This window comes from Malaclemys terrapin, chromosome 2 (assembly GCF_027887155.1).
Source record: "Malaclemys terrapin pileata isolate rMalTer1 chromosome 2, rMalTer1.hap1, whole genome shotgun sequence".
NCBI classification, from domain to species: domain Eukaryota; kingdom Metazoa; phylum Chordata; order Testudines; family Emydidae; genus Malaclemys; species Malaclemys terrapin.
Window position 1 is genome coordinate 146469705 of NC_071506.1, and position 72089 is coordinate 146541793.

The window sequence follows — 72089 nt, forward strand, 5'->3', positions numbered from 1 at the left end:
AACCATTTCTACAAGACAGATGAACATTCTGAGCTAAAGAAGGTTGTTCAGGCAGAGTGCCTCAATGAAACCTATGGTTATGAATGATGACTGCAGAACCTTTCTCGATCAGTATTAATGATGCTTAAAATGTATTCCTGAATATACACATCTGCTTACAAATATAGATAGATATGAAAGCATGTCATGCTCCATGACTCTTTTTTTCCTTAACAAATAGATTAGTGCAAGCGGATGCCATAGTTCAGCTTCATAAGTTTACTAATGTAAATTGAAAAAGTTTCGTTATAGTTTGATGAATGTTCCTGTCTGCATTGAATCCTCTGAACCATAATAATTTTTATCTAGAGATGTGCCAAAGTACCTGAGAATAATTTGGGCAGCTGGCGAACTGTGTTATCCACCAGTTCACAGACAGAACCTTTACCTGTTTGCTTCACTTCCTTACCCTTCAATAAATTTGGCCAGAAAATTGATATCCACCTTGAGGAGATATCACTTCTATAAATGGGTTTTTATTTACCTTGTTCATAGTGTCACACTTCAATCAAATGTGACATAATACACATCATATGATATAATGCCACCCAGGACAAAGCACCATTTCTGAATGATTAAGTTGATGATGAAGTGATTTGTGATTGTGATTCTTTAGTGGATCAATTTATGGATTTTTTTTAATGGTAAACTTACCAACTGACAGCTCTGGATGTGTATAAGTGAGAAATTGACAGCTCAGAAAATAAATGAAGTAGGGACAATGCAAGCTTTTCTATTCCATGCCCTATTGGTGTCCTCAACCTTGACCTAAAAGGATGATCCCCAATACACATGCATGATAATTCAGTCTTTATTTAAAGTCTTTTTCCCCCCTGATTCTAACATTGGCTTTTATTGATTTTCTGTTGCCTGCAATTTGTGGGAAATCATTAGAGTCACCTATTTCATTTTAAAATAGTAACACATCATTGGGCAATGCAGGAAACATCTTAACTTGTCGGAATATTTTAAGGGTTCAGTACTGGGGAATTTATTACACTATTTAAAGTGTGCCATAATTTGTGTCATACATTGAAAAATGCTTTTCTTTCTGATTTGTTTTAAAAGCAATTATTTTTGGAAGATGTATTATGGAAGCAGTCTAAATGTTACCATGTTTTCAAGGGATGGGCTCAGGTTTAGGCATCCGTTTCTCTTATAATACCATATTAAAGTGAGCAGCTTACTTTATATTTTGGGTATTGGTAAATAAGAATAAATTGATTTCCCATATAACTTATTGTAAATTTTAGTGAAAAATTACGGACATAGCAAGATGGTAATTGGTGTTTGGAAACACCATCACAGAGCAGCTACCCAAAGTGTGTTGTAAACATTAATTTAAAAGAATATAGTATCAGATCTTTTAATCTATGACTGTTTCATCCAAAAATAGCCCCAGTATTTTGCAGTGTTCTATGTGCTCCCCTTACTTACTTACTCCCCTTGGTGAGTACTTATTCATGAAAGATGTCTCTCTGAAGCTAGTAAGACCCATCCTCCCCCCAGTGAGTAAGTGCTCCCAATGTGAGCAAGGGAACTTCTTGTTTATGAAGATTTGCTTTCGACCTACAGGAAGCTTTTCCCACTTGGTGAAATCCTGAAGCATTTCCTCTGTTCTTACATAGTCCTGGGTGTAGCTGGTTCCCAAAGAAAGTGGCCAGGCTGCAGGTACTCACTAATTCATCCTGCCTCCTAACCTGCTGCAGGTTCACCATATTATCAACCTGAAAAACTATGGGAGGTGTCTAAATTTATGGCATCATGTACAGTACAGACATTACACCACAGCATGGATATAAATAGCAGTGTAGATGGTGAGGCACTACTTACGTGAGTAAAGTGCTCTATATGCCTGAACCCCAGGATTATAGGCACGGGAAGTAGGAGTGCGGGGGGTGCTGCAGCCCCCCCAGGTTTTGTTCCCAGGGTTCCGCCCCCACGCCCCTGCCACCCAGGGTCCCAGTCGTCAACCCCGCTACTGCCTGGAGGCTTACTGCCAGCCCCAGGTCCTGTTTGGGTGCCAGTCCATGTTGGACACCGGCCCCATGCTTGCTGCCGGCCCGGGGTTCTGCTCAGCCGCGGCTTTCCGGCCGCCGGCCCCGCATGCGGGGTCTCAGACTCCAGGGGCCCGGGGGCTCCGCTGCCAGCCCCACAGGCAGGATACCTTACCCCTGTCTGCCTCCCTCTCTGCATCCGCCTTACTCCTGTCTGCATCCCCCCACTCCCAGAGCCACGGTCCTGCTCCCAGCCTAGCTCTAGGGCATGGTGATGTGCATGGGCAGAGGTCAGGGATGCAGCTCAGCACCCCCACTCCAAAAAGTGTTCCAGCACCATTGCCCAGGGTATGTGCCCTACATGGCTCTGTACATACCCAAGCAGTGCCACTCACATATACAATGCTATTTTTATCAGTGTCATGTCCAAGGCTCCCTACTGCCTCTGCACTGCTGGAGCCATTCACTGATGCATGAACCTACACATTGCAGTGAGTGTCGATACAACCTGCCTTTCTCTGCAGGGTGTAACTACATGTACCCTACATGCTACTGCAGGTGTAGACACGGTCTAAAACAATGCAGGTGCATCAAAAGAGGGGTTTTGAAGGATATAAGGAAGGTTTGTGGATAAGGGAAGTTAGAAGACAACTAACTTCCCCCTTTCAGAATAAAAATCTGGGGCACTTCACAGAAAGAGAGAGGTGATTGAAAAGGGAGTCTCACTTTTGGGTCTCAAACCCCTAGCATGAGACCAGCTGGAATTTCCAAAGTTTGAACACACACACCCTCAGTAGTGAAACATCCCAACCCAACAGTGCCCACAATAGTCAGATCCTTTTTTCAAGACAAAGGATGAAACATGAATGTGTGTGTGTGCGCGCCTTCAAGGCTTCACATAAAGTCCAAACCCTGAGGTGGATGGGTGGGCAAGAAGCCTGTGAGCTATTGCCTTCAAAGAAGTAGAATTATAAGGCAAGGAATTTTCACTTTTTCCATTTTTCATTCTTGGAGAGTAAATGGTTTGAAGGATATTAAAAGTAACCCACACTGCATCAGGATGTGAAGAAATTATAGTCTCAAACTCAACAAGCAATCAAAAGTATTTGTTTTGAATTTTTAACAAAGGAAGAAACCAGGTGTCTCCAATTTGGTTTCATGAGGCACAAACACAAATAGATCACATGATGAGCCTGTAAGAGTTTCAAATTCAGCCTGGTCAGAAAAGAGACATCCCAAGAGAATCTAGGGGTGGGACAGTTTGACCCTTCTTGTTTAGGACTAAGAGGCCAAAGTGGGATTCATTTCCAGAGAGAAAAATCCAGTGATGTTGTTCTGAAAACATGACTTGAGCATCATATATCCACTTATATTTATAACTGAACTGTCCCTGAGGTATGCAATGAGACTTGTTCCACCTCAGGTAGCATATGAGCTAGTGAGAACAGGTTATCTAGGTTGTATTAGCAAGAAATGGAAACAGACAGCCTTTAGACACGGTCCTTTTGTTGACAGCAATGTCCAAGGGATTGGTGCCAAAGAAACAGAGCTGAACTGACCACTAATGCTTTTGGATTGCCCAACACAAAAGGAGTGGGAGGGAAAGATCTCTGATGTCAAGCTTTGGGAGGAGAACTTCAGTAATGTAAGCCAACAAACCAGTGATTACTAAACCTTGAAAATAGAACTGGTTGCAAATGTTTTGATATAACATTTTGTGAACAAAAATGGCTTTTTAAAATTAATCAGAACTTTTCAGAGGGAGAAAAAAAATGACCATTTTCACTGAATGTCCATGTTTCCACTGAAAACTGCAAAGCTGATTTTTCCTCCATCCCTCTCTGAGTTTTGGCACTGAAAGCTGAAAAAATTCAGTTTTAAACAGAAAAAAAAAACAATGCTAAAAAGTAAACAATTTGGGGCATTTGAGTTTTCATGTGGGTTTTTTTTAATGAAATTCCATTGAAATTAAAACCAAAACCAAAAAACAAATAAAAATGTTTAGTTTGCATGTATTTTTTTCCGGGGGGTGGAAGGAAGGGTGGACCAGCTCTGTTGAAAACCTAGACCAATAGACCAATAGAACCTTAAGAACATTTCCTGAGCTGAGTGTCATCAACAGAAGACTTTCCATAAACTAAGCTATGACTTAAGCTAATCAAGTCTTCAAGGCATTTGTTTAGATTGTCTTAAAACCCCACTGCACAGCGGGCTTTTCAATGATGGTTTGAAATATGCAAAACCCCAAAGAAACTAAACAATTAGGACTGTGCTTCATCTTTCTCCTAATTCTATATGTCTGAAATAAATATTCTGTGACTAAAACACAACAGATCGATACTGAAACTGAAAAGTGATGCTGGAAATTGAGTTTAGTTATCAGTGGTTTCATGAATGATTTTGGACGGAAATTGGTTGAGATAGAAATAGACCATAAGCTGCTGGAAGTGGTTTTACAAAAACAATTGTTTAAAGTTATTGTTTAAATTTCAAAGACTGATAATGAAATCGCCAAATATTTATTAAATGTGAAGGATATGGTTTCAAGAGCATCTATAAAGAAAGAAAGAAAGTAGCTGCAGGACGAAAAGTTTTAAATTACTATGATTCAACTACTATACATCTCTTTAACAAATTTGGCAAGTTCAAATGAGAGACCCAAAATGACCCCATTGTACAACAACTTGAGAGAATAAGTCTACATTGATAGTCAACAAAAGAATTGTGGGTTTCTCAAAGTATAAAATTGTATTGTGGCTACATAGAGGATACTGCACAAAGAACATTGTATCATAATTCCACACAACACACACAAATTGCTTTGTTCAAAAAAGTGAAGCATAATTCACAGTGCATATCTGAGAACTGACAAGTGCAAAAACAGAACATGGGATGATGTTCCCAGGCCTGAATGCTGCTATAAGGTATCCAAAAGTGAAATCTGATGTGCAGAAAACAAAATGCAAGGAAACACTGAAAACCATGTGCGATTTCTGATTGCCCTCAGTCCAAATTTGGCACAGATCTATTTTGCATTAAATAGAAAATATTACATCTTACTAGTCACCTACTACTAATTTGTTTTAATGGAACTCTTTCATGACACATTGAGTAGCAATGTAATAATAGATTGTAAATATCAATTTGGGATTCCAAATGAGTTAAAATATAATGGCCATTATGCAGCAGTGACTCCTGTTGGCAATTTTTTTGTTGATGTATTTGTTCAGGCATCCATTGACAACCATTTACTGTGCATAGTCAAATGGGTAGCAGAAAAGACTGCAAAGAGCTTAAGAAAATAAAAGCTGTGGTCAATTCAAATAACCAATTAATAGTGTTAGAATATCTTGATCTACTTTACAATGTTCTATTAAAACCACCAGTTCATACATCCATAGATTTTAAGGACAGAAGGTACTATGACAATTATCTAATCTTCACTTTTCACCCCATAACTCCTCTATTGAGCACAATAACTTGTGGTTGAAATAACATGTATTTTAGAAACACATTTAGTCTCAATTTAAAGACTCAAAGTGTTGGAGTAACCACCACATATCTTGGTAATCTGTTCAAATAGTTCATTATGCTCACTTAAAATTTGAACTTTATTTCCAATTTCAATTTTTCTAACTTCAGGTCTTGTCACTGGATGATATTTTTTTGCTTGGTTTGCTAAATTAAAGAGCCCTGTAGTATCAGATGCATTCTCCTTATATTGCTACCAATAAAAGATGTTGGTTTAGTCTTCTCTTAACCTGTAATTTGATAAGATAAATAAATGGAGCTCTTTGTGTGTCTCTCTAAGGAATGTTTTCCAGAACTTGATCATTTTTGTAGCTCTTTTCTGAACCCTCTCCATTTTTTCCACATAAAATTGGGAAATAAAAAGTTCGGAGACTCATGAGCAGGTGGACATAAAGCTTAGTGCCAACATTTAATAAGCTCATTAAGCCAAAACCAATTAACCCTGCAGTGTTTTTAAAAAAAAAAAAAAAAACAAAAGAACCTGAAAATCTGCAGGAGTTGGGGGGAGCTATGACAAATAGTTACCACATTGAAGGTTTGAGAGAATAACCTATTTCTCATAAAACCATTGCAGTTCAGTAATAGCAGCTATTGTCAGATTATCAATAACATACAGTCCCTGACTGTGACCAGGGCTCCTAGGCTATATGGTAATACTAATAATTAATAATATTTGTATTTAATTTTTCAAAAGAGCAAAAGAAGATATGACAGTTTAGCACTATAGTAAATGGATACTGGCCCCTGCCATGTCATATGCATAGTAACCTTTTGTAACCTTGACCCATGTCATGACTGGGGCCAGGAAATGAAGGCCAGTCTCCTACTAGCTCCTCTGAGGGACACAACTTTATTATTCTCTCCATTTATCCCCACTTAACTTTGCCAACCTATCCTACCCTCTACCCAGTCCCTTCAGTTCTCTCCTGCTAATCTAACTCCCTCTCAGTCAGAAATCTCCCTCCTGCCCATTGCAGGCTCAAATCCCCACTCGTCTTCCCTCAGAAACTACCTCAACCTGGCTGATCCCACCATTCCTTCCCCCCTAGCCTCTCCAAGGTTCAGAATCAGCTCACAGCTCAGAATCACCCACTTGGCTCTGAACCCTCCTTCCCATTATCCCCAGGCTCAAAAGCCCTACTGTTCTCACTTGATTCCTCCTACAACTGTCCAAACTGAAATTCCCAGAAAATTTTCCTTCACACATCCAACTCCAAAACCTCCACTTGACACCATTCCATAAACTAAGACACATTCTCAGACGTTTTAGAACCATCAGATGGTCCCTGAGGGCATCAGGTGGTACTGAATCTTGCAATATAGCAGCCACATTATAGATACTTTTATAAACAGAATGTATAGTGCTGTTCACAGCTAGGGCATTATTGGTGATACTTATACCTGGAATAACCTGCAGCCCCTGCTTAGTTCTTACTGTGGTAAAACTCTAACTGTAGTCAACAGAAATTTTACCTCAATAAGGAGTGAGGAAAAAGTTGAGTGAGCATTTCATGATTTGATCCATTAAATTCTGATGATGGGTCATTTCAAGATGTACATGTGAAATCCTTGCTTCCCATGGCAACAAAGTTAAGTTACTGGCTGACTTCTGAATACTGTTTAAAATAAAATTTATTTAAATGTGGGTAGCGTTTTGTTAGTAAAAATATTTATTTTTAAACTGCTAAATGTTGCTTCTCTGTTTTACTTAACAGAAAAGATTTGGTTACTCTAGTACTTGAATTGCTCTCCCATCTGTATTCCTTTCTTCACATGAAAGCATCTACAAATGGCTGTCACAATACAAGGAACAATACAAGCAATACAAGGAACAGCTCAAAGCTCTTGTTTGCTGTGTGCAAATTAATCTGATTTGCATGTTTTGTTGGTTTAAAAAAATTACTGTTTGTCATAGTAAAACAGACATTAATTTAGTTTCTAGCACCACAGCCACAGCCTGCAGCTCCCTCATGATTAATATCAATGTGAGACGCATGTGCAGAGTGGCTTTAGGTTGAGGGCTCCAATTGTTTGTCCCAGTACTAGTCTTCTGTGCTATTTTTTTCCCTTTGTGCCACTCTTTGAGTCCTTGTTAAACCTCTGCAGATTTGAAAAAGGGTCAGATCTGCCTTTCAATTTTCTGCTAACTTCATTGGATGGATGCATAACAGTTTATCTTAAACATTATGAGGAATGAAACTTGCACTGAATCCACAGTCTATTCTATTATTTGCTTCATCACTCCTTTGGGATGTCTCCAATCTATTACATGAGTGGGATGAAGATGAGAAAGCAGAAAGAAGCATGTATTGATCAAGATATCAATTTTTAATTTTTTTATAAATCAATATATTTTATAGTTTCTCTTATTAACATGCTCTGTGTGAGTCTAATTTAGAGAAGGATGAAAAATATATATGGTTAACTGCTGATCAGCATGCTGACAATATTTGGTGACTAAGTGTCCCCAAGCACCTAGGTTGGCAAATCTCAATCTCACGAGGCAACATGTTAAAGAATTGGCAATTCAAGCAATAGTGTCATACAGTTTAGCATTATTATTGTTTATGCTGATAAAATATTTAAACAACTGGAGAAAATATTAAAAAGTACTGGAAGCAGAAAGCAAAGGCAGAGAATATTAGTTCACCTTCAAGTGAAACTTTGTTTCACAGCCAGTGTGCATAGATTTCAGTTAAGAGTTATAATGGGAAACTATTACCCTATGGGTAAAAAAGTGCCTGCTGGTGGAGGATAATGCCAGCAGTCTCAAGATTGGATTCTCTTTTGTTGTCTTTGCTAATTATATCCCCAATGAAGTTTTAGAAGCTATGCAGGCAGAGATTGGTAATTTTACATTCGGTGATAAAAAAACATGGATTTACAAAGCACTTGTCAATTCTTTAACATGTTGCTAAGGCTATGTGATTTTTCAGAGATGTTTGGATGGGACTAAGCAGCTCCCAAGTAAACAATGAATAGAAGACAAAGAAATGTGCATTGTAATTTTAGGGGAAAGTTCTGCTCTCTTTTAAACCAAAAGACGTGTACATGATCTGTTCAATGGAATCTAAATCATATTGTGTCACTTCATCCTCTCATATGTATGTGATACAAATTGTATTTGCAGATGGGCATCTTTCCCAAATGTCTGAAGTCCATCATATTTATGTCTCCATTCACTTCACTGAATGCATTTGAGGGCTCATTAACTCAGTGGAAAGATTTTCATTGAGTTCTAAGAGCTCTGTATAAGGCCCTAGTTTACCTTTGTGGCTCACATGGTAGAAATGGGATAGTTCATCTCTGTTACTACCAAACATATTGTAAAACATATAGTTACATATTGTAACATCTGTTAGTTCATTAGTGCCCATGGTCATATGATACATTTTTGTGGTTGATGAAATAGCTGATGGACAAACTCAAATACATCACTGTGATGGGGTGTATGAATTCCATACTGGGACAAAAGGGTTTAAGGAGCAGTTCTGAGGCCTGGGAACTCCTCCCTGCTGAATCTACAGAGCCTGCTCCAGCTGAAGGGGTTTGAAAGGGAGCCAAACTGCTTAGAAGGATAGGAGGACAGGCCCATTTTTAGAGCTCCGAGTACAATACAGCAGAAATCCTTACTGCAAGCAGCACCCTCCCACCTCCACAGGCCACAGAAGAAGATCCAAGAAGGACACCGAGGTGAGAGATAGCTGGGAGCTTTTTTCTCTTGGTTGAGAGAAGCCTGGGATGTAGAGTCCTGAGCTGGGAGCTTGACTAGAGATGAGCTGTTCAGAGTCTGCAGCCTGCCTAGAATCCTACTAGAGAGGGGAAGTATGACAGACCCCAGGCAAGGGGATTATAACCAGGAACTTGGGCCAGTTTGAAGCTGGGGGCTGGCCTGCAAAGAAGGTCACCATCTGAGACCCGCTGGATGATTCAGCTGTTTTTGTTATTTTCTGTTGGACTTTAGGACCTTGTGGGCTAGCGAGTGGTAGGAAGTGACCTAGGGAGGCAGCCTCAAAGCACTCCACTGTTTGTTAACTGCTGCCACTCATAGGGCTCTGGGTTAGAGCACAGGGTAGAGGGAGGAACCAGGCTCCCCTACCAGCCACCCTTCTCTTCTCCCCCTCCTACCCTCCCGCAGCTCTAAACCTCTGGAGATAAGATGAAAGTATAGATTCTGTGAGCCCCGTGTCAAGGGTCCATAGGGACCCATAGAAGTGTGGAAGACCCTTTCTGTTGTGGAAACCTTGGACTATATATACTTTGTTAGACTCTGATACCCCAGAAGGGGGCAAACTCAGCTGGTGACCTGGCTTGAGGGTGGAGTCAACCTACCAAAAGGTGGATCCCCACAGCTGCTCATGGATGCCAGAGATGGAGGAGAGCTAGGGCCCAGAGAGCAAACCACAAAGTGGCACCACTGGTAAGCCCAGCCCCTGTCACAATCACATACTGAAAAACTTGGGTAACAGCATCCCTAACAGGCATAGAAAGGCCATGTGCTGTGTACACCATAAAATATTGCCTTTGTGTCAGTTCTTTTAGATTTAGGGATCAGTTCCGTTGGAGCCACTTAGCCATGTCGGGCAATTACTGATTGTATAAAGTTATCTAGATACACAGGCCTAATGGACCAAACCATTGAGCTCTCCTAGATTTGAGTGACATCTGGAATAGGCCCATCATTTGTAAAAATGATGGCCAAGCAATACATATATAAAGATGTGATATATCTTGACTTTAGCAAAGCTTTTGATATGGTCTCCCACAGTATTCTTGCCAGCAAGTTAAAAAAGTATGGGCTGGATGAATGGACTATAAGGTGGATAGCAGGTTGGCTAGATTGTCGGGCTCAATGGGTAGTGATCAACGGCTCGATGTCTAGTTGGCAGCCGGTGTCAAGCGGAGTGCCTCAGGGGTAGGTCCTGGGGCCAGTTTTGTTCAACATCTTCATTAATGATATGGATGATGGGATTAATTGCACCCTCAGCAAGTTTGCAGATGACACTAAACTGGGCGGGGAGGTAGATATGCTGGAGGGTAGACCTAGACAAATTGGAGGATTGGGCCAAAAGAAATCTGATGAGGTTCAACAAGGACAAATGCAGAGTTCTGCACTTAGGAAGGAAGAATCCCATGCACTGCTACACGCTAGGGACTGACTGGCTAAGCAGCAGTTCTTCAGAAAAGTTTATGGGAATTACAGTGGATGAGAAGCTGGATATGAGTCAGCAGTGTTCCCTTGTTGCCAAGAAGACCAAGGGCATATTCGACTGTATTTGTAGGAGCATTGCCAGCAGATCAAGGGAAGTGATTATTCCCCTCTGCTCAGCACTGGTGAGGCCACACCTGGAGTATTGTGTCCAGTTTTGGTCCCCCCACTACAGAAGGAATGTGGGCAAATTGGAGAGAGTCCAGCAGAGGGCAACGAAAAAGATTAGGGGGCTGGGACACATGACTTACAAGGAGAGGCTGAGGGAACTGGGGTTATTTAGTCTACAGAAGAGAAGAGTGAGGGGAGATTTGATAGCAGCCTTCAACTACCTGAAGGAGGGTTCCATAGAGGATGGAACTCGGCTGTTCTCAATGATGGCAGGTGACTGAACAAGGAGCAATGGTCTCACGTTGCAGTGGGGGAGGTCTAGGTTGGATATTAGGAAACACTATTTCACTAGGAGGGTGGTGAAGCACTGGAATGGGTTACCTAGGGAGGTGGTGGAATCTCCATCCTTAGAGGTTTTTAAAGCCCGGCTTGACAAAGCCCTGGCTGGGATGGTTTAGTGGGTGTTGGTCCTGCTTTGAGGTCTCTTCCAACCCTAATATTCTGTGATTCTATGAAAACAACATTCAGATATTCAGGATGTTGGGAAACTAAGAAGAGACAATGCTGATTAATGTTGTGGCATAAGCCATGCTAAGCTTTCAAAGGTAGGCGGCATTTTGCAGTTAGCGAGGGCACACTGCAACCTACTTGCAGTGTAAAACAATGTACTAGTTTGTGAAAAGGCTTGAATCTGTCTAAGTGATTATCCCCGCATAGCAAAGAAAGCTGAATGAAACATGAGTGTTTTGCTTCATGAAGGTTTGTGTAAACATTTTCTTTGGTTTTATTCTTCATGGATTCACCCAGGCTGCAAAGTCTATCTTTTTTTACCAGGCATTTGGAAAGGGCTCAGGGGCTCTAGGTATAAGTTTTTTGGGAGGAAATCAAGGAAGGGAAGGTTTCAGTTTGTAATGTTCTGCTGCCAGGTGGCAATGGGGTATGTGCTATATCTTTAGTATTGTAATATATATTTTGAATAGTGGCAAGGGTAGGGCCTGGGATATGTTTCAAATGTATTTGCATCTAAATAAATGAGAACAGATATGATCAGCTGCTGTCTAACTAGGACAATTGCAGGCATTTCATCAAGACTTTAGCTAAGTCTCCAAAATTCAATTACCATACAACTGTTGTTTGTGTGCAGGTCACATGGGAGCCTGAAAGAGAGTTTTTATATAGTACCTAAATATGTTGTTCTCAAGTCTTTATAAGGGGTTGTCTGTTATACAGACAAATTATTTTGCCACATGGTGGTATACTGTTCCTTAGGGCTGTGTGAGTTTGGTACCTTGCATGTATAATTATTTTTGCAAAGAGCAAGTTCACTGCAGAAACACATACCGTAATATGCTCACAGGGACAATACACAGTACATTAAAATGTTTTTAAATGTATTGTATTATATATTTATCAGCTATTATATATCCTTATCCTAACTAAAGCATTTCTGTCCTTATAACACCCGTAAATGCTTATCTAGGGCATACGATAAAACATCCCACTACTGATTAAATGACACAGCATCATGGATGAATGGTTTATAAGCGCTACAGGGTACAGAAAGCTTATGTTATGAAGATACCAGGTCTTCTGCACACATCACAACTTGTAAACTTATGTTTCATAATTAACTGATCACAACCTTCATTGCCCTGCTAGAAGTAGCTATCAGTATGATGTCATGTAGAAAGGTTGAGGTCCTGGTCATAGAAAAAACACAGGTCTTGCTAGTGTATAAAGGAAAACAAAAGTTTCCCTTTTTTAAAAACTCATCTGAAATCGTCAATATACAGCTAGTCAGTATGTAAAATACAGTCTAATAAGGCAATTTAAGCAGCACTAAACCACCTCTGTGGGCACAGCTCCTATCAGAGGCAGGTAAACGGAAGTAAACTAGTTTTAAGGAAATGCTTGCAGTGTTCCTCTGTGTGAAAATTATTTATTACAGAAAAAGTACACATGATATGCCTGTGTGTACTGTGCCTTACTACTGTACTGGACTAACTAGCTAAATGATTATGGTATAGCTGGTGGTAGTGGGGCTGGGGTGGAATTCCACTAACATTTGTATGCATGTAGACTGTGTACTATTAACATATGCAGCTCACATGAGGATGTGATAAATTGGACAGGCCTCAAACAAATTGCTTAGGCTTGTGATAAATGCACTTCCCATATAACTCCGCAATTTATCACATGCTTTTTGCCAGACTGCCTGCCCACTAATCCGTCTCCCTGAGACTTAGTCTAACATTCTAATCTCAACAGCTTCAAACATCCAACTTTCTTTAAAGAATGTTTTCTCCTCCTTCTCCCCCCAAAATACCCCTGCCTGCAGCTCACAATGAGACAAATTCAGCTTTTGGGCCAGTAACAGCTTTTCTAAACAAAATGATGCCATGATTCTGAAGTGTGATAACTTTTACCCCTGCAGCACTGAAGCAGAACATTTCTACCATTGGAAATCAGAGCTGTCCCTTCTTCTCAGTGGGCCACACAATTTTCAACTGCAGGGGTTCTCAAACTTGCGGGCCTCAGGGAGTTGCAAGGTAATTACTTAGGGGTCACGAGCTGTCAGCCTCCACCCCATACACTGGGTTTGTTTATAATAGGGTTAAATATAAAAAAAAATGTTTTTAATTTATAAAGGAGCAGAGGTTACACCAAGAGGCTTGCTGTGTGAAAGGGATCACCAATACAAAAGTTCGAGAATCACTGCTCTAGCGTGTCCAAGTTAGCGACATTTAAAGTTGTGACTTTATGTACCAAAAAGCTATCTTAGGTGCTCTTAAGAGATGTTTTACACTTTTTCCTTCTGAGTCCTGCTCAGTTAGACTCACAATGACTAATGCATTATTTTTGCACATGAAGAGATACAAAAGAGTCCCATTCCTGAGTGACAATACCAGTCTCAGGCCAATCAAACCTTTACCATGTATTCCCTATTTATCACGCCCCTTTGGCCTTCTCACATGCCGTCTTCCCATTAATCCATTTCTTCTTGAATTTATTTTCACATGCCAAACCCTCTGAGAAGCTTGAAACAACTGTCATTTTAAAAACAAAACAAAAAATCTAACAACCCCAAAACTTCACCCTAACAGAGAAATTAATGCTTGTTTTCCCCTCACTGTGGAATCTCTTCTCAAATTAAACTGCCCAAGGCCCAAGATAGGCAAAATTGAGGCCTGCACTAGTTAAAGGCTTAAGGTCTGTTTATTTGTTCTTCATTGTTACAAGATATCAGAGGTTTATATAATTAGCAAGGGGAGAATTCCCAAAGGGACATGCATCACTTTCTTCTAGGAATGGAACTTCCCAAGATTTTGGACTTTTCAAACTGTGATGCTTTTAGTACAGAAAAGCTAGTTTAGGTCACTTATAGATCCCCCCCCCCCCCCTCCTCCTTCCCCCAATGGCTCTGTCTGAGCTCTGTGCAGTTGAGGCACAAAATCATAGAATCATAGAATATCAGGGTTGGAAGGGACCTCAAGAGGTCATCTAGTCCAACCCCCTGCTCAAAGCAGGACCAATTCCCAACCAAATCATCCCAGCCAGGGCTTTGTCAAGCCGTGCCTTAAAAACCTCCAAGGAAGGAGACTCCACTACCTCCCTAGGTAACGCATTCCACCCTCCTAGTGAAATAGTTTCACCACCCTCCTAGTGAAATAGTTTTTCCTAATATCCAACCTGGACCTCCCCCACTGCAACTTGAGACCATTGCTCCTTGTTCTGTCATCTGCCACCACTGAGAACAGCCGAGCTCCATCCTCTTTGGAACCCCCCTTCAGGTAGTTGAAGGCTGCTATCAAATCCCCCCTCATTCTTCTCTTCTGGAGACTAAACAATCCCAGTTCCCTCAGCCTCTCCTCATAAGTCATGTGCTCCAGACCCCTAATCATTTTTGTTGCCCTCCATTGGACTCTTTCCAATTTTTCCACATCCTTCTTGTAGTGTGGGGCCCAAAACTGGACACAGTATTCCAGATGAGGCCTCACCAATGTCGAATAAAGGGGAACGATCACATTCCTCGATCTGCTGGCAGTGTGACTGTGTGATTTGCTTAAGGTCACACAGGAAGCATATGGTGAAGCAAGAAATTGAATCAAGGTTTCCAGAGTCCCAGGCTAGCACTCTAACCACTAGACATCATTCCTATCACTGAATTATCCTTAATTTTCATGCCACCTGCTGAAGACAATGGGGGCTTTCTATGCACAGTGCAGAACAGAATTTGGTTTCCTGTCTGTCTCTCTTATAAGGTGTGTGTGCACCACACAGTGGGTTTGTTCATGGGCAGAGGGGGATTTAAATAGTAAGAAACATCTTTTGGAAATATGTCGCGTTATAGATTGCCTTTACATCTAGTGGTAGAGAGGAGAATAATGTTTTTCTCTTTGTATGCCATTTATCAACAAGCACAGTGGCTCAGAGCAATTTTGTTCTCTCCTCATGTCCCAGGTGTCCCAAAATAGATTTTTCACTTCTGCCAGCTGGAGTGAGCTTTGGAACACTACCTGATGCTTGGTCTTGATGAGTTGCTCTTTATTGACTGTGTAAGTATTCATTCTTATACCACTGGGGTGGAGAATGAGAGTTGTCCTACAAAGTGACCCTTTCACTCATCTGTTCCTTTCAGTATGTACTATTCCTTAGGTAAACCAAAGCATAGGCAGGCAAGGAAGCTTTTTGATCATCAGCATTAAGTTACCCATCAAGAACAAATGTCAAGACCTTAGGACCCAATCCTGCAAGGTGCAGAGCTCCCTCCATTCCAAAGGAAAGGCTGATCTTGCACATTCTGAAGTCAATCATGAAGTCAGTGAGAGAAAAGGGCATGTAGCATGTTGTGAGATCAGACACTTAATTGTGTGGGTTAGACAATGAATATCTGTGAGGTGATTACAGATACAGGCCTTCAAGATTTTAAAATCAGCAGTAATTACTAAAACATGTGCAATCATTCTAGGAGTCACAGACATCATACCTGGTATTTTAATGGTTGTGTTACATCAAGGAAGATACCAAAGTGGTGTTTGTGCTTTCGTGCAATCTCATGAATCAAATAAACTGTCATGTACTATTGTTACTCCTTCTGGTATTTGTAGGTATTGGAAGGAACATGAATTTGCTTGGAATGTAACAGATGTTTAGCTTGTCTAAAAGCTATAAACATGAGGTACATTAAGAGGAAAAAAACAGTGTTTTCTTAATATATTGCGTAGCCCCCTCTCTTCAAAATATCATTATTCAAATCTTGAGTCTGAAAGCTTTTTAAACATAGATGCTTCCTGCTTAGCTCATTACATTTTCATCTGGTAACCCAATTTCACAAATAGTAATATGCTTTTTATAGGGAGAAATAGAAATAAAAATAAAACAGCAACAAAAATATTTTAATTGTGTGGATGCTTTCAGCTTCTCCTAAAATGTTTAAACAGGCTCTATATAAAGTACAACAGCAGAACACATAAAAACAAACAACGCCCCCCAACCTCCCTGTTCGTTTTAATTCAAATTTTGTGTAGAAGCCTTTTTAATGAATCTCATCTGAGTTTCATCTGAAAGAAAAGTAACACCTGATTCACACATTAGTATCTGAACATTTACATGTTACAATTCATCTGAGTAGAGTGACCTACATTCACCAATTTACATCCACTGGGGATTTAGCCCTTTATATAGAATGATAGCTGCTGAAAGAACATGAATAACTGACTTCTCATTTCTTCTAATATATATTGACATGCTATCTTTTCTTTTTGCTCTAATATATTCCTGAGAAATCCAGTGAAATACAGCTAGTGAATACCATTTACTTTTAAAAAAAAATTGGCTCCAAATGAACCTGATCAAATATAGAAAAACATTTATATAGATAAAGGCATGTTTTGTGTGATATTACTCAGTCAAGTTTTCAATTTACATTTGGTTTTATATTTTTCATTTGATATGCACTTTTAACATTTGATGTGATAAAAATGTTTGTCAGGCTTCATGTTTTCTCATTTGCTTTGTTGATGGTACTGCAATATGAATACAATTGCAGAATTCTGATACAATCTCAAAGCAAGTAAACAGAAGGTGATGGAAATATATTTTTGAAAATGTCAATCCTGTCAGCGTAGCTGTATGTTTAAAAATATAAATCTTATTATCGATGATTAGATTGCTAGAAATACATAAATCTCATTCCTGCATTATTTTTCCTCCAAATTCCCATATTTAAGTTAATAAAAATTTTGGGTGCATGGGAATGTAGAATCAGTCCCAAAGAGTTTCTCTCATCCACATTTAATTTTTAAGACATGGGAAAAAATTAGTGTGCATGTGTATCAGTACATTTTCCATAATGGGAATTTGGAGGGAGAGATCATTGAGTTTGTTACAAGTGATAAATGGCCAAAAATGCACAAAAACAGCTGGTGTGAAGAAAATGCAATTCTCTTGAAAGTCTCTGAACCAAATTCAAAAGTTACATAAAAAGAGGAGTAAGTTGTACATCACTTGTAAAACTAGTCAGAAAAAAGAGGGAAGTGGCAAAATAGTGCAACTTGCATTTATTTGATATTCATTGTATTGCAAAACAGTGTAAGGGCTTGTCTACACTGTAAGTTAGTGTGCGGCAAGCCGGTGCACTGTAGATTCACTCTGTGGCTTGCTGCCTAACTTGCTGCTCACTCTGGAACCTAGCTTTCAAAGCTTCCCGGATGCACATGGCATCCCGCTGTGCTCTTCTAATCACCTGGCTGTCTGGCTGGGCGTAATCAGCAGCCAGGCGATTCGCCTCAACCTCCCGTCTGTGCCCCTCTCAGACTTAATGTCCTCACCGCGCTGCCGTAGCCTCCTCGCCCGATTTCTCAGCATCTGCCTCTGAAAAAGGTGGATGATAAGGTACGAGGTGTTGACAACGGCCATAACTGCAGTGATGATCGCAGCGGGCTCCATGCTCGCAGTGCTGTGGCGTCTGCGCTGTCAATCACCAGAAAAGTGCGCGAACTGATTGCCCGCCGGCGCTTTCACAGAGGGAGGGCGGGAGTGAGAGTTGAATGACGACAGTTACCCAAAACCACCCTCGACACATTTTTGGCCCCAGCAGGCATTGGGGGATTGACCCAGAATTCCAATGGGCAGCGAGGACTGTGGGAACTGTGGGATAGCTGCCCACAGTGCACCGCTTCCAATGTCGACGCTTGCCCCATTAGTGTGGACTCACAAAGTTGAATTACTGTTCTTAGTGTGGATACACACGTTCGACTTTGTAATATCGGTTCCACAAATTCGCTTTAAGTAAAATCAAACCACTCTCGTAGTGTAGACATACCCTATCTGGAAAAAGCTGCTCTTTAGTCCTTCTAGTTCATCTGCTCTTGAAGGTTGAGAGGATAGGCTCTGTTAATAAAGACTAAAAAACCACAAGCACAATAATTCCTATAAAGGGAATCAGTAACAAGATCTAATACTTTTTCTATATTTCAGCTCATTTTTCTTTTCCTTTTTTTCTAACACAAGCAAAAAGGAACTTTCAAGTTCTTTGTGCTTCCAATTAAGTTCAACTTTCAAAGACATTTACCAATATTATTTGCAGACACTAACGTAGTAGGAAATATACCATCTTTATTGGCAGAATTACCCATCCATAGTTTAGACAGTTTCCATGAGAAATCTAAATATTAGCAATTATTTGATCTCTAGAAATAGATTTTATACCCCCCCAGATCTTCTAATCTTTCAGCTACTTGCCAGCTTCCCACTCCAGTGGAAATACTATGCAATGTTTTTATCCACACTTACCAGGTGTCATGATGCTCCATTTGCCTGGTAGGTTGAAATTAAAGATTGATTATTAAAGATTAATGATCAACTATATGTAATATAGTGGATTAAATGTGTTATTGGCTTGAGTGTGAAGGACACTTACAGGATGCTTAAAACAAGGATACAAGAGAAATGCCGAAAGGTTATATAAAACATTTCACAGCATGGGCCTGATCCTATACTCCTTAACTAGTCAAAATTCCCACACATTTGGTCACTGATTCAGGAAAGAACATAAGCACACACTTGAGTCCCATTGATTTTGCTGAATTAGGATCAGAGTAAGCAGTGGAAGCTCAGGTTTCAGAGTAGCAGCCGTGTTAGTCTGTATCCGCAAAAAGAACAGGAGTACTTGTGGCACCTTAGAGACTAACAAATTTATTAGAGCATAAGCTTTCGTGGACTACAGCCCACTTCTTCGGAGGTATGCATCCGAAGAAGTGGGCTGTAGTCCACGAAAGCTTATGCTCTAATAAATTTGTTAGTGGAAGCTCAGGCCATCTGTATCCACGTTGTAATTAATGAACACATTCCTAAATTAAAGGAAAGATGAGGTAAGAGGAAATTTTGTCTGTGAGGGGGTCACCTTTCTGGGTCTGAATGTTGCTGCATCGAAGGTCCTTATCACTGACTGGCTTTAATCAAGTTTTAGATCTTAGCAATTTTCTCTATGCAAGACACACAGTATAATTGATGGACTATGGAATTTTACTGACAATCAGTAAACTGACTCAAGATTAATTGGCTGAGCTTGCAAGATCCCAGACTCAAATTTGATGGCAGTTCTATATTTGGATGTAATCTGATAAGTTTGGAACATAACATCCAGCATTTCAGGAAATATTATTGACAACAATGGACAGAACCCTATTGATTCTGGTGAAAATTGGAAAACTGGAAGTGGGAAACGGGGAACACACATATCTGCTGATGTCTGGTTCACAAACCCAGCAGCTTCAACTACTTCTGTAATTGTCTATAGGTCAAAGAACTGGTTGATGGCAGCCATTATCACGTTCCAGGATACCAACAACCCCATCTCAGCTCTGTCCATGTCCAAACTGAATTTTAAATGTTGACACCCTGAAAGAAAAAGAAATCAGAATGATGGAGGAGCGGGGGGTATGGTAGACAGGACATCTGGTGTGTGGCAGGAGAGGGGAATGGGGGACATACACAGAACTCTTGACATGGAAGGGGTGAGATGAGGGTCCCTGGTATGGGGACAACAGGTGGAAGAAGTTATGGGGGGCATAGCGGTGGAAGGGGAGAATGAGGGCACACAACCCATAGAATGGTGCTAGGGCATGGAGAATAGAGGACAAGGCTTTGGGGGAGGGGGGCAGATTCCCTAGGCATGTGGCAGAGAGAGACTGGAGGGACACATATACCGCCCTAGGCATATGGCAGAGAAAGAAATGGAGGGTACATATAATCCCTGCCATGGTGGGAAATGGAGGCATGGTAAAAAGAGGGATGAATAAGGGAGCGCATACAGCCCCTGGCATGGGTGTTTGAGTGGGATACCCAGGTATGGTGGGAGGAGAGAATGTGGGGCATACAGAGACCTTGGCATTGCAGGGAAGGGGCATGAGGGGATGCAGAGGCCCTAACATAGTGGACATGGGGAAGGGGGGAGGGATATACAGAGCCTCTGGCATGAGGGAGGAGCTGGGGAGGCGAGTCCCTGAAATAGAAGGGAATAAGGATGGTGGCACACATGGAGCTTGTGGAGGGATGCAAGGAGCCCCTGGTGTGTGCAATGAGCTACAGAAGCAACACCTTCCCTCTCTCTCTCTCTCTCTCTCCCCCTACCCCTCTGCAGTGTAGTAATTGGAGACAATTGCTAAAACTATATTAGTAATTGTGGTATTGTTATGAACACAGCAGTTGATTACGACTGCAATATCTGCAACCTTTGGAGTAATTTTTAAATGTTTTTTTTTTCCTATGGGGGCTACAGCAGCTAGAATGTGGATAGTGACCACACATGGTACGTTTGTTTTCAGCCCTCCTCCAGTGACCTGAATTGACATGAATTCAGTGGTGATTCTTTAATTATTTCCTTTACTATTTACCTTCTTAGAAATGTTTAGCTGTACAGCTGTTAATTTTTTGTTTCTAATGTCAGAAACTTGAAATGAAATTAAATTGAAATTAAGAATGCTTTATATCAGTGTACAAAGAGAGGATTGATCTTTCCTGCGTTGGGAGAGAGATCCCAAATGATGGATTTCATGTATATTGGTGGACACTGCTGACATGAGTTTTGCTCAGTTTAAAAGTGTTTGGTAAATGCTTTGAACTGAGGGCTTTGGGACAGAGTAAGAGGGAGCTATAGACAATGATCTGAGGACAGACTCTCTTCTGTATTATTAATGTGGTGATGTAGTATTATTCTTCACAGATTTGTGAAGACAGTGAGGTGGGGGAGGGAGAAATGTGGCTGTAATGAGTCAGATTCTCCGTTCTGCTCTGAACTTCATCCATTTTTTGATTTAAGCTTTATGTGTGCGAGACAGAGTAAGTAGTTCTTAGGACTTTTTAATTGCTATTAATTATTGTTTATATAATTTGCGCTTGATCCCTGGTGGGTGTAAATTGAGATGTAAACTGACACCAACTGAGAATCCAGCCCTCTGTGTCCATGCCCCATCACTTCTTCCTGCACAGTATTTCTAACACAACTAAAGCCCTTGACCATCATTTCCTTTATTGATAATTGTGATTTACTCCTCCCTAGCCTCTATGACACAGACATCAGAACCCTCTGAGTTCAAACCATTCAAAATGTAGTTATTAATATTATCTTCCTTGAGTTCGGTGATATCCATTTTTTTCTCTCTCTGAATCCTAACACTGGCTCTCCCTTTCCCACAGCATCAGGTCCAAGTTTGTTTGCCATTATGAATATGAAATTCAGAGTAAGTTCTTATAAGGGTTTGCTAAGGTACACCAAATGTTCCGTCCAAACTGAGACCAGATTGGAGCAGACTTGGACAGATTCATGATGGGTTTTTTTACTAAATCATGCAAAATTTGCTCCTGTGCCTACTTTTGATACAAAACAGAGGTGGGAAAACCTGAATTAGGATTTCAGAGTTAGGGTTTGTTTGTTTTTTTAACTTGAAACTGAAAGCAAAATTCAAGGCTTGGGGACACATGTAGGCTACAGTTAACCCCTTAAAAGAGAAACTGCCAAGATTAAATCAGGGCTCAGGCCAAATGTTGATCCCATTGAAATCAATTGCGAAAGTTCTACTGACTTGATTGGGACCAGGATTTTGGCCCTAGAACACGTTGTGTTCCTGTGAGTTTCTCTGAAGGTTTTTCTAGATATCAAACCCTGAACTAATATCAACCTCCTGATCCAGACAATATCTATGTGGAATACAGGATGTTTTTGCACGTCATTGAATATGTTGACAGAGGGCATTACTCTGTGACTAAGTTCTCTTCTCAGAAATGAAATGGCAGAGAAGCAAAAGCCTATTCAGTGGCAATATGCTCTCTTGCTTTTATGTGCAGATCTGTTTGGAGCTGTTGGTCTCACTTCAGGCTGTGCATCTGAAAGGGAATCTCTCCCTCCCTCCTCCTCTCCCCATTTAATCTCTGCTTTTTGCCACATCATTAAAGACTAATGTGAATGTCCCCATCAGGATGAATAGTCAGTGGGAGAGGCATCATTTGTTTTGTTTGGTGGGTTTTTGTTGGTGAAGGAAAAGCTCCTAGACCTTACTTCGTCAGTTTTAGAAAGTCAAAAGGAAAGATTACTGTATGTACCAGTTACTATCTTCCTCTAACACTGTTTAATGAGACATGACCCCAGTTTCTAACTGGTATTAGTGTAATTCCCAATTTTAAATTCTGAAAAAGCTAATTCAGTGAACCATTCTCTCTTTTCAAAAATTGCTTCAGATACACTCTTGTCCTTGTTTATTATCTGTTTTAAAAGCATTGTAGCCTGTACCAACTTCCTTTGTCTTTCTATTTTCTTTAGACAAAAATTGTTTTAATCCTTTCTTCATTTAGAAAGACCCTCCTGCCCTATTACTGTAATTTGAAAGGAGGAAGGAGATCTCTTTAGCTGTGCCAGTCCCTCTCAGCTTTGAAGTACTGCCAAACCTTTTCTACTTCAAAGCTATTACAGGGCTAGAGCTTCGACACAGAGCCATCATGTACAGAGCTTTTACCAGGCTATAGAATAGTTTGTTTTTAATGTACGCCAATAGAATTATTATTATTAATAATAATAATTAATAATATAAAGTTAGTTTTGATGAGTCCCTAAATTGTCATTTTATTTTTATTTTTGGCCTTATAAAAATAATTAAAACCCAGCAACTCAACTCTCCTAATGTCTGTGCAAAAATATCTCTACCAGAACACTGGTAATTGCAGAATATTCAGTCATTAAATCAATAGAAGTATAAAGAAATAACAAACTCCTATAATAATCGTGTTTATCATGTTACATTTTTTCCCTTTAACTTATTTTCTAACTCCAAGGCACTGATAGTGCTTTTGAGACAAACCTTGTGGAAAAGTCCTAAAGAACTTAACAGAAAATAAGGCTTTTGACATCTTCCTCACTCTCTCTCTCTCCATTCTGCTATAAAATTCCATAGAAATGTTCAACAAACTCATAGAAATAATGTCCTTCTCTACAACATATGGTAGGTTTTAAAAGTAATTTCTATAGATCCCTATAGGTATAAGACTGGATTCTCATTTATACTGCAGCCTGGCATAAAGAGGCCTTAGCGTCATAGGAATCACACCCTTTGGAATCTTAATTAAATTTGATAGGATTTTTCTATAAAGGAACTAGTGAGAAAGTAAGAGAAAGTTGACGGTTCTACTATTAGAGAATTAAGTTTGAAACAGCCTGATTCCTAAGAGTGGTCCCATTGAAGTCAGAATCCACCATGAAATCAAAGGGACTATACACATTAGTATGGACTGCCCATGTGGGTAAAATAACCAGGCTTTGGCCCAGAGATTTGAATGACTTACAAAATATATCCAGCTTGCATGCTACAAAAGCCTGAATCTAGTGTTTTCTTTGTGTTAGGAGGGTTTCCCACAGTCAGGAAGCCAGAGGCACATCTGCAACAGTTCTAATAAATGCAAGTATGAGATTTTTTCAGTGCTGAAATAAGCAAGAGGAGGGATAAGGATAAACAGGAAATATCCTCCTCTGCTGAAGACTTGTTTGTTTATTTCTTATTGTTTTTGGAAATTGCATTCAGAATATTACATTCTTTTATTATTATTTTTTTCCTGGAATGCAGATTCTCTCTATTGTTGTTTTATAACTTTTGATTTATAGAATAATACAAAGGATGTTGAAAACTGCACCATCTATTAAGATACAAGATGAACTCCCAATAGGCTAGAATTTCTCTCTAGATATGGTACTGGTGGGAAACCCTAGTGACCAACACTATATCCTACAGTTTCTTGGTCCTATAGCTTTGATGCTGTGTCCTGGGCTATCACAGTGGGATCTGCTGGCACAAACTCAGTGAATCCTAAAGAGAATTTTTACAAAGGTTAGTTTGTTTGTGTGTTGTTGAATGATCCTCTCTGCTTGGTTAGTGGGAGAGATTACTGGGAAAGTAAATGGATTTTTTTTTCTGGGCAGTCTGCCTTTAATGTGTTCTTACTTATGTGGCAATGAGAGAGCTGCACGGGTTAAAATACTCATTAGATAATCAGATTGATTGACTTCTGTGGCCCAATAACATAATTGTCTTTCTGAAACCAACAGAGAAGGAACAAATAAAATTGTACATAAACATGGAAAAATAGTGCAACCCCAAGTGTTACCTAATAATTCTTTGTTGGTGGTTTTGTTGTTTTGTTTTTGTTTTTTTGTGAATAGGAGTTATAAAGTATTATCAATGTCAGAACTTAATTAACATGTAAAATACGCAACAAACATATGCTTGGGTATATGCTATTAACTAAGGCATATAGAAAAGAAATTGGCCAGTCACTGAGACTTGTTTTGTATGCTCTTGTGTCAAAGTAACAATTGTAAGGAAGGTTTGTGACCGAGTATGCTTAGTGCAAGCACTGCCAAAGGAACACTAAAGACCATCACAAGTTCAATGAAGCTAAATGACTCTTTCAATTGGGTGGTAAAGAAAATAATGAGAAATGCTTTTAGTCTCAAATAACAGCTAATAGAAAATCAACAAACAACTTCAGCATACATCCGTAATGTGGCAGAGTTCTGTAAAACATTCTGAACAGCACAAAATAAATAAAAAAACCTGTTTACTCCAGAGGAGTAAAACCTGAGAGGTGTTCTAAGCAAATCAATTGCCAACTATCCACATGCAACATGATTAACTTTGCATTTGAGGTAGAGATATGCCAAATTGCTTTCTAGAAATGTACCTGCCTTATATAATACAGATAATCAGTATTTCCAAATCTAAAGTGCTTCTCCCTGATTTGGAGTATTGGTTCATACCATCAGTCTCAATTATCCATTTATCCAGACTGCTGCAGAAATAAAGAGAGAAAATGGAAGTTGGAGAAATATGTCACTTCCAAAACAAAGCTGAATGCTGTAAAATATCAACTGCCCTGAACTCCCACTGAAGTCAATAATAATAATAAAATAATAATAATAATATAATTAATACTTAGCATAAAATTTGTATGGAAAATGGTTTTACCGTCTTGAGAAAAAATTCAATATTTCAATTTTTTTCCTATTTCAAATAATGAAAAATTCAAAATCTTGAAAATGTTCATGAAATGGATATAAAAAAACTCTTTTGAAATATTGTATTTTGATCATTTAAAATATATATATTTTGATGCTGACCTTTTTTATTTAAAAAAAATATAGTAAATTGTTTTTTCTTAATAAAGTAATTCTGAACCCAAATCTGAAACTGTTCATGTTGTGTCCCACTGCCAAAGCTTTTCCTCTCCACGGGGAGATGCCAGAGCCTTTCCCCACTACAGGAAATGGCTCCAACAGTAGGGAGCTGCCAGAAGCATCCCCAGCTGTGGGAAAAGGCGCTGACAGGGGGAAGCACCATGGAAAGTCACCAGCAGCAAGGTGTTGCTGGAGCCTTTCCCTGCTGCCTCCCCCCACCACAGCCTTTCACTGCCTTGTGTAGCTACACTCTGCAGTATGGATGCACCCTGCTTTTCACTGTGGAATATCCTAGGCCTTGTCTACACTACGAGAGTAGTTCGATTTTACTTAAATCGAATTTTTGGAATCGATATTGCAAAGTCGAACGTGTGTGTCCACACTAAGGACAGTAATTCGACTTTGTGAGTCCACACTAACGGGGAAAGCGTCGACATTGGAAGTGGTGCACTGTGGTCAGCTATCCCACAGTTCCCGGAGTCCCCGCTGCCCATTGGAATTCTGGGTGGAGCCGCAAATGCCTTCTGGGTAAAAAAAAGGTGTCCAGGGTGCTTTTGGGTAACTGTCGTCATCCGTCCATCACTCCCGCCCTCCCTCCCTGAAAGCGCCGGCGGGAAATCAGTTCGCGCACTTTTCTAGTCAGTGACAGCGCGGACGCCACAGCACTGCGAGCATGGAGCCTGCTGCAACCATCACTGCAGTTGTGGCCGCTCTCAACGCCTCGCAACTTATCATACACCTTTCCCTGAGGCAGATGCAGAAAAGTCAGGCGAGGAGGCTACGTCAACGCGGTGATGGCCTGAAGTCTGAGAGTAGCACAGACCTCTCAGAAAGCAGGGGACCCAGCGCCGAGAACATCACGGTGGCAATGGGTCATGTTGATGCCGTCGAAAGGAGATTCTGGGCACGGGAAACAAGCACTGAGTGGTGGGACCGCATAGTGCTGCAGGTCTGGGATGAATCCCAGTGGCTGCGAAACTTTCGCATGCGGAAGGGAACTTTCCTGGAACTTTGTGAGTTGCTGTCCCCTGCCCTGAAGCGCAATGACACCCGGATGCGAGCAGCCCTGACTGTCCAGAAGCGAGTGGCCATAGCCCTGTGGAAGCTTGCAACGCCAGACAGCTACCGGTCAGTCGCGAACCAGTTTGGGGTGGGCAAATCTACCGTGGGGGTTGTTGTGATGCAAGTAGCCAAGGCAATCGTTGATGTACTGCTGCCAAAGGTAGTCACCCTGGGAAACGTGGAGGCGATCATAGATGGCTTCGCAGCGATGGGATTCCCAAACTGCGGTGGGGCCATAGATGGAACTCACATCCCTATCCTGGCACCGGAACACCAGGCCAGCCAGTACATTAACAGAAAGGGCTACTTTTCCATGGTGCTGCAAGCACTGGTGGACCACAGGGGACGTTTTACCAACATCTACGTGGGATGGCCGGGCAAGGTTCATGACGCTCGTGTTTTCAGGAACTCTGGTCTGTTTAGACGGCTGCAGCAAGGTATTTACTTCCCGGACCACAAAATAACTCTTGGGGATGTGGAGATGCCTATAGTCATCCTCGGGGACCCAGCCTACCCGCTAATGCCCTGGCTCATGAAGCCCTATACTGGCGCCCTGGACACTGAAAAAGAACTCTTCAACTACCGGCTGAGCAAGTGCAGAATGGTGGTGGAGTGTGCTTTTGGCCGTCTCAAGGGGAGATGGAGAAGCTTACTGACTCGCTGTGATCTCAGCGAAACCAATATCCCCATTGTTATTGCAGCTTGCTGTGTGCTCCACAATCTCTGTGAGAGCAAGGGGGAGACCTTTATGGCGGGGTGGGAGGTTGAGGAAAATAGCCTGGCTGCTGATTACTCACAGCCAGACAGCCGGGCGATTAGAAGAGACCAGCGGGAAGCGCTGTGCATCCGGAAGGCTTTGAAAGCAAAGTTCCTGAGTGAGCAGGGTAACCTGTGACTTTAAAGTTTGTGTATTGAGAAGCTAAACCTGCCCCCGTTTCTTTGCCCAGTTAATGTTGACTATCCTATCCATTTACATACCCCCTTCACCCCACTTCCAACACACGTTTCAAAATAAAAATAGTTCTACTTTGTTAAAGCACACCGTTTTCTTTAATACTGTATTCGCGGGAATTTTTTAAAACTGGGACGCAGACTGTGGTGCGGAGCGGGTGTACTGTAGTGGCGCGAATGCAGCTTCTAAACTCAAGGATTGACAGGCTCCGCTGCGGTGGGATGGTTGTTTCAACGGAGCCTGTCACCCCTCCTGATAGGGACTGTGTGTATGGGGGGGTCTATGTGACTTTGTGGCAGGGGGAGGACGGTTACAGATCCCCTGCTGGGTGGCTCTATGATCCTGCCTAAGGACCGCCGCTTAAGATCTGTAACTGCCCTCCCCTGCCACAAAGTCACAGAGCAACCCACCCCCCACCACATAACATGAAAACAACCTCCCAGACTAACCAGGGTAACTAGTCACTGCATCACTGCACTATGTATGTGCCCTGCTGCTGTGCCTGCCCCCGACTATATACCCTGCCAAAGGTGACTGTCCTGTCGAATTACCAACCCCCTATCCCCCCCTCCTGCAAAAGAACATGATGGAAACAGTAGTTAACAGAAACGTATTTTTTATTATCAACCAAACATGGAACTGGGAAAGTGAAACTTGGACGGGGGCTTGTGTCAGGCGGGAAGGAAAGAACTTGTCAAATTTTGGGGAATGAGAGCCTTCTGCTGCTCGAGCTCTCTGCAGGGGTGGAGTGAGAGTTAGCAGGGACTCTGCCGCCTCTCCTTCTGTGCACTTTGGGTGAGGGGAGTATGGGACTTGGTGGCGGGGGAGGGCGGTTAGAGATGGACTGCAGCGGGGCTCTGTCCTCCTGCCTCCGTTCCTGCAGAACATCCACAAGGCGCCGGAGCGTGTCCGTTTGCTCCCTCATTAGTCCAAGCAGGGTTTGAGTCGCCTGCTGGTCTTCCTGACGCCACCTCTCCTCCCGATCCATGTTGGCTTGGTGCATTCGGGTCAAGTTCTCCCGCCACTGGGTCTGCTGTGCTGCCTGGGCTCTGGAGCAGGCTATAAGCTCCGAGAACATGTCCTCCCGTGTCCTCTTCTTCTTATGCCTAATCCGCGCTAGCCTCTGGGAGTGTGATGACAGGCTAGGTTGTGAGACAGTCGCAGATGGGGCTGTGGGAATGGGAAAAAGGGAGTGAATTCCTCAGAAAGATAAATGTAGTTGTGAACAAAGAACATAGTCTTTCTCTGTTAACAAGACCATGCACAGCACCTCTCACATGCGCACTCAGCACAAGGTCGAATTCTCGGCCTTCGCATTCAGTGCCTGGGGTCTTCTACAGCACATTTGAGAAGCCTCTCAGGAGAATGGAATTTCTGTTGCAGGCAGACATGGTAAGCCGTAGACTTGTGGCAGCTTAAAACTTTAATATTAGCAATGGCCTCATTTCACATTGAAATCAATGTCGGTCCCTGCTGCCAGCAATTCGGCAAGCAGGAAGTCTGCTCCTGTCCCACACCCTCGCGGCTGTCCCCGGGAACGATCCCTTTCGGCTGCCCCTCTCCCGCCTCCACCGCGTGGCTGCAAACCAGCGGTTACAGTTCTGTAAAGGAACGGCAAAGCAGTCCCAACACTAACATTCCCCTACCTCATTCAAAGCAGGTCATCATGAGCGACATCACCCTCATGAGGATCTCTGACAGCGAGAAAGAGAGAATGCTCCGGGAAAGCCTGCAAAGACCAGGGCCGTATGCCGCCATGCTGTGCAGAGCAATGATTCCAGAGTACTTGATAGTCTCGTGGCGTGGCAACGTGTCCTACTACGGAGGACCCAATAAGGCCGCTCTCCCCAAGAACCTAATGCAGCGGATTTCCAATTACCTCCAGGAGAGCTTCCTCGAGATGTCACAGGAGGATTTCTGCTCCATCCCCGGACATATAGACCGCATTTTACTGTAGCTGCTGTAGCAGTGACTAACCAGTAGAGCGGCTTGGGCAGGACAATCATGCAAAACCGGACATTGCTAGATTTTTTTTCAATAGTTGCACTGCCCATGACTGAACCGTTAAGCTAATCAAACTAATCATGAGAAACCCATTTTTTAAATTGTTAATATTCCTGTTCTGTTACAAATAAATGTTTAGATTTTTACAACACTTACTGGCTGATCCTTCCCCAGATTCTGTGTCCGGGGTAACGGCTGGGGAGGGTTGGTAGGGGATCTCTGTAAGGGTGATGAAGAGATCCTGGCTGTCGGGGAAATCAGCGTTGTGAGCGCTGTCGACTGCCTCGTCCTCCTCATCTCCTTCCTCATCTTCCCCGTCCGCTAACATGTCCGAGGATCCAGCCGTGGACACTATCCCATCCTCAGAGTCCACGGTCACTGGTGGGGTAGTGGTGGCGGCCGCACCGAGGATGGAATGCAGTGCCTCGTAGAAACGGGATGTCTGGGGATGGGATCCGGAGCGTCCGTTTGCCTCTTTGGTCTTCTGGTAGCCTTGTCTCAGCTCCTTGATTTTCACGCGGCACTGCGTTACATCCCGGCTGTATCCTCTCTCTGCCATGTCTTTAGAGATCTTCTCGTAGATCTTTGCATTCCGTCTTTTGGATCGCAGCTCGGAAAGCACGGACTCATCGCCCCACACAGCGATGAGATCCAAGACTTCCCGATCAGTCCATGCTGGGGCCCTCTTTCTATTCTGAGATTGCACGGCCATCACTGCTGGAGAGCTCTGCATCGCTGCCAGTGCTGCTGAGCTCGCCACGATGTCCAGACAGGAAATGAGATTCAAACTGGCCAGACAGGAAAAGGAATTCAAATTCAAATTTTCCCGGGGCTTTTCCTGTGTGGCAGTTCAGAGCATCCGAGCTCGTACTGCTGTCCAGAGCGTCAACAGAGTGGTGCACTGTGGGATAGCTCCCAGAGCTATTAGCGTCGATTTCCATCCACACCTAGCGTAATTCGACATGGCCATGTCGAATTTAGCGCTACTCCCCTCGTCGGGGAGGAGTACAGAAGTCGAATTAAAGAGACCTCTATGTCGAACTAAATACCTTCGCGGTGTGGACGGGTGCAGGGTTAATTCGATGTAACGGCGCTAACTTCGACATAAACGCCTAGTGTAGACCAGGCCCTACACTCCACTGCCAGTGTAGACAAGGCCTTTGTGACTAGAGGTTAAACATTTTGGATTTACCATTCCAATGCCAATTCATATACTTCCAGGATTCCTGAACTCTTCATAACATTAGTTAAAGTTTTAGAAGTAATTGAATTATGATGTGATCCACCTCAATATGCTTTGAAGTAGCACTTCTTTCCAACCATTAACATTTAGATAAACATCTGTGTATTCAGTGCAATATTTATTTTGCAAAGGGTCCCACAGTATTCATTTGCATCTCTGTTTTCATCATATCTACTGCAGATCTCAGAGTTTTAGATAAATAGGTAGAATTTCTTGACAAATACTATCTGTGATATTTTAAGTAATGTTTTCCCCACTTCTTTCTACTTAGCTAGCTGGTGAAAAACAGTGTAAATATAAATAACACCAATGAGGCATAAATATCAGAGAACTGCATGCCTGATTAAAAATGTCATGGCACACCACTGTTATTGATTGATAATGCAAATGTTAAATACATGCATTTCATGTATTATAACTCTTCTGCCTTGATTTTTTTTTTCTTTTTTGGTATGCTAAAAATCTTGAAATCTTACTGATTATGGGGGTGAGGGTGATGAGGGAGGGTTGAAATGTTGGTATTTCAGAATATTCAACAGTGAGAGTGTCATCAAGCAGATTTTAAATGTTTGGTCTTGAGATACAGAATCAACAACACACACACACACACAGACACATCATCACCCTGACAACCTTGTTTCAACCCTAAAGCAAGGTTGACCAGAGTGGCTGCTGGACTACATAGCCAGATTTTGATTTCAGAACTGATCTTTGGTATGTACGAAGAGTAACCCCAGTGAAGTCAGTACAGTTACTCCAGTTGTACACAATTACAAATGAGATCAGGACCTGTGCCCTGTGTTCCAAGTTCCATCAGACATATATTTGACAGACAGACAGTATGAGGACAGGGCCACATCTTTGGTTAAGATATACTGAAAGGCTATCAATCACGGTAAGCAAAGAGTACCAATATAGCACTATGTTTCCTGACTACAAAGGAGAAACTTCCTTAGTTTGATAACCAGCTGCTGATTAAGATTATCTTTGCCTCTCAAAGGGAATAAATTAGTGCTGTAACTTTATCATAAATAAAATCAAATTCAGAATCAATGTAGTGTATCTGGAGCTGGTAAAGCCATACTCCCGTAGTTCTCAAATACCAGATCCTTTGTAATTACAGGGACTAAATTAATTACACTAATTCAATACATACCATATATCAAAGTAAAATGCCTGCACAGTTATGCATAAGCTGTGGCTAAATATAACCTTTTAATAACTAACCCTTTTATTTCTGTGTGTGTGTAAATAATATTTCACAGCTGACCTATTACAACCCCAATCCTTTAACTAGAGATGGTGGTGATGCTGTTATATAAGCAGGTCAGACACTCCCTCTCCTCATGCTATCAACCCACAACTGCCCTGCAATTAATTGCTAAATAAATGCATACTTAATAGTATGTTCATCAGACACCCTTTACACTAATCTTTACAGAATATGAACAGACTAAGTAGTTGAAACTTCAGGGGTTGTATTTGAGATAGAAAAATAGCATAAATTCCAATGTCTTTAAGTATCCTATACCTTCACTTTTTATTTTCTGAAAAGTAAATGGAAAATCAAATACTAGAGCAAGTAGAAATATTTTCGGTGGAAAAGTTTTCCTTTGGAAAATGCAGTTTCATCAAAATCAAAATGTTTCACAGGAACAGGTTGATATCAATTAAATTTTAGATAGGTAAGAGTCAAAAGCAGGTTTTGATTTGATCATATTGATTAATTTTGTTTCCACTATTATATAATGTTGAAATATGAATGTGAATATCATATTTAATAGTATATTTGATCTATCTTATATTACAATGTTTCAACATTGTCTAAATGAAATGAGCTAAAACAACCAAAACAAAGTGTATTCATAGTTCAGTACTGACATTTCTTCAGAATTTTAGTTTCATGGGAAATGTCAAAACTTTGGATTTTCATCCAATCTGGAACAAAAACAAATTCTGAAATATCAGCATTTCCTTTGGAACAGAAATTCCAGTTTCCAACCAACGCTTTCAAATTCTTGTATGGGCCAGATCCTTATGCAACTTTAATTGGAACAGATTCATTTGAGTCCGTGGAGTCATTTACACTGGCTAAGGATCTGGCCCTATACATAGTTCCTTATTTACATTATGGTCAGGGTCCCGTTGAACCAGTTTTCAAATATTTAATAAATCTCAGTCACTGCCCAAAAGAACTTTCAGTATAGAAGACGAGATAGTTGTCAGGAGGGGATAACAATGGATTATGTGCCAGATCCTCAGCAGATGTCAATCAGCAGAGCTCTTAGAGCTCTAAGAATGATGCTGAGTTATACCAGCTGAGGATCCGGCCCAGAATGGTTTAGCATAGATTATTTCTTTGCACAGTTCCAAAGTATCAGAAGCTAATCAGTAGTAATCACAGATATTTATCAAAATTGTATTGAAATATTATTATAAATCAGGACCATGGCCCCAACCTTGCAAACTGCCCCATGATGACAGACTCTTACACCCAAGCAGAGCCCTATTGTACTGGTCACCTATGGAGAGCGGTTTGGAGGACTGCGGCCTGCATCTGTTTAGGGTTTTTATCCTGATTTAAAAATTGAGTTTTGTTGACATTAAAAAGTAGAACTTTGTAATCTATTAATTTTTATGAGCTATCTTGTGGTCATTGCACTGAAGTGGGGTGCTGGTGCAGAGTTATGGAGAGTTTCAAGAGGGACTGTGCTTCAAAGCCAGGTGTAAGCCAGGAGTGCCCAGGAAGGCAGTGAGAATGATGTACTCTGTTCCCCAGTTCACACCCAGCCAACTCTGTGGGCCAGTGAAAGCCGGGTTGAGACACAGCTCCATTGCATTTCCTTTCCCTTTAGGGTAATCTGCACCCCTGAGACATTAAGAAGGAGCAGCCTGTGTACTTCCTCAATAGCAGGCACTGCTATTTTACCTGTCTTTTGTGTGGATGGGTGGGACAAGGTGCAAATAGCCTGCCTTACCTTCTCTGTGCTGCATCGTTAGGACCCCTCACTTTCTGGGCTGAAGGGTGCAAACTTTATTGTTGCAGTGAAATAACATTCCCTTTAGGGTTACAGTAAGACAGACTATGTGCCTTTTCCAAGAGTATTCAGGGAGACTCTTAATAAATAATTATAACAGAATATTTAGCACTTAAGGACATGGCTGTTCACATGTGCTAAATATTGTGCAAACACTAGCTAATTAATCCTAACTAATGAATTCAGGCTTCAGGGACAGAAGGGAGGGCTTTCCTCTGTTTACAGACATGCTAGAATGTGTTGTGAAGCTGTTGCTGAAAGAAGAGTAAGTCAGCTCAAGGTGCAAGGGGGTTAATATTCAGTAAAGACGGGGAAGGGAGAGATAATTGATTGGGGAATGAAAGCATAGGGATTGTAGTGATTGCTAGACAGTTCACAAAGACTTGAATACTTCTTTCTCTCCCACCCCCATGCTGGATTCCCATAATTCTTAGGCTGAAATGTAGGTAGGAGCCTGAATGGAAACTGTGTTTCCCAAAATGTTTCTAAGGAGACCAAATAGATACATAAACTGACTCTCTTTCCCTCCATTGTCAATTTACTACTGACTGTGCTGGCCCTAAGGAATCTCCAGGAGACAAGCAGAGAAGTTCCTTGGAGAACTTTGCCTCTATTCATGTGGGATAGATTGTTTGGCAAAAGCTATGGAAAACTTGGGAAGAAAGAAGTGTGTCTTTTGAAGCAGAGCCAGCCCTTATTATTGCAGTTGACATAATTCGTAAGATCATCGTAAGCAGTTTCTTCCAAAAGGGAGAGATTTTTAGAATCTCATCTGAGAATTGATGACCTCACCTCTTAAACACATACAAAGTGAACTACACTGATCCAAAGCCTATTGAAGTTAATGGGAGTCTCTCAACTAATTTCACTGAGCGTTGGATTGAGTTTTCAGTGTGGTTTAATCTCTTACAGGGATTGCTGCTGAATAATGTAGACAAGAAATTTCTGGATTTAGAAGGTAAAGTAGTTATTGAAAATTTGTAAATATTTTTGCCATGCATTAGAGAGAATTTACTATCTTAATTAGGCTTCCACTAAGCTATATATTTAAAGGACTAAATCAAAAGTCATTGGACCAAATTCAGACAAATAATTAAACCAAGTTTATACTGAGTCTTTTGATAAGGTATGCAATTTGAGCCTGTTACACATCCATCTTATGGTCCCTTTACACTGCCAGGTTGGTGTAAGTGAGAATAAGGCACTTTGTGTCCCCTCAAGACATGTAATATATACACGTTCCTAATAGAAATCTTGGGGCTAGGAAACTTGGAAATGTTATAGGACTACTTGTGGCACCTTAGAGACTAACAAATTTATTAGAGCATAAGCTTTCATGGGCTACTGCCCACTTCTTCGGATGCATATAGAGTGGAACATATATTGAGGGGATATATATACACAGAGAGCATGAACAGGTGGGAGTTGTCTCACCAACTCTGAGAGGCCAATTAAGTAAGAGAAAAAAAAATTTTTGAAGTGATAATCAAGCTAGCCCAGTACAGACAGTTTGATAAGAAGTGTGAGAATACTTACAAGGGGAGATAGATTCAATGTTTGTAATGGCTCAGCCATTCCCAGTCCTTATTCAATCCTGAGCTGATTGTATCTAGTTTGCATATCAATTCCAGCTCAGCAGTCTCTCGTTGGAGTCTGTTTTTGAAGTTTTTCTGTTGTAAGATAGCCACCCGCAGGTCTGTTATTGAATGACCAGACAGGTTAAAGTGTTCTCCCACTGGTTTTTGAGTATTATGATTCCTGATGTCAGATTTGTGTCCATTAATTCTTTTGCGTAGAGACTGTCTGGTTTGGCCAATGTACATGGCAGAGGGGCATTGCTGGTACATGATGGCATATATCACATTGGTAGATGTGCAGGTGAACGAGGCCCTGATGGTATGGCTGATGTGATTAGGTCCTATGATGATGTCACTTGAATAGATATGTGGACAGAGTTGGCATCGGGCATTGTTACAAGGATAGGTTCCTGGGTCAGTGTTTTTGTTCAGTGATGTGTGGTTGCTGGTGAGTATTTGCTTTAGGTTGGGGGGTTGTCTGTAAGCGAGGACAGGTCTGTCTCCCAAGATCTGTGAGAGTAAAGGATCATCTTTCAGGATAGGTTGTAGATCTCTGATGATGTGCTGGAGAGGTTTTAGTTGGGGGCTGAAGGTGACAGCTAGTGGTGTTCTGTTATTTTCTTTGTTGGGCCTCTCTTGTAGGAGGTGACTTCTGGGTACTCGTCTGGCTCTGTCAATCTGTTTTTTCACTTCAGCAGGTGGATATTGTAGTTTTAAGAATGCTTGATAGAGATCTTGTAGGTGCTTGTCTCTATCTGAGGGATTGGAGCAAATGCGGTGTTATCTTAGAGCTTGGCTGTAGACAATGGATCGTGTGGTGTGTCCTGGATGGAAGCTGGAGGCATGTAGGTAAGTGTAGCGGTCAGTAGGTGTCCGGTATAGGGTGGTATTTATGTGACCATCGCTTATTATGGAAATGTTAAAGTATGTCACTGGGAAAATCCATACGCCTCATGAATTTGAAAGAAGAATAAACATTTCAACAAGTCTAAAATGGAGGCATAATATAAATGAATGATAATTCACAATTATTATTCAGAAAAAAAACATGTACTTGTTTGAAAAAAGTGCAGATTATGGCTAGCAAGAGGGAGGTACAGTATTGTATATAGCCTATCATTTGAGTTTTGTGACAAGATACCATTTAGTGCAATAGTATAATTGTGAACTATCTCCTGGTACATTCTAAAAACCATTAACTTCAAAAAGTTAATTTAGCATATTTGTATCCTAATTTTGAAATGCCAGATATACCCACCTAAGTAATTAGTCCTGTCCAGTTTCAGGTGCTTGTGATTACAATGAAAACCATAAAGTGTGGATTTAAAATTCTGAAATAAACTGCACATCCAGTTATACAGAAGAGCAGAGCTTTAAGTAACATCAGAAAAAGAGAGAGAAAGACTTTATATTCTAGAAAAAAGAAGAACAGGAGTACTTGTGGCACCTTAGAGACTAACAAATTTATTAGAGCATAAGTTTTCGTGGACTACAGCCCACTTCTTCGGATGCATATAGAATGGAACATATATTGAGGAGATCTCCTCAATATATGTTCCATTCTATATGCATCCGAAGAAGTGGGCTGTAGTCCACGAAAGCTTATGCTCTAATAAATTTGTTAGTCTCTAAGGTGCCACAAGTACTCCTGTTCTTCTTTTTGCGGATACAGACTAACACAGCTGTTACTCTGAAACCTGTCTTTATATTCTAGTACACAGGTAGGTACATTCTATCCATTTCAAAACAGGTGGATAATACATATTGCAATTTAAATTAATTAATATTATTATTTTATTATTTATTTGTACTGTGGTCCCATCCAAAAGTCCTAGTTAGGATTGCTGCCTCATTGTGCTGGTCCCTGTATAAACACAGATTGCAGTTAGACGTAACCTCCAAGAGCTGACAGTCAAAGGACTAAATTGTGGCTTTGTCACTAGCCCTCAGAATAGGGCAGCACATAGCTGTACTATCCCAGGAGCGGATCATGGACTGAATGATGACTCAGAGTTACAGTTCAGTACTTGATTTTCCCTTTACTCTGGGGGTGGGGAGTAATCTGCACCATCTCTTTATCTAGTGTATATCACGTTCTCCTTCATACCAGCTCATCTATGCTGGCCAGTGTGTTTGGAGAAAGAATGAAGTCAAGGTTCCACCCACCTGTGTGGGAAGAGAAATATTTGCTTGAAAGATGCTGCTCTGCCTCGTGCTATAATCTTCATTGTAAGTAGCCCATAGAGGGGAGATAGGGAATACCTCAACCCCCGCTCCCTCCCCCCACACACACACACACCTTACTCCCCTGCCTAGGTCCATAGAGAAAGACACAATCTTGCCCTAATTAAGGACAAGATACAAGTCAACTCGAGTAGTAAACTTCCTGTACTTTTATACAAGATATTTGAGCTCAGAAACACTTGATTAAATTTGTATTTTTTGTGTATATTTGACTCAAGAATACATATCGATGACAAATTTACAAGAAACGTTTTAGCTCTGATTTTAACATTAATCAGTGCCAGATAGAATAAGTGTTGGTCTAAGGATTGTCACTCAACCGCAGTCGCCTCTCATCTAAATGTAAACACAGTTAGCTGGAGGTGGCTTGAGGGTACTTAAAGATGAAAATTGAAAGAGCATGAAACAGATCAGGTAGAATGTGAAATAGCTTTTGCTTGATGATGCTCATCAATAGTTAACTGCATTGTAGGGCAGAGGGGAGTCATACTTTTAGAAAGGGAGGAAGATACATAGTAAGGGTTCCTTTCATCTCTAGTGACAATAAAAGGTAGAAGCAGCTAACAAGATGGGGCCGTTTCCCCTTCTATCTGCTTACTTTAATAAGCACCAGCTAATGTAAGCACAGGATATATCTATACCTATCTATATCTATATAAAAATAGTATAGAACAAGATGGGCATTATATGGACATCTTAGGGCCGAGTATAACTTTCTGTGCAGATTTGGCTGTAATCTGATAAAGAATATTCCATAGGACACCAGTTAATATAAAATTTATTCTTTCTGACTTCACAGTCTCTTGTGAAAGCTGGTGAAGGATATGACAGTAAGGAACTGAGGTGGAAATATTTGTCACTAAGAGAGTAATTCTGAGTAGTTATTTACAGTTTGTTTTCTTACTTGGAGAAAATAAAAGCAGAGAGCCTGCTCATATGCCAACACAGAGACGTTGAATGTCTCCTGCGTTCTCTCCCCCAACCTCCCCATTCGCCGTATATACACTGTGCACCATGTTGAGTAGTGCTATCAGTGTTCGTCAATCAATGGGGACTTTTTAATCCAATGTCATGACCAGCTGAGTAAGAAAAGGTAAGTTGGGCATCCTAGTGTATACTGCACAGCTGAATGAAGAGAGATACAGTAGGCACCTATGGAAATGTAAAAGAAAATAGGCAGCTGTTTAAAGATTCCAGGATTGTGCCTTGTGATTCAAGCTTGTCCCTAATCAATTTCAGTAGTACATAGATTCTGATGCTGCTGTGTAGGTTACTCATATTTTGGGCAGCTTTTAGCATGCATATCTAATTCTTCAGAAAGCTATTATGCATCAACAGACTGTGAAGAAGCTATTAGGAACTTGTAAACTCCATATTCAGGAAGATTTAAAGGATCATCATAGCAGCACAGATTCTGTAAGAAGGATTTCTGCAGCAGGCAAATTAATAAAAATACTGCGAGCCCAATCCTGAAACTGCAAGCAAAGCTTCTGCAAAAAGGCCTTGCTTGCAGAAATTACAAGTGAATCCTCACCCTCAAAGCAGAAACAAGGTATAGGGCTTCTCCAGAGGCAGGCTGCTGAGAATGGGAGAGTTTAACAAACATTGCCTGATGTGACAGATCACATTTTTTTGGTCAATAATTCATATTTTATAGTGGACATCATATTCAAATGGGATTACAGGCAAAGAGGAGCCAGGGATATTTAAATTTAGGACAGAGAAAGGTGGGAGAAATCATTTCAGGGAACACCTGGAGTGGAGTCAGTGGCATCTCCAAAAAGCATCCAAAAATAAGTCGATCCAGTGAAGAGGGATCCTGGACAAGGGAGGAGTACCTGAAGGGAATAGCTAGCCAGCCCAGACAGATGAACAGTAATTAAGGCTGTATATTTTGGTCTCTGCCCAGAAAATAGGCAAACCAGAAAGTAGGGCTAGAAGGACCTGTAAAGTGATGGTGAAAGATCCCTCTGGAGATGGGCCATTGATTTTCTGAAGTGAAAAAAGGATGAATATTAGGCTACATCTACACTACGAGCTAGGGGGTTGATTCCCAGCTCCGCATGCATATATTTATGTTAGCACGAGTTTGAATTGTAGTGTAACTGTGGTAGCACAAGCAGCGGCTGCAACGCTTAGCCATGCCAACTAAGTACCCACGAGGTTCAGGAGGGTTTATACTCAACCATGCCGCTGCTACCACTGCCCCTGCTATTGCAGCTATCCTATTATTTATACTTGCACTAGCTCTCATCAAGCTAGTGTGAGCAAGTGTACGTAAGCTGGGAATCACATCCCTAGCTTGTAGTGCAGATACAGCCTTACAACTGAGAAAAGTCAGATGAGGGGGATGCAGTGTGAACAGGGTGTCACCACTTACTTCCAGTCTCACCCCTGCAGGTGACGCATTGTTTTCTCTTCTGCTGGCTCCTTTGTTCTTGACCTCCAAAGTGTTAGATAGATATTACTTATTGTTATTTATATAACATCATAGGGGCATGTGGTGCTTTAAAGGCAAATGTAAAGAATGGCACTTAGCTGAAATGGAATGAGTCAAAATTAGAGACAGGGAAGATCAGCTTGTTCAGTGGGTATGGGAGAATTCCATAGCCATTGAAGCATGCAATAAGACTGTCCCATTGCTGTTTTGGAAGAAATGTGGTATGTAGAACTGGGACAATAATTGTTTGTTTGTTTGTTTGTTTGTTTGTTTGTTTGTTTGTTTGTTGTTACGCTGGCTATTCCAAAAAAGTGGGGAAAAATTAGTTTGGAGTGAAACTGAAATTATTTTTTTTAATATGTGGCTAATTGAAAAGTAAATATGAACAAAAAATCATTTTGTGTCAAATGAAACTTTCTGATTTAGACCATTTGTAAACATTTTTGATTTTTTGAGAATAAAATTAAAGGAATTATTTATTTTTTATTAAAAACAATTATTTTTGGATTTTTTTTTCAACTGAAACAATTCTGCAAAGTCAACCCAAATTCACTAAAGGTTTTGGTGCTGCCAAATCTCCATTTTCTTGCTGAAAAAAGGTTTCATGCACATTTCACCCAACTTTTCTGGTGAGCCAGGACTTAGTAAAATTTGCTAGACTGCATGCTTAACACCATCTCTGTCTCAGGGCCAAATTCCAACACAATGCCTTTCTCTGCAAGTACCCTGTGTCACAGTTCAGGGCAACTGCACCTGTATTTCCCTTCAGTAGTCCAGCAAGGATACCCCCTCAGGTTTCCAGCTCCCCAGCCACTGCCTTTCTTGGGTGGAGTCCTATGTCTCACTTCTTTCAGTATGGAGTATTTACAGGCTGCACAGTTCCCTGACTACATTGTGGTATCCCCAGCAGAAATAGGTTGCCCAAGCACACCTGCTTGCTTTCTCTTCAGAGACAGTTAATAGTGTAACCACCCACTGTTATAGTTACCACACAGCTCTTTTTATGTGTCTATTTTATTCTTAGTAAAAGCATCACAGAGAATACATATTCACAATAAAAGAATCTACACACATGCAAATATGCTTACCAAAATTAACCCCCCCCTCACTCTGATAAGGGTTCTGGTTGGTGATGAGTCCTTCCAATCCGTCCGTAAGGACTGGGGCCCACCTTGGACCAGAAGTCCTGTGTGTTTGCTGGATCAGAAATGAGGCCCTAAGCCACATTAAAATCAGGCTGCTTATCCTAAAATCCTTTGTCTGTTGGTTCCTGGAGAATCCAGTTTGAACTAATGTATGCAGAACTCTCCAGGGGGTGATGTTTTTCCTGTGATGTTACAACTTGAGAGAATTTTCCTTATCACCTCCTGCTCTTCTCCTATTTACCCTTTCCATGGAAATACAAAGAAACTCCTCAAAATACAGGCGCCAACTTTCCTTGGTGCCGGTGGGTGCTCCTCAAAACACACATGTGATTGCTTTTTAAATAAAATGGACACCAAACTCAGTTCAATAATGTTTAACTCAATTCAGTAAGGTTTGTTCAGAACACTGCAGGATATTATCAGTCTATTACACCCCATTTTAAATCAATGGGGCTACTTGGAGATAAAGTATCATTCAGCATGAATAAGAGTGGCAGAATGAAGCCTTCAGTGCTAAATGTCAGGATGACAAAAAGGCTAGCTAAAATCTGTGAGGCGTTAACAATACATTAACAAATACAGTAGCATTAACAAGTGTAAACTAAATGTGAAGGATATGATTATAGCTCTGTAAAGTGAGTAATAACTGTGAGGCCACGTGATGAAACGGATCTTTTAATGGCCCACAGTTGGGCAGGGGTTTACCAGTACCTGTGAGAATTTGGAAACCAGTATGCTTAATGCACAGTCATTTATTTAAAAGAGACTCACACAAGTAGTTAAGGTTACATAGTATACATTCTTTTCCATAAGCCTCAGTTCCCCAACCATAAACCCTCAGTAACTATGTTGGCCTTACACAGTATCCTGATTGGCAAACAAAGCAGATATAGCAACCTGCTCTAGATGGAGACTACTTCTCTTTCTTCTTTCCCCTCTCAAGCACTCAGGCTACATCTACACTACGGGGGGGGTCGATTTAAGATATGCAAATTCAGCTACGTGAATAGCGTAGCTGAATTCGACGTATCACAGCCAACTTACTCTGCTGTGAGGACGGCGGCAAAATCGACCTCTGCGGCTTCCCGTCGACGGCGCTTACTCCCACCTCCGCTGGTGGAGTAAGAGCGTCGATTCGGGGATCGATTGTCGCGTCCCAACGGGATGCGATAAATCGATCCCCGAGTGGTCGATTTCTACCCGCCGATTCAGGCGGGTACTGTAGACCCAGCCTCAGTCTGTCCCTCAAAGCAGGGCCTTGTTTACCCTGACGACTTCTGGTTCTAATGTCTTTCAAAGGTCCCTCGAGGCGGGGTTTTGGTTACCCTGACGATTTCTGTCTCACAGTCTTGAACCTCTTTGGATATTAATTAGGGAATTGATCTGACTCATTTACTTTGCTTCGCACTTATATACCTTTTTATTCTCAAAGGAGTCACATGTTCCAAAAATATTCCTCGTAGGAGTTTATTATTAGTTTTCTTCATAATTTTGGAGGGGTTTGCAAAGCAGGCACACAGACCAAAGCTCGTCCATAGTTTACTCTTTCATAAATCATTTACTTAAGCTCTTAGCATGAGGTTATCCAAAAAGGGTCATTCTGACCCATGTCAGCCATGTCACCAGGCTCACTGATCACAAGATCTTGTGTTCTTTACTTTGTGAGCGGGTTCGCTGCTGAAATATTCCAAAGTTGGGTTTATATCACACATACCCATGGAGCTGTTGTTAACCATTCTAGTGCAGTTTTAGCACCTCAAGTAGTATTCCACTCCATTTATCTAATGCTAAGAGAATCCTGCTCCCAGAATCCTCGCAGGGTCAGACATACCAAGCCATACCAAACTCCTGCTTGCCACATTTATCAATCACAGCAATTCATAATAATTTGGCACCGTCTCAACACCACATTTGAAATAACGTGAGCAATACTAGTCACCTCATTATCATAAGGGTATTATTGAAATGGAGGCAGCACTGTGAAAGGCATTCGGAATTGAGGCTTGAAGATCATAGTTATTCAAAGAATTAGAGAAGCTAGGTTCACATTCTTTGAAAAAGAATAGATTAAGAGGTCACCTTAAGGAGTGATGCATGACATTGAAGGGGCTAGGCACGATAAGTGATACAAGAGAATTTAAAACCAGGTAAATAAATATGACATTTTTTTCAGAAGAAGGACAGGTATACTGAGCTTATGAAGCTCAAAAGGAGGAAAATGTATATTCTGCATACTTGTAAACTTCATGCACACAAGGCCTGAATTCAAAGTGCATTGAAATCAATGGAAAGATTTTCTTCAACCTCAGTGGACTTTGAATCAGGCCCATTTTCAACTGCTGCTTGCAGGTAATTAACAAATGCATTGCAAAAACAGTATTGCCAACTCCCAGGATTATCTGTTATTTGTTTTCTTATAGTCAGCTTTCTGCAGTCAGATGATGATATGAGAACTTCAGCTTCCAATTAAAACGAAGCATCCTAAAGGCTCATAAATCAAAAGGAAAATAAAAACAAACCCCAATTTTATTTTTTTAAATAAATCATAATTTTTAAGCCAATGCCATAATTTTTGAACGTTGGAGTTGGCAATACTTCAGTAACATTTGATTAAACCAAAGACTTAAATATAATGGTGACCTGTGTGTGCTTAAACACACAGTACCTAATAGAAGCAATTTTCAGAACACAAATTTTTGTGTGCACGCACTTTTCAGAAATAGTATTTGCATGGACAGATAATGTAAGCTAACACCTGTGTATGCAGATGATAAAGCTGACATGTGAAAACCCCATTTGTTTGAAACGTGTGTGTGTAAATTTTACCTCCAATCAATGCATGCATAGCTGTGTACTTTTTGTGCATTAACACTAAGGCTCCAGCTGGAGGACTCTGACCAGTTTTGGGCACCACATTCAAGAGGTGGACAAACTGGAGTGAGTCCAGGGGAGAGCAACAAAAATAAGAGGTTTAAAAAAACATGACCTGTGAGAAAAAGTTAAAAGAATTGAGCTTGTTTAGAATAGAGAAGAGAAGGCTGAGGGGTGACCTGATAACAGTCTTCAAATATGTTAAAGGTTGTTATAAAGGGGATGGTGATGAATTGTTCTCCGTGTCCACCAAGGGTAGGATAAGAAGTAATCATTTTAATTTGCAGTAAGGGAGATTTAAGTTAGATATTAAGAAAAAACTTCCTAGCTAGAAGGATAATGAAGCAATGGAGCAGATCACCTAGGAAGGCTTTGGAATCCCTGCCATTGGAAGTTTTAAAAAAAGCTGATTTGATTAATATTTGTTAGGGCTGATCCAAGTTTACTTAATTCTGCCTCAGCATGGGGAGATGAATTAGATGACCTCTTGAGGTCCCTTCCAGCCCTACATTTATATGATTCTATGGCAGACACACACAAATTTGCACTTACATAAAGTGGAGCAGGCTTGAAGCCCCTTTGAAAATCAGGCCCCAAATGTATTTTCATTGTTTTAAGTTGAAACACGTATTTTAGTGGTCTTCCTTGCTACTGAGCACTGCTACAATTCTGTACACTATCCTTTGCGACTGTGTTCAATATCAGCTGCACATCATGCACCATTAAGTGATTCTGAAGCGGACTAAAGGGGAAGTATCTGGAGAGGTTTTTCTTTTACCGTTTCCAGTGCTTAATAGCTTTTATTTCTTTGAAACTGTAAAGTAAAAAAAACAAAACAAACAAACAAACAAAAAAACCCTCTAAAGCCCTCCAAACCTTTCCCTCATTATACTTTCAATGTTATGGGTTTGATTAACTTTTTCAGAGAAAGCATGTATTTGAACCACCCAAATCCCTCAAATGGAGAAAAATAGCTATGTTCCCCATATTATACAAATGCATTTGAGATTTGTGCAAATTGTGAATAAAAAATTAAAACTACAGATAAGCCATTATTCTAAAATATGTAGTCACTACTTAAAAATTAACTAAATTCCCTTATTGCTTAAAGTTTCTTTCCTATGCCCATACAGTCCATGAAGTCCAATAGGGAGTTTGCTCTTGGTAATCAATTTCCTACGGAAGATACTGATATTATGGTTCAGACAACGGTATAAAACCCTAAGATACGATAAGGTTTGTCTTTTTAGCAAGTTGACAGCTTTACCCTTCATCTCTTATAGCTTAATATATCAACAGACACCTCTGCATTGCTCCCAGAGACAGTTCAAATCTAAATTATTCCTTCCTTTCACAGTTTTGCTATACTTACAGTAATGATGTACAATAATAAATCACCGACAAAAAAGTAAATATGCTATATTATTGCTTATTGTGTTTCTTCTTAAGAATTCAAGGTGTTCTGATTCACTGCCTGTAATATTCAGACCATCCTATCTAAAATACCAGTATCAGTGAAATAAACACCAAACATGGAAAGCTATTTAAAAATTAAAAACAAAAAAACCTCCAGATGTTTTATGATCTAATCGTACTAGGTGCTGAACACCTTGTGAGAAGTGCTGTTTTCTCCCATTGACTTCAGCAGTAGTTCGAGAGACTCGGCTTCTTTCAAATGATGCTCAGCATGGTGCAGGTCCTTTGACAGAATACATGTTGTGTGTTTTCTCTCTCTCTCTCTGACCTTTTAACTACCCACTTGAAATTTACGCAGTTAGCACATCTTGCTACAGCTTGCTTTTTTCACTTAAAAATAACCTGCAAGAACTATATTGTAGACTTGATATTCACTACATAAATTTGCTTAGGTAATTACTGTACCTGATGTTTTCCCATTACATGTGTAAATAGCATTGGGTGGCAGGTATTGCAAATTCAATACATCTGTGGTATTAATTAATTCTCTTGTAAAGCAGGGCACGTTCCAACAGCATTCCAGCTGAATTAAGCAGTCAAGTTGGCTTCTTTAAGGGTTCACATTTCTTGAACCACAAACATTCTCCAAGGTGGCCATTGGTCTGGATGGTCTCAGACAGAACTCTTTGTCTCCCATCAGATAAAGAATTGATTACCTCCAATAACTGCAAACAAAAACCTTAACAGAACAGAGGATATGTCTACGCTACTGTGGTACAGCTAGTCCTGTGGCACCTTTAATACTAACAGAAGTATAGGGAGCATAAGCTTTAGTGGGTAAGAACCTCACTTCTTCAGATGCAAGTAATGGAAATCTCCAGAGGCAGGTATAAATCAGCATGGAGATAATGAGGTTAGTTCAATCAGGGAGGGTGAGGTGCTCTGCTAGCAGTTGAGGTGTGAACACCAAGGGAGGAGAAACTGCTTCTGTAGTTGGAAAGCCATTTACAGTCTATTACTTTTTACAGATTCACAGGACCCTCTGTTACTTTTTACAGATTCAGACTAACACGGCTACCCCTCTGATACTTGATATGTGGTACAGCTGTGTTTTTTCCATTGCTGTAGTAAATCCATCCCATTAAAAGGCAGTAGCTAGGCTGACAGAATAATTCTTCCATCTACCTAGCAGTGCCTATACTGGGGCTTAGGTCGGCTTAAGTATGTCTCACTGGGTGTGAATTTTTCACACCCCTGATGACATACCTAGGTTGACCTATGTTTTAGGTGTAGACCAAGCCTAATAATGATAGCTTGAGCTAACTGCTTCCTGCTGGGTTGTGTGCTGCTGCTTTTGTGCTGACAGTGGACCATGGTGGTGGTCTCTATGCTAACATTCCAAAAGACCACTGACATTTCTTGTGGAATTGTGCCAATTTGTGGACCCTTCAGGTATCTAACAGGAAATAGACTGGCAAGAGACAGGAAGACAGGCAAAATGTAGGAGTTCTCTGATAGAGCTGAATGGAAATTTTCAGATTAAACTTTATTTCATGGCAAAATGCAGATTCATGCCAACCAAGACATTTTTCAGATTTGTGTTGAATTTATCAAATTCTTTCAAGTTGGGGAGAAAATAGAAACAAAATTCTGATAAAAGTCAAAAGTTGTTGTTTGGCTGGGACACAAAACCAAAAATTGATTATTTTCACAGTTCCTCTCTGATTTAGACACTGAATCAAGTTCCATCCCTTATGTGATTGATACAATTTTTAAATAAAAGCATTTTACTAAAATCTCAGACTCCCTGCTTCCTTGAAAAGATTGCATTTCTGTAGGGTTGCATCCGCTACACAAGACAATATGGAATATTCATTTTGCCTTCTAGATGGTACCTGATATATTTGGCAGTGTTGAAGCATGCAACATTATTACATATATGTAAATTAAGAATAAATGACAAAAGATATGGCTATCAATGTCCCCAAAACCACCTATCTAGGGAGTGAGATGTGCAATGATAGTGGCACCATGCTAGTTGTCAAGCAACAAATATCTAAAGTAGGAAACAACCTTCATAAATGTGAAAAGATTTGGAAAATAAGTAGCTTGATTGTCACTGATACAAAAACATGAACACTGGCATCATGTCCCTTCTACTTTATGGAGTGGAGTCATGGAATTCTACAACAGAAATTGATCAGACGTTCAACTCATTCCAAATTAAATGCCCATTGGAGAGGGTTTCTTGTAACATCAGAAATCCTAAGTGGAACAAACCAACATGAAACATCAGAAGGGTTCAGAAGGTGAAGATGGATGTATTTAGGGCATGTTTTAAGGATGCCACCAACACGACTTCCATGTCAAGTAATAATATGGATACTACTCAGGAAGAGAAAAAGAGGGCAACTTAGAGAAACATTACAAAGAATAACAGAGAAAGAAGCCAGATCCATCAACATGACACTAAGAAGCCTGAACAGACCAGCACATGACTAAAATAAATGGCAGAAACTGGTGGATTCCTGTGCATGGGAGGGTGGAGGAGAATAAAGAAATAAATAAGAAAAAAAATCTTAAAAATATGTTCAAGAAAATCAGGTTCAGTGTGTAAATGATTTACTAACCCACCCTCCCCCTCCTCCAAAGGGGGTGCTCAATTAGTACTGAATAGCTCACCAATCCCTTTATATATTTATTTCTTCTGTATTCAAAGAAGGATTTTACAGGAGGAGATGGTTAAGGGACTAGCATTTTCAGTTATAATAAAGCTTGGGAATGTCAATCACTTATTGACTCAAGAGTAACATTTTGTCCCTGACAATTTTTATGGTGGTGTTAAAACATTTGTAATTGAAACACTAAACACTGGATAGTTAGAATCCCTGAGAACTCCAGGGAATCACCCTGAGAGATTTCAAAGGCCAGTCCATAACTTCCCCACAGCATGCATGGAAACAGGAGTTCTAGGAATTTTACACCAAAAGTATGTCCTCTGTGATTGTACATATAAGATGTGGCCTGGCTGACCAGTCACACTAGATCTTCTGCTGAACATCATCCTTGCCACGAGGGGCCTGATTTTCTCAGAAACTGAGCACCACCAGCTCCTAGTGAAGTCAATATGAGCTGTGAATGCTCAGTCATCTCTTTAAAATCAGACCCGCAAAAGGCCAGTTCCTATGCCAGTGAACATTGTCATAGCTCCATTGACTCAGTGATTTCATTAACCTAAATGCAGCTATACTGATTTAGCCAGCTGAGGCTCTGGTGACATGAATCCAGCCTCCTCCCATTAATATTGGTGTGTCCAGCACAGACTTGCTCACACAATCAGGGAAACAAAATCAGCTCCATACTACCCCTCCTACCAGTCTCCTCCTCAATTGAGATCTCAGTGCAGGAGATAATCTGGCCTAAAAATATTTTGTATTTAGAGTAGGGATATACTTCAATAAGCATTTTTTTAAATTGTCTTTGATGTATTTTCCACAAAAATATGAACTGTAGAAAATAATTGTTTGTTAGTGTTTGCTTTACACTTTTCTCCTAAAGCTTGCTTTTTTTAATTTAATTCATAGTTGATGCAGACTTGAAACCTTCAGAATTGAAAGGAATAAATGAATATAGCAAGTTGGAAAAAAAATAATGTTTAACTACCAGAGAACATTTTGAAAGTTAAAAGAATATTTGGAATATATAGGGCTCAATTCACTTCTGCGTGCATTCAGTGCTGTTACATCAACCAACATAAAACTGGAGTAGTGTAGTAGTGTGAGCTTTCCCAGTGAAAAAAAAAAAAAAAAATAGGATATTTTAAAATTTTGTTTTCAGACTCCAAATATCTTATGGCAAACACAGACTATGGGCGGATAGCTTCCCCCACCCCATTACTTCCATTTCTCAGATGTAAAATGAGTACTCTTGCAAACACTAAAACAGAGATTTTCATGCAGACTCTGCAATGCTGCTTTGATTATCCATACTCATGAATATGAGCTACTCATTTGGGGTTCTGAATCATATCTTGAGATTGAGAAATGTTTCTGTCCTGTATGGTGAACAAAAACAGTTTGGCCAGAGGAAGACTGTTCATCTATTTGTAAACTCCACAGAGGAAAGAGATGATAGTTCAACAATGTAAGATGCAGTACACTAAAACCTAGACTGTGTATGCCTATCTTATTATTTACATGTGTTATGCAATGCTGATCCATAGAAAACAGCAACTTATCCTATATCTTTGGCTAGAAAAAGTTCTCTGAACTTCACAAATAGTTTCCCAAATAATTTTTAAACCAGCAATCTTCCTTGCCATTCCCCATGCAAACACTATCCATAACATCCTAGTAAAAACTTCAAAGTAGAAAGTCATTCCTTAGCAGTTGTTTTTTCACTTTTGAATGTGCATAATTTTGTTCCTGGAAAATTACTCCTGAGTATTGTGCTTTGGACATTAAGGTTTGTCTTCTTTGCTTAAAGAATGAGTATTGATACATTTACTTTTAACAAGAAAACATACATGAAAAGTAGATGACATTTGGAAAAGGTAATATAATCAACATCTACATAGAGTAGGACAAATCTGGGACAATTCGGAGCTTGACAAAGCACTTTTGGTTAGGGATGTCTCCAACATGCATCCCAAATACCCGGGCTGCAGGATGCAGCATGTTCCGCTAGGTTAGGTGGAGGAAGGAATGTGACTTTAGGACCTGCATGGTGATGGATCCACCCTGGCCCTGCTTCTGCCTCTTCCACACATGTTCCCTGCAGAGCTCTGTTCCAAGGCATATAAGGACCTGCCATCTTAACAGTGGAACTGTTAAGATTTCATTGCATGTTGGGACCCTCAGAACCACAGAGACAAAGCTGTGCCTGGGGACATTTGCTGATCTGAAGTGTACAGAAGTGCCCATTGTCAAGTGCCTGGAGGTCTTTCATTTAATAAAACAAACATTTGAAAGAAAAGAGTGCAAACTTTTCAACATAAAATGGCCTAACAATGGACTTCTATACCAAGAGTAAATCCTGAAACTACTATTAGAAATTAAGAAGCTTCACAGAAGCTTTTTTACCAAAGATTAAATCTAAAGTAAACACCATAATAAATTATTCTCATTGTTTGTTTTGCTTGAATACAAATACCCCAAAACATTAATCCAAAGAAAGGGTCTGCTCGGCCTGGGAGAGGAATAGGAAGGAAATGGAGTTGATGGTGGGCAGGAACAGTCTTCTTTTTTTCTGTGTTTTTTCAGCACTTAGCACAATGATGTAAGACTATGGCTCCGAGGTGTTACCATAACATGAATAATAGTTGTGACAACTACTTGAGCTGTTTTGCTTATTAGGGCATAGAGAGATTAAGTTTAATGCTTACATTATCTTTATTTAAAAATTACACAACATACCAATGAGAGCCCATTATAAGCTTCAGTCTGTTCTGCCCCGTTATGTCCAGAACTCCACCTTTCAAAATGAAGGCTGACTTTTGATTTCAGCAGCCATACATCTTTCCATAACAATAGCTGCTATTCCACACACTACACATATAATCTGTGTCTGTCTTTGTGTTCTATTCAGTGGTGATGCAGATTTTTTCCTGAGCTACTGTACAATTTAATTTGATGTTAAGAGATGTCACACAAAGAAATCCAGTGTCTACGTATCATCCCACAGTAACTACAGCCCTTATGGCCTAAAGCATGGCAACTTAGATGATAACTCTTGTATGTGTTACAACTTTGTCCTTCCTCCTCATTTATTAAAAGGCAGGTTAATGCAAAGAAATACAGTAAAGCTGTATCAGAGGTTTGAAAAAAGCACCACAGCTAGTGCTTCTTGCAAAAAGAATTGAAAATAGTGGCAGCCTTATTTTAAAAATAGAACACTTTGTTTTAAATATGGGAAGAACTACAAAAATAGTCAAAACTAGACCTCAAATACCATAATGAAGCACAGGCATATAAATACCTAGATGGAGAAATAGGTTCCCAGAATGAATATCACTATCAGATGTGAATGACAATAGTAGGCGGTTGTATTCAGATGAAGCATTAAATTGAAGTTCCATCTGCCTGATTTTGGAAGTTGCTAAGGATGGTAAAACTCTCACAACTGTCTTCAGAAAGAGCAAGAGTACATGCCTAATGTGCTGACTGACATTCTCGCTCTCTCCCTCTGAAGTAGAATTACAAATTAATTGACATTAACACAAATGTTCACTGCCGAATACAAAATATTGTTGAGTGCACAAAGGCCCTCACAATTGCCTTTCGGAAACATAATGCATTCCTGTAGGAAAATGCTCTTTTAATGTAGCATAACAATACAATTTAATCTCTAAGCAGGTGTGACTGCAAATGGGAAGAAAGTGTAGTTACTGTTCTTTTTCATGATCAACAATTTCCATTACTATTTTTGTCCATTGTGAAAATTATTCTCTTTATAACATGAGGGCTAATTTGTGTGCATGCAATCAATGCTGATATTTATGTTTTTAACACGTAAGTAATATATACAGATTTCACATTTACAAGAAAAATGAAATGTCCACTACTTAGATTTTTCATTTCTGAAGTAAAACAGCTAGAATGATTGGTATAGAATAGGACAGATGGTTAAGTGGGCAGTGCATTAAATTGTTAGGCCATGACGGTGATGCAGTCCTTCAGTGGAAGCTATTCCCCAATCTGATCATACAGTAGAGTACACTATTCCTACCTATACTTGTTTTTTTGGGGGGGGGAGGGGTGAAGGGAATATTTTTATGATTTACCTCTTAACTATTACATATTTCTATCTCCGTAGTACATCAAAATTATGTTAAAAGAATCTCAAGGTTGTAAGTCAAACACTCAAAAATTAAGAAATGCCAGAAGCAAGGTTGTATGTGGAACCATAATTCAGCCCTCTTGAGCATATGTATTATGATACATTCATTAATTACATTATTATGTACCATTTTTCCACAAGACCTCTGTCTCACACCCTAATGTTCCATTGGTGTCCTTAATTCTATAATTTCGTAACTTCTCAATGTTTGACTTTGCAACCTTAATGTTCTTTTAATTTTATTTTTATGATTGGGCATTTGACTCATCCAAAAATAATTGTTGAATTGTTAAGACAAATATTGGTAAAATATTGTTATGATACCAAAAATAATAAAATATTTTAAAAGAACTATTTTATTAGAATAATAACAACAGTAACAAAAAAGAGTAAGATTTAATGGTCTCTAATAGGCTTAGTCTTTGATAGATACTTACACCTAATTTAAAAAAAGGTTACTTAATGGAATTATTATAACTCATGAAAAATTGAATCAAAAGGAAATGAAGTTCTAAACAATGAAGTAATAATTATTATCTTTTTAGCAATGTTAGGTTAGCATTTATATGTGAACCTTATTCAAGACTGAACAGTTTAAAAAAAAGAAAAATGAAATTAAAACATACACATAGCAACTATGAATGAAAAAACGTCATTTTTAAATGCACGTATGATAGGCAGGCAGCAGGCCAACTCTTCAAACACTTTGCTTTTTACTATCTTCTTTTTCTTTATTAGTTCCAACTGCTTAATCTATATCTTGGTTGTCATCCTCAAATTCATCTTATCTCTTTCTTCCTCTCCATATGATGGAGTCAACTCTTCATCTGACATTTTCTTCTTAAATCTTAAATTTTTATAGACAATCACCAAGTTCCCAGCACTGGTGTTCTTCAATCTATTTCTGGTTTTTGAATGGATGATGCCCCAAACTGGCCAATTTTGTTCTATATATTCAGAAGTATTTAAAGAATTTCTGTCACATTAGCTGGAGTGCAAGGAGCACACAGCCCTCTTCACCACAATGAAGAAGCAAGTTACTTTGATTCAACCACAGCATTTTACAACTGAACAGGCTGTCTCTTCCTTTATAATTTGCTACCTTTGTCAGAATTGTTTTTGTTTGTTTGTTTTGTATATCCTTTAAAATTTGCTGCTCTGAGGTTACAAGCTGAACCAAACACATCAGTAAGAAGTGCAGTAGGCCATATTACATAAGTAATGAGTTGTGGTTTTCGTTTTTTTGTTTATTATAAGTATCCCATTCCATATGAGACAGCTGTGGCAGTAGTGACTATTATCGTATAGACCCTTTATATCTATCAGTTAAATGTTCTTAGTTTAGTGGGCTTGATTCTCTTCTTGCTTATACAGGTGTAAATTAAAAGTTACTCCATTGAAATCAATGGAGTCATCCTGGTATAAAACTGGTGCAAGTGAGAGGAGAATCAGGCTCTATTCACCTCATCAATATAGCTGATAAGCATGCTGTTCAGCAAATATATTATTTGATTTACCCATCGCTAATAAAAAGTCCCATCTGTTTCATAGTCCTAGAAGCCATAATGCCTCCTACATAAATCATCCTTCTGAATGCTGCTTGTGTTTTTTTAATTTTTATTTTAGCTATAAAAGAAGCCACAACAATAAAATGTAATGAAAGTGTCTTGTACTTCTTGTTTATTATAATTGCCTAATAATACAGTTTATATCATAATGTAATAACTTTTCATACAACTTTATTATATTGCAAGTGAAATCAGATAAATTGCACACATTACAATTACAGCTTCACAATCCCTCATCTCTTCCTTTTCTATATAAAAGAGCGTAGATGAATGCCTCTGTACCTTTTTCTATTATTCAGTAGACAATATACTCAAGAAAAAATCTGTGTTGCAGTCCTGCTGCTTCTCCTGGGTCATTTTACGAGCATCCTCGTTTCTAGGCAGGTTATCATTTATCAGGCATTTGTCATTCTGTGGCATAACAAAATGGGGTGATTCATCCAATACTGAAACTTTCAAACTGTTCTGCTGAAGCTGAAAAGCCATTTAATTTAATACATCTATGATCCCACTAAGGGACCCAGATATTTACTTACATGTGCTGCTGCCCTTGAAATGATAGTTGTATGTCTATCTAAAAACCATATACATAGCAGCAGAACTGGTAGAAACAGAAAGAGAAGCAAATTATGTACATTAAAGCCACATAGAGTAGAGACTGTTTCCATTTGTACTGTTAATGGAAATAAGAAAGACAGAGGGAATGATTGGATTCACAGGAAGCAAAACAACTTTCCCCCAAACGAAAAAATGGTTGAAAATACATTGCTAACCATACAGCAGCACAAAGAGAACAGCTCCTTAGGTTTGGGTCTTTTATTTTTTTCTTCTCTGAAGCAAAAATATTGATTTGCTTTTATGTTAACTGGTAAGAGGAATAAACAATAAAACAATAATGTTTTATTGTGATTTTATATATATTAACTACAATCTTGTTCTATGTTTCCAAAATGCGTGATTTAACCAGATGTTTTCATTTTAAGTTTTTGTAAAAAGAAAATAAAAATAAATTATTATTTGGCTTAGGGACTCTCTCTCTCTCTCTCTCTCTGTGGGTGTGTAATTAGAGCCAGTACCAGGAATTACAATTTTGGGCAAAATTTCTTTCTTGTCCTTAGATTCACCATCTGTAATATGGATATTTTACAGGAGAGGCGACTGTGAGCCTCTATAGATAAGATTTCCTTAGTGTTCCGATGAAAACACTTCATTTTCATTTTCTTGTAGCTTTCTGAAGCATTCACTTTTGAGGCTGAAATTGTTTGGGGATTCAGTTATGCTGAAAGGTGCTATTTTTATTATTGGGTTTTGTTTGTTTTATTTTTGAGCAAAACCAGCAATTTTTGCATGAGGAAAGAATTGGAAAAGGTACATTTTCCCATTAAAAAAAATGTGACTTTTTTTGGAGCAGCTGAAACTGGCCTCAGTTTTTACCTGCCCAAGGAAACAGAGGAAGTTTGTGGCAAAATCTGGAAACAGAACTTGTCTTGCAGGGCTTGAGCTCTGGGGCTGAAAAATCACTATGTAAATATTTGACTTCAGGGTCCCAGAGCCCAGGCTCCAACCTGAGCCCAAATGTCTACATAGCAATTTTGAGCCCTGTAATATGAGCCAGCTGATCTGGACCAGTCGTGGCCATGCTGCAGGCTTTTTATCCTTGTGTAGACATATCCTCAGGTAAAGTAATTCAAATATGCTTAGTTGTACTATCTGTTAGGCCAATTGTGTAGTCAGGAGAACTGAGAAACAGAAGGTGTGTATCACTTGCTTTGGTAGACAGAGTTAGACCTTGTCCCGTGAGCCAAAGCACTGGTGCCTCAATACTTGAGTTGGATACTTATTTACTGTCAGATGTTGAACCTGTGACTTAACTCTTCTCTCTGCATCAGTCCCCTCTTCATGTGTATCCATCTTTTCAAAAGCATATGGAGCACTGTAGATGAAAATGCACAAAGTATTATTATTATGATTTCACAAATTGGAAAACTGAGATCCAGAAAGGTCAAAAGATATGTCTGGTGGTTTACTGGTGAAGTAGGCTAAACCTTGACCTATAAGCCAAAAAAACCTGATTTCAGCTCTTTGAGTCTGACATTAATTTGGTATGTGATCTTGAGCAAGTCACTCAATCTTTCCATTTCGCCATCTGTAAAATGGGGTTATTCAGACTTATTTACCTGGCTCACATAAGGTCTGTGAGGATTAAAGAGGAATGATTGTTCAGATGTTTGAAAAGATAAAGCTCTGTGTAAATAATTTATTATGCGATAGAAATTGACTCATGGTCTGTCCTATTAGTGATGATCTCTCAGTGCAAAAAGTCTGCAAAGGTGCCTTAAGTGGGAAACTGGGGATTCCCTGGCATAGAGGTCTGGTGAGCACTTTCCCCATTGTAGTGGGCATGGCCAGAGTCATGCTGCACTTTGGCAATTCCCCAGCCAGAGTTATGGCTTTTTAGGGACGATCATTAGCTGGAACTTTTGCTAAAGTATATGGCAGCTATAGACTACATTGATCCGTGAATTTGTAAAATTATCCATAGGTACATTATATATTCCATGAGAAATTCACATTTTTGATAAATTACCCTTTTGTTTTATGTATCCATTAGTACAAATAACAATCTTCTGTTGTTGTTTTTTTCTTTCACAAGGATTCTTTTGTTTGTTGTCTTTACTCAGGTAAAACATCATTTAAAGTAAAGTCTTATGGAAGAGTACTATGTGGGTTTTTGTTTTGTTTTGTTTTAATCCTGTAGAAATGAAAAGAAAATGAGTGAGTGGTGGATGCTGAAGGTGACCGCAGAGTGTCTATGAAATAGGGGACACAACTGGCCAGATTCTGATTTCAGCTATATTGGCATAACTAACTAATTTCAGTGGTGTTACTCTGAATTTATAGAAGTGAAATTGAGATCACAAGTTTTCGCTAAAATTCTAATGCTACTAATGTAATATCTTATAAATTACTGTGTTTATAATCTGAAATTGTGCACGTTAAAAGGTATTATAGCAGAGAAAGCGTGAAAGATAGGAGAACTCCTACAAGTGCAGTACTGGGCTTTTGTATCTGGTATCTGGTAGCAATGCTATTAGATGGCCATTGAGTATGCTACAGTCTTAAATCATCAGAAGAAAAAGTCTTTCTGATTAGCACATATTGTTTGTGTCACTTGGTGAAGTGTATTTTCTTGTCCCTTTCCTTTACATTGAGATTTTTCATCATTGTTTTTAGACAGTGATAATTCTCTTCATTTTTCAAGTGAAATGTACAAAACCATTTTTCATTAACTTACTATGTTTATTCAAGTTCATACAATAATTACTGATAATGAAACTGTCAAACAGAGACCAATTAAATCTGTTGTATCCATATTTTTGAATAGCATACTTTTGAAAAGTTAATATGTAACATTGATCATAGCAAATAGCAAACATTAATGAAACATGATGATATCAATAAAAACACTGTCTACTTATGAGAATTTGCATTTTTTACTGACATTCAATTCCCAAATATTTCCTCCCCTTGAGTTTTATCCTATACACACATTTTGGGCAATATAAGTATGGCTTGAAAAAATCCTGATTATTATTCTTATTGCGTATGCAACATAGAGGTGACTTGAAACCATAACATTTGCATTTTGGTTTCAATTTTAAAATACGCCCCTCTCCCCCTGAAAAAAATGGTATTACATTCTGGGGTTTTGCTTTGGGTCCATTTCTACGTTTATTCAGCATTGGAGCAGAGCGCATATGCTCAACAATAAATAAAACAACTAAAACCTTTGAGAGTCAGGGGAGTCATTCTTGTTAACCCTTCTGTCCACCTGAAGAGCAAGATTCCAAAAAGAAGGTGGGTAAAGGGGTTTGCAAAGCAGGCACACAGACCAGAGCAGAGCCAATAAGCTACAGCACTAATATGCTCCACCCATCACCATCCAGGCATGGAGCAACCTGAGGCACAATCTCTCCAGTGTTCCTTCTGGAATAACCTAGGTCTGTTCCACCCATTATTCAGAGCTTTGGCATAAATGCCACTATCTAGCTTTGTCTATTTGATCAGTAGTGGTGAGTGGTATGCTGAAAGGTATGCACCTTAAGTGGCATGATTTTTTTTCTTTTTTCTCCTTTGCTGATATGTGAAGTTGTGGCCCTAGATCACACCTGGTTATAAATTCCACACAAGAAATATTTGCCTAGGGTGGTTACAGGATTTGGGAGCTGGGCTCAATGCTAATAGGGGACTTATGCTAATAGGATGCAAAATCTTTCACCTATAGGTCACTAGTTCAAATCCAGAATAAGTAAATAGTAACCCAAAACAGTTACCTTCTGATGGCTGTTCAGTGCTGTGTGTGGAATAGTCATGTATGTTTCCCATAGTTCTGACAGACACCATGCTGCAAAAATTTACATAAAAAAAAGGTTTTGAGCTAGTTCAATATAGTAAGATAAAACATATTATTTGGACAAAACACCGTAAATTCAAGTTAAACAATAATCCTTGCAAGTAGAATTCTGTGATATTTCATCCCTCCAACCATCCTCTGGAGACTAACCATCTCAAAACTAGATTGATTTCCTATGAGTATGGTTTCCTCAGTGTTTGCGGAGGTCCATTCACTGGGTGGCACTTTTGATCTGCCTGTCAGCTGACCTATAGTGCATTACTATACAAGATTTCTCAGGCAGAGGAAAATCACTAACCATTGAATTATAAGAGAGGGAATTGGCAGAGGGAGAAACAAGAAGACTAAAATCTGCCACCCATGCAATTCCAGAGAAATTAAAAGTCTAAGAGACAAGAATATCACCTAATAAAATCCAGAAATAGGAAGGCACCATTACTTTCAATGCTAGTAAAAAAAGACAGTCTTAGCTATTGTAGATATGAACTGCTCCTGACATGTGATATAAATGCATCATTTCATAAGTTAACTCCCTAGCATGTACCGGTAATTTATGGATCGAGATTTGCAACAATGAAAAAAACTGTGAAACGAGGGTTTTGACAGATACCAAATAATAATCACACCTCATAATTGGATGATTACATATTAGATAAACTCACATATTAAAGCTAATTAACTAGTGAACATGATCAACAAAATAAACAAAAGCAACATCAAACGAGAATACTAAAAAGAATATTAAGAGAAACCCAATATACCAAACCCACAAAGCATTTAATTTCATTTCTAGGAGTAAATTTTCAATGTCTAGGCAGATAAAATTATACCAGAGACAAAATTTATCCATGGTATAATTCCATGGAAGCCCAGGGGCTAGACATTACTGTGAAGTTACACCCCATATTCTTCATAGAAATATTGTTATGATATGATTATAGAATAAGATATAATTTATGCAAGATGGCTCATGTAAGGTATCATTGGAAAGGTTATAATTTACTGAATGTGATTATCCAATTTGTATGCATGTATCATTTCTGTATCTAAAGTTAGGGATATTAATCATGTATCTGTATTTCAAATGTGCTTTGGGTGACACCCACAACTAGCCCTTCAGGTACAACAATGAAAAAGATAGGGCTGATGGCCCATCATCAGAAACAATGGACTGTGAAAGAGCTTAGTCTTCCTGTGGACACTCCAAGCAGCCTGTGAGTAATGGCTGCTACGACCCTGAAGAGACATGGGACTCAGTCACCTGGTACTGCCTCTTCCCCACACACATTCTCACCCCGATATGCCAGTGTTTTTCCACTGGAAGACAAAGAGTTTCTGCCATAAACAAAAGCTATTTAAGGCAGGGGAGTGACATCATCGAGGTCTCCTCTGCTTCCCCACACAAAGAGACACTGAACAACACCTGGAAGCAGGAACTGAATTGTGGGGAGAAGAGTTGAGCCCAGGCTGGAAGGGTGTCTAGCCTATGAGTAATAATACCTGAAGTTTCAAGCTGCAGGCCAGTGCTGCTGCCTTTCAAGAATATTTGTAATCTGCCTAATTCAACATTTAGGGTGAAAAATTACATTTTGTAACCTGTTTCTTTAGTGAATCAGTCTTAGTTTGTGTGTTTTGTTTTATTTGCTTAGTAATCTGCTTTGTTCTGTTTGCTATCTCTTATAATCATTTAAAATCTGCCTTTTATAGTTAATAAATTTGTTTTGTTTATTATTAATCCCAGTTTGTGCAATTTCCAGCTGGGGGATGGGGACAAGAACTTGTGCCTCTCTCTCTTCGCATTGAGAGAGAGGATGAATTTTTATGAATTTTCACTGTGCAGACTTTTCTAAATAGCGCAAGACATTATACCTTTGGGTCTGCACTCCAAAGGAGGTGGGCACCTGAGTGCTGGGGCAAGTCCCTTAAGCTGAGTCTTCCCAGAGCTGATCTCAGTGTCTGTGTCTTTCTGCATCTGGGTGTGGCCTTGCCTGTGTTTGTTCTAGAGGAGCCTTAAGAGCATGACTCAATAAGACAGGGTAAAGGGGGCCCATGCTGACAGAACAGGTGGGCTCAGTGGTATCTCAGTACATCAGGTGGCAGCTTAAAGGGGGGCAACACATCACAGTGGTGTAGTCGAGCGTGATAGTGTGCACAGCTTATTGCCCTATAACACGGGTGGTGGTTTTAAATGTGTTGGCTAGAGAAGAGACCAAGTGATTACTGGTTTGTATTTTCTGTTTGCTTATTTCGGGTAAGGAAAGTAAAGGCAGAAAAGCAGTGAAAGTGAAGTTACTAAATAGTTGGAGCTTCAGAGTTGAAAGTAGAAGAAAATGAAAGAATGCATAAGAGACAGATGAAATTAAAACAGATGGAAATTGAAGCAGAAGCAGACAGGCAAAAGTTAGCTCATGAGAGAGCCATAGAAGTGAGATAGTGAGGTAGAGGCTGAGGAAGCCCAAGAATGAAGAAAACTAGAGGCTGATAAGGAAAGGAAAGCTCAGAAGTATGAACTGGCAGTAATGGAGTGAAAGAGACAGAACCCCCACCAGGGGGCTCCACCTCTCCAAAAAGCCACAAATGGGAGTAGTTGTTTCCAGCATATAGCAAATCTGGGGACATTGCTGAATACTTCATCACCTTTGAGAGGCTGTGTAAACTCTATGCAATTCCTGAGGCTCAAAAGACGACCACTCTGGTTGCAAAGTTGACTGAGATTGCTTTGGGTATATTTACTAAGATGCCACTTGGTGATGCCTCCAATTATGGTAAATTTAAGGAACTGGTTTTAGAACAGTTTCAGGTTACACCTGAAATTTATAGAGTAAAATTTTGAAGCCTTAAGAGAGGGGCTGGATTAAGTAATATGGCTTATATAAACTAAATGAGAGATCTACTGGATAAGTGGGTGAGGGGGAAAGTATTACAAGCTTTGAAACAATGTGTGATTTGGTTGCTCAGGAACAATTCCTGTATATGTCTAATGATGATGTAAAACAGTGTTTATGGGATAAAAAGGTAGAGATGATCGAATAACTTGCAACTTTTGCAGATAAATTTGAACAATCCCAAGCACCTAGTAGGAATAAATCACAGGCAGAGGGGTTTAAGTTTAGTGGGAAGCAAGGTTCCCACTTACCCCTGGACACTCACCTCCACTCCTCCAGTCCTCATCCCAAATCTCCTGTAAAAGCAGAAGAGCCCAGGAGCTGCTATCATTGTAATTCCACTGAGGACTTGAGGAATAAATGCCCTGTGCTGAGTGGGAACAAGCAGCCTGCAACTCATGGAAATGCTGCTACGCAGAGCACAGAGGCACCTCAGGCAGTTGCCGCTTATCATACAGGGTTTGTAAAGATTGCCACTGCACAGCCAGGCAGTAAGCACCTAAAGGCTGTCAAAGTAAATGGCACAGAACTCTCTGCATGGAGACATACTGGTGCAGAAATTTCTGTGGTCAGGAGAGACCTGGTTCAGGAAAACGACACACTGCCAGGACAGATGGCAGAGCTTTTGTTAGTAGGAGTCACAAAATCCTTGTGACTTTAGCTAAAATTCACATGGAAATTGAGGATTTGCAAGCTGGATTAACCATTGCTGTAATCCTACACAAATTCTTCTGGGTAAAGACTTTTTTGATGTGGCTCAGTCTGTCCGGTGGTCTGTCAGCAGCAAGTAGGAATCTTGTGCTGAAGCCCCAGTGGGAAAGAGTAAAGCTACAGAAACTTCTGAGGAAATGGGAGAGTGTCTTTTTAATTCCTCTGCATCTGTACGAAGCAGTTTGCTACAAGGAATGGGGGTGGGTAAAACCAGTTCCTGTCTGGTGACTATTCCCTTGGGGGATGGGAATGTTTTGCCTGATGGTAGGAAGACTTTCCAGGTTGCTGGCTGCCAGGAAGTTGCTGTGAAGCAAGGAACAGGACTCACTCGAAAATGCATAGAAAAATATGTCCTAGAGGAAATCCCAGAGAACAGTGATGGAGTCCTGTGGTGGGTGTGGATTCCATGGGCTCTAACTGGAGGCAAATCCAATTCAAAGATGGAGAAGGGTGCAGTGCTTACCAGTGAGGGGTGTGTTCTGGCTGTTAGTTGTGAGCCTACAGCTGAACAGGGCATAGATTCCACTCTAAGGAGCGCAGAGGTGTGTGCCCTAGAAGGTAGCCCAGAGAAGGAAGTTAAGGAGAAATGTGTGTGGGGGGTGTGTGTGTGTACAGGAATGTCTCCTGACTGATTACATAGGGGGCGGGTGTTTGCCTAAGAGAAATTTGCTGTATCTGCATCAGTGATCCCAGGCTCCTCACCTGTAGCTCAGGTTTTAAGGGGTAACTGTTTAACTGACCTCCCCGTGGGGAGCAGCCATACAGCTGACCTCTTGAGAACAGAGAGAGGGGTGATCGTGGGTTCCCCAATCCAGGTCCCACTTTTTCAAAATGGTGTTCCTGCTGTACTTGTGAAAATTAACTCTGTCCCTTTAAGGCAGGGGCGGGGACCCGGGGTTCTTCCAAGCATTCTGGTGTCAGTGGAAATGCTAATGAACCATCTAATGAAGAGGAGCCATTTCCCAGGTAGGTAAACTCCTCTTAACAGCTAAGCATCAGACACTGAGCAGTGGGGTTAGGCAAAACAAAGGAAACCCAGGAGAGGGGGTGGATTCTTTGCATGGGCTTTACCCTGGAGAGGAACTGCAACTCCACAGGGGTTGAGCCAGTAACATATAAGATCCCCATACACCCTTTCCTTGCCGAAACCCCAAAGATATACCTAAACTAAGAATCTTTACTGGGGGGATGAGGAATACAGCAAATTCTAAACAAACTGGTCGGTTTAGACAGAAGGCATGGTATGATAATCATACTTGGAAGCGCCACCCTGTCATGAATTTGCTGGTAATTTTAGTTTCTTACTACATAATATGTGGGTTAAGACAAGGAATTTGGTACTGGTGGTAAATACTTTAAAACTATGTGACATGCATGATTTTTGGAAGAATCTTTGGTACAGGCTAGAAGTGATAACAAGAAAGTCCTATAAGAATATTGCTTCTAAGCTAGTACCTGTAAACAGGGTTAGAACTTAGCACAAAACATATTGATATCTGCATTATGTTAACAATGCTATACACAAAATGTTTTCAGGCAACCTGGGAACAGAAACCCAGAACTTTGCAAAAAATACCTATGGATAACATTGCAGAGTTTGGTAACACTTGGAGGCTGTATAACCAAAGCCAAAAAAGGATTTTAGGCACACTGGCTCCTCATTGGTCAGTGACCAACCTTCTGGAAGTAATCTAAGGGGGGAGGTGTGATGTTACACCCCATATTCTTCAGCTGGGTGTGGTATGTGCTAGAGGAGGCTTAAGACCATGGCTCAGCAAGAGATGGTAAAGGCTGACAGAACAGGCGGGCTCAGTGGTCTCTTACTACATCAGGTAGCAACCCTGCACGGTTACCATTAAAGCATAGGCCTGTAGTACGGGGCATGGATGAAGGAGGACACCAGGGGAAGTTGTGCGTGGTTGAGCTAGAATTATTTCCTGTTCTCTTGCGGAGTTTGTGCTCCCGGGTTACTTTTGCAGCCCTTTGAAATGGGACAGCCTCCATTCTCCATCACACTTATTCACTATTATTTATTACTTATAGTGTAGTAGTGCCCAGGAGTGACAGTCAAAGATCAGGGTCCCTTTGTGCTAGGTACTGTACAGACATATAGTGAAAAGCCCCGTCCCCGCTTCATGAAATTAATCATCACCCTAAATATAAATCCTCTCTTCTCCCTGTGAAGAAGATCTATGACAACGATAGTCTATGCTCCTGCGCTCTTGTTTCCGCTCTCTCTCTCTCCCCTTCCCCGCTTGTTTAACCATATGCTATAGTTTGGCTCTATAGAGTAAAAAAGTGATGAATTTAGCCCCTGGCCTATTCTTATATGTCCCTTTTCCAAATTCCACTAAAAATGTTCATACATTGTAAAAATGGACTCCCCAAATCATCACAGTGATGTCTATTAATAAATAGCTGTAAAGAAGCTGGCACACCAGGTGTCCAAAGATTTGTTTGCTTAGGTTATTTATTTATTTATGTATTCATTTTAGAAGTTTTTTGTTAAAGTGCTCTGCCTACTGCGATGCTATGAACATGCTCATGAGTTGCAAATGCTCAGCATTTTGGATATCAGGATATCAAAGAATCAATAATGGAAATATCCCAGTGTCTTTTCTGCTTCTTCCATTCATAATGAAAAGATATGGTTGCTTAAATGTAGCATAACCACTGTGACAGCATCACATCAGTTGATAAGGGCAGTCACTTGTAGCACTCAGGCCAGCTTTATTTTTTTATTATTATTATTTCAATCCTCATAAGCAGCAGGGCATCAAGTTCAGAAAAACTCTGATTCTGCATGACAATAGCTGTCAGTGTAAAATACAACTATTCTAGCTGCTTGATCTTCATTGAAACAGTTTGCTTTCAACAAAGAAAAGCTTTCAGCACTAGTGTGATGTAGCAGAAACCAGGGGGTATTATTAAAAATATTGATCATGTAAACATTGGCAGTTATATAACTTCACATTTTCCTGTCCCAGATGTGTGTGAACCTAAATTTATAATTGCTGCAATAACGTGATCTTTATTAACAATCACCTTGTTTCAAGCTCTAGTTCAGCAGCCATTTTTTATATAGGTGGTTATTTGGTAAAGGTCACACACTGTAGTTGGTAAATGTTATACACATTCATCATTTTTAGATCCAATAAAGTTTCCAGTTATGTAGTTATTAGTTAATAGAGAACCAATATTTCTGTCCTCTTTCCTTTGCCAGGACTTATCAAACCATCTGCAACAGCCATAGATATAATTTATTCTTTGTCACTGTAAACTCTGAAGATGCTTCATCTTCGTTAAAGCACAGCAGGAATGATAAGTTTCCCATCCTTCCTCCAGAAGAAAAGAGTATGTTGTATTTGCAATGCTCCCCCGATAAACCTTACTAGAGGGGTTCTCTTGGAAGACTATAAGGTACCTCCACCTTTAGAAGTCATTTCCAAAGGAGTATTATTAGAGGGAAAGTCACTTTAAGGGTTTAGTAGATTAATTATTTACTAGCGCTTATGGAACTTTTTGCTACTTCAAGGGTGTTAATCCCATTATCCCTACATAAATTGGATAGTTCTATCTACTTAGGTAGATGGGATTGTCCAATGGCCAAGGCATGATGTGAGCCTTGGAATATGTGGGCTCTGTTCCCTGCTATTCCCTAGACTTCCTAAGTGACTTTCAGTGAGTCACTTAGTGACAACATTTTAAAGGTAGTTAGGCACTAAAGATATAAATAGGTATTTAGTGGGAATTTCAAAAGTACCTAAGCCTCATTCTGATCCATTACACTCAAATATTCCAACTTCTGTTTTGGAGTTGTTACAGCTGCTCCACTAGACTGTAATACTTTAGGACTGGTACCTCACTTACAATTTTCTTTATGCTTTCCAATGTCTGTTCATGGGTCTCTGACCATTTCCACAATGCCTTATTGTTTATTAACTGTCTCAAGCACTCACAGGGTTCTGATAGGTGTGTGCAGAATCTGGGAAGATAGTTGGCTAGCCCTATAAATTGCTCGACTCTCTTCACATCCTATAGACTAGGCATTTCCTTAATGGCTCTCAACTTTTCCAGATCCCTCAGAAGTCATCAGGTTTTTTATGTAGGGAACTTCAGCTCTCATAAGCTTCAGTTTGTCTGCATCCAACCTAATATTCCACTTCCAGCATCTGCTTAGGAGTTGTCACAACTGATCATGGTCCTAGACTGCTTCTTCCTTGACATCACCTTCTCCTACAATAAGAATGTTATCAGCTACAATTTTGATGTCTGGGAATCACCATTTTAGTGCCTCTGAATATTTATAGTGGAACACCTCTGGCGGGGTAGATGCCCATAGGCATTCATACCCATGGTACCTACCAAAAGGTGTGGCAACTGTTGTCTAGTGGCTGGATGTCTCATCTAACTCAATATGCCAGAAAACTATTTTTGACATGATGAAGACTTAAACACTTTTGCTCTGGTAAATTGGATGGTATGTCCTCAATCATTTGTAATGGGTACTGTTGTCTGTTCAATGCTCCATTCAGTGGCTTAGGGTCATTGCAAATCCTCAATTTAGCTGGAGGTTTTCTCACCACCAGTAGTTAGAATGCTACTTTCAACAGGTTTAATAATGCCTTTTTGCAGGTTTTGTAGCTCCTTCTTTAATGACTGATGGAGCTCTGTGTTTTGGTAATCTCATGAGCTGCATACAGTCACATTTTGTGACACTCTATACCTTGGGGGAGAGTCCTGTAATCCCCATATTCCTCATTTATATATAATTGTGATATTGCATATAAATCAGGCCATGTGAGGTATCAGGAGAAAGGCTATGATCTGCTGAAAGTCACTGATCTATCTAAACATGTATATCATTAGTTCATATGAAGTTATGAGATTGTGTTGTATAGTTGTTACTAAAATATGCTGTGGGATTGGGAAGCGCCCAGATACTATCTCTCCAGAGACAATACCAAGGAAAGTAACCAACACCCGGGCGGGTGTCAAACAGCCATCAACAGCCATTGTCCAGCAAGGGAGCTACAATTTAATGACTTGCCTGCATAAGGCCACACCAGGGAAATTGCTCAACCTTGCCTGGAAATTTAGCAATGCCCACCAGACATGCCTGGACTTGTGTTCTCCAAGCACATGGGGCAGATGGAGCTGAGGGTATAAAACAGAACAGGATGGCCACATGCTTGGACTTTCTCCTTCCCTCACCTACGCTGCAAGCAACAAAGACACTCTGAACACTCCAATGGAGGGGACTGGCCCAGGTTTCAAGGGTGAAACCTGTGTACTATGAACTGCAATATCCAGTAGGGTGAGAAAAAACTGCTTAATATAGATGCTGCCCAGTCTAATAGGGTAAAGAGTTTATACTGCATGCTGATATTTTATTTTATTTTGGTAACCACTCTGACTTTTTGCCTATTACTTATAATCAGTTAACATCTATCTTTTGCAGTCAATGAACTTCTTTTACTGTTTATCTTTACCAGTGAGTTTGCCTGAAGTGTGTGGTAAATCTGCTCAGGTTTGCAAAGGCTGGTCTATATCCACTTTCCATTGCTGAAGTGGTGAACCTATTAATAAATTTTCACTTCTTGTCTTGGTGGTTCCCAGCCAAAGGGAGCTGCGGAACCGGCACTTGTGGCAGGAGCAGCAGGGGAGCCCCTCTGGACGCCCCTCCCACTAGGAGCTTCAGGGATATGCCAGTCAGAGCTAGGTAGGGAGCCTGACAGCCCCGCCAACCCTCCCCCCCAACCCAGCACCAGCAAGGGTGCCATGGCCCAGCACCCTCACCCCCAGCACCAGCAGGGGTCCCAGTCCATGTGCCGCCTTCTCCCCCACAGTACCAGCAGGCGTCCTGGGCCATCCCTGCCCAGCACCCATGGCCCCTCTGCCCAAGTTTTAGGTAGGGGCATATACTAAAAGTCATGGACTGGTCATGGGCCGTACATTTTTGTTTACTGCCCATGACCTGTCTGTGACTTTTACTAAAGATACCCCTGACTAAAACTCTTACTGATTATCAGTGTTTCTGGGATTACATTGCAGCTGGCTCCACAATCCAGCTGCAATCAAACTAGTTGTTGATCCAGTAATATGGTTGCAAATATGGCAGTTGAATGGCTGGCAGCCTTCTTCTGCATGCTAAAGTCAAACTGCAGATACCCTCCTCTTTATTGGATATCGCTATGTCTTCAGTCACTGCATGTACTGCTTCTTTTTAATTCTGGAGGTAGCTGTGCCATTGAGACACAAAGTGGTTCTGCTTCCCACACTCTTTTCTTTCTGCCTTTTGTGTTGTTTTCCACAATACTTACTGGACCATGATGCCTGCATTCTTGGTCAGTGTGTCTCTGGCCTGCTCCCTGGATTCCTTCAGCTTGAGCCTGTCTACCTGTTCTGTACCAGTGGCTATCATTCATGGCTGTCACTCAACAATCTCTCCTGTAAACTGGAATCGCATGGCCCACAAATGATTTTGTCTTAAATTAGGGAATTTTTAATGTCTCCAAAGTTACAAGTGGATGCAAGAGTTCTGAGCCTTGTAATATAAATATTTATTCCCTCTTCTGCTACATAGTTTTGGGTAAAAAACAACAACACAATATCTCTCTCTACAGTCTCACACTGTCTGGGGTCACAGTGCTCAAACACTTTTATCAGCTGTTCCAGTGTTTCAAGCATTATTCCTGGCAACAGTGTTTCACTCACATCTCATTCTCCCCCCCCCCCCCATGAGATAATAAAAAAGCTATACCTTAGTTTTCTCATCATTATCCTCGGTGGTTTGCTCTGTATACAAACATAATTCTTGATTCCACTGCTTCCACAGTTGTGCAAGGTTTTTCATCTAGAAATCCAGCATTTCCATTAGTCTGAGTCCTGCCACACTGCCTGTTTTTCTCTCTTTCTAGTCATTGCTTTGTCTGTCGGTTAATCATACTATCTTCTTTGCTGTGGGTCTCACTAGGCTGACCGCTGCCACCCTGACTAATGTATTGCATGCTGTGTAGTAACATGAAAGGAGGACTCCTCACTTGTGAAACTAAACTGGCTCTCAATTAGAGAATCTATTTATAGACATGCTAAAACTGCAGTTAGCATTCTAGCCATGTGCAAACAAGCTGAATTCCCGGTGTCTCCTCAAAACTCTTGCCTGCTGCAGCCTGTGCTCCTTCCTCCAGGTTCCATGCAGGTTGCTCTAATGGGTAAAGAAGGCAAGAGGTGGTTCTGCCGTGGCTGGCTGGCACTGGAGTTATAGGGGACTGGGGACTGAAAACTAAGGATATCCATCTGATTTGCAGGTTGGATATATGGGTATGGTGTAGAGCTGCTGAAAGGAAACGTCCCCGTTCAATCTCAAAAGCTGGATAAGCCTAAGGATTCTTAAGAAGATATTTAGTTTAGAAATTGGACAAGAGTTATAAAAGCAATATTCTTTATGAGACTTCTAGTACATAATGTCTTTGTTCTGGCCACATTGAAAATTCCATGGGAAATAACCTATTTCACTTCTTATACTTCCTGCCTAGCAAAAACCAGGAAGAGCAGAGGTACAAAGAAATTCAGGCCTGAGAAACAAAGGCAGAAATGGAGCTGTGGATTTCAGAGCCTCCCAGGTTTGGGACTTAAATCCCCAGATCTTTACTTAATTTTTAATCCGTCATTACTTCTGTAAAGTCCCAATTATTTAAATTGTGAATTGGTCCACTGTAATGTAAAGGTAACATCTCTTTAGCAGCCAACTTACAGAAGGCTTAATTATAGGAAAATAGAATGAAACATATTTCCAAAAAAAAACAGGAGGTGGAACTGGAAGAAAGGCAACATTTCCCTTTCTATTCCCCCGGTGAAAAGAGATTGATGTATATCTATCTATCACTCCTTTTACTTTTATTCTCTTGGTGACTTAGGTTTTGATTCTTTTGTCTGTGGGGTAGAAAGAGGTAACTTTAAATTTTTGGACACTTTGTAATTTTATTTTTAAATATTTAGTTTAAAGAAACAATAAAAGGTAGGCCAGCTTTTACTAATTGTTTCTCCTACTGCCAACTCACAGATGTGACTCCCACTATTTTAGACACACGGATTCTTTTACATACCTTAGGGGACTCCTTGATTGAGACCAAGCAAAATAATCACAGTTATTAACTATGGCTATTTATTATTAAAGAAAGGAAAAGAAAACATTAAACAAAACAAGTGTTTGTTTTGGGGACACAAATGATGCACTGGTTACTTCCATTATAATGTTTTTGTGTCTCCCTTTCTGTAGAGAGCTTTTAGCAAAGAGGACTCTGGCCCTCCAGGTGGGCAGAGCAATTGAACAGTCTATGGCCCTCAGACTCCTGGTTGAGGCAAACAATAATTAAACAGTCTAAGTTGCCAGCCTTCTGGCCTAAACTTTCGTACACTGCCAATCTACACACAGGGCCGGATTTAGTGGGTAGGGGGACCTGAGATCATCCTGCTCCATCAGGTCTCATCCCAGTTCCCTAGCAGTGGTGGACAATCCCACCACAGGGTCAACAGGGAAAATGTGTAGTTGCTGCCTCGCATCCTAGCAGCACAACCAGACCAAAATACCTGGCTGCTTCCTAATGGTACCTACTGGTGTCATTCCATCAGTGCTGAGCTCTGGCTTTCAGCCTCATGGTTGGGTGATCCTTCCTCAGGTGCTTCCCTGGGCTCTTCCATCTCCTGGGGCAGTGGCTTGCCTTTCTTTCCCGCAGATGGTCATGGATTCTGCTAAGTGCTCGGCTCTTTGGGAGAGATGTCTGCCTCCTTCCCTGGTCTACCCACAATTTAGCTGCAGGGCCCTACTCTTATACTTCCTGTCCTGCCCCAACACTTCTTGTGAGGAGGACTGGGCAGGGTTAGCTGGACCCACCAGGAGGAGTTAACCTCCTCCGTACTGGAGGGAGGCCACTCTGCTTCATTATAGTAAGTTCAGACAAAAGTATATTGTTTCCCAAAATTAGTGTGAATTCCATTTTAGAATCTTATTTGATACTTAAAAACTCTTTGTGCAAACTCTTTATTTAAACTCTTTATTTAAAACTCTTTATTTAAGATCATGTGAAGCCAGTCTATTTATTATTAATACTAACCAGACAGTTTATAGATGGGCAAAGTAATCAAACTAAATCCTACGAAATCAATGACAATATGTAAATCGGTTAGAAGAATCATTTTTCCTAAAACAGGCCACGTATGACTATTACATGGAATACATGGTCTAACTATTTGATAATGAATAGGGAAAACTTAATATTGTATCTTACAACAGCATTTCCATATCCCAGTAAAGTAGTTACAAGAATTTTTAAATCTTATCACTTGGCTGTACCTTTAACTTTGTCTCATCTATCCATTGTAAATTCTTGGGGAGGTTTTCCTTGGGTTAGTTTCTTCCTGAGTCTTTTCTGTTCTTAGCTGTTGCAGTTGCTGTGCTTGTGGAGATGGACAGGATGAGTTCTGGAGTGCTTTCTTTTTCAGCAGGAGAGCACGCCCCATCTCTGAGCTTCAGAACCCAAGCTCCAGCCTAATAACAACATCAGTTTATAATAATTTTATTAATATCATTTATGCATGAATCCTGAGATCTCTCCCCTACACAACACCAAGCAGAATTTATCAGCACACTCATCTGTAAATCTGTTCTACACTTCAGGGTTTCCCACTCTTGGAGAAAGCAACTAAATGCTGTTTAAAAATTGTTTCACTATTAAACAGCAACTGAATATAATGTGCCTAATAATCATTTTGGTACTGTGTGTTTTTTTTTTATTGGCTTGCATTCTTTTTATACTCTAATAAATGAGTGTAATATAAACTTCAAGACAAGGCAATTTACTGTTAGGGTTTAGCTTCCTCTTAAATGTGCCCTGTTGTGCGAAGTATTGCAGCACATGTTTCTCCTCATCCGATTTTTTCCAGTGGCACCTGCAATAATTTGGCACAACGGGGTGCTTGGAGAACAGAAGTTTAGCATTAACTTTAAATTTCTTCCCATTTGTGGGTTTTAGCACCATCCTTAACATAATTTAAATGTTGTTTTTACATTTAAT